At 50.7% G+C, this 71591-nt stretch overlaps 1 protein-coding gene across 1 annotated transcript; it reads left to right on the top strand.

Annotated features, from left to right (window-relative positions):
• Positions 1–38873: 38873 nt before the first annotated feature.
• On the top strand, positions 38874–53659 carry WNT4 (Wnt family member 4; the record flags this gene model as incomplete). Its single annotated transcript, XM_082295749.1, has 5 exons — positions 38874–39000; positions 50072–50307; positions 52332–52463; positions 52832–52974; positions 53192–53659. Exons 1-5 carry the CDS (start codon positions 38924–38926, stop codon positions 53657–53659), a joined length of 1056 nt encoding a protein of 351 aa, XP_082151875.1. The 5' UTR covers positions 38874–38923.
• Positions 53660–71591: the final 17932 nt, after the last annotated feature.

The following is a 71591-nucleotide window of genomic DNA, read 5'->3' as shown; positions in this document are numbered from 1 at the left end:
GCAGGGTCTGGGGCTGGTGTTCTAACCTTACAGCCATCTCCCCAATGCTGTTATCAACCTGATGTGGCCTCAGGTTTTGCAGAGGCCAGTGCTGTCCATCAGGGTTTGCTAGGGAAGAAACTGCCAGGGCAGCAGCACTGCCAGTGCTCAAGGGGCATCCATCTTCCTGGGAATCCTTCCTCACCCCCATGGGATCCCCACCTCTTCAGGGCCTGAGCCACTGGACTGTCATTCCTGAGCTCTTCCAGAGGCACCCTGAGTACCACAGCAGCCAGTTCCCTTCACTTCCTCATGTGCATGCCCTGCCCTGCCCCACAGTCTGCACCAGGATGCCTCTGCATCCAGCCTCAAGATCAGCCATAAGCAAAATGGGTCTTTGAGAAACAAATGCCAAGAAAAGCCCAAGTAACCTCAGAATACGACTGGTGGAGTTATGGGGCACAAAGAAAAATTGAGGTCACTCATCCCATGTCCTCCTCACAACCAGCAGGACATGACGTGTCAGCACAAATCACAGAAACTGAAATGCATGTCCCAGCTTTGTTCTGAATACCTCCCAGCTGACAGACTGTGGATGTAGGATGAATTTGTCCCCCCATCTGCTTGCTTTTCAGAGCCCTTACTGCACCTGGCTTTCACCAACCCTGCATGGCAGTGAGTACTACTGTTCAGTTACACACAGTAGAAAGACCCTTCCTTTAGCTGGATTTACACCTGCTGACATCTCCCCTTGGCAAATCAGCTTCTTCACCTGTTCTAACTTACAAAATTACATTCTTGCTCAGGCTGTGACAAAATAAGACCTTTTAGTGATGGAGCTTGTCAGGGGCTTTTGGAAAACCAAGGACACTTTTCTAAGTGACTCTCCCTGATTTACGTATTTTTCTTCCTTCAGCTTGCTGCCCTGGAGATGCACCACCTCTGCAGCAAGTAGTCATCACAACCTTCTTCCAGATGAACATGCACATGTCTATTAATACAAGTTTCTATTTTAATATTGATAATTTGCTCAGTGACCTTTAGTTTCCTAGGTCTTTATTTCAAAAACCTGGTATCATATTTACCTGCCTTCTGGGACAGAAATTTAGACAGCAGGGCCCACTGAACACCTAATTTGGTTCCAGCCATTCTGAGTTCCGTGTTCCCTGGTGACCTTCCGTACAGTTTATCGGCTTGTTTTGAAACTTTCCCACTCAACTCCTTGGCACCAGGCAATTTCTCATCTCTGTTCTCCTGGGAGGCAGTGCTGCAAACTCCAGAGACAGGCAGGGGTTTCCCACACAATTGTGATCACTTCTTCCAGTGGTGGTCATAGGGCATCTCCCTGCCCAGGCAGCGTCACTGCTGGGATGCCTAAAACCCCTCCGTTGAGAAATAAGCCCCATCATCTCCTTGGATTGGCTGTGGGACCAGGTGCCATCCCCCTGGCAGGAACAGGTCTCTACCTAATCTGGGGGAGCAGGATACACCTCAGCAAAGAAAAGGACAATTTCGAGGTGCAGATTTCAGCATTTCCCCTGCTCCAGAGGCCAGTCTGTTCATATACCATTTACCCCATCCCACCACGCAACCCCCGGCTTTTCACATCTCTGCTGCCTGCGGTATTTCAGGGTGGTAGGGCAAGAGCACACCTATGCACATGGCTGACCCTGCGGACAAGTCGGGGTGTGCAAGGTGTGCATGTGACCCATCACCTATGGATTTGATAGCCCTCAGTGATCCAGGCAGGGAATTATCCAGGTGCAGCCCCTGCTCGCACCTCTCCGTGGCTATAACCAGAGCAAAGTGAGTTTCTTCCATGCCAGAACCAACATTAGCCTGCAGAAATATCGTTCTTCTCCTTCCCTATGGACAGAGGTTTAGCACTGGCCCACCAGCTCCCTAGAAGTAGGGCAGGTGAAGCCAAATACTTTTACTAATCCCAGCTCCGAAGAGCTGCTCTCAGGTTACAGACGATGTGAATAGGATCTATGTTCCAGGGTGATCAGACTTCCTGGAATTTCTGCAGGACCAGTTATCTGTTCCTGTAACCATCTGCAGCTGAATGTGCTGGTATGGCCCACGTCCAAAATGCCCCCATCTCCTCAGAGCCCGATCTGAGGTCTTTGAGTGAAGCACGGGTGGCAGCAGAAAAACTACCCTGCAGCTTCACACATGGGTCTCCCAACTGAACAGCCCAGAGCACCTCAGAAATCTGATATCCGCAGCCTTCCATGGCCCAGATGAGAAGAGACAAAGAACTCTCAGCCACCAGATGTGCCAAGTGTGACTCCCTAACTTATATCCAGCCACAACCTGACACTGACCGCATGGATTCATTTAGGATTGACTCAGCTCTGCAGCATCACTGAGAGATTGCAGCACACCTGAAACGTCCCTGAGTTGTCCTGTCCCTGGAGGAGTCTCTCAGATCAAGAGGAATCCTCACATCGCCGCCTGCTTTTTCCTAGTAGGTCTGATGATGCCTTGGGACGTCATGAGGCCCTCCAGGGTGGGCTGATGGTGGAAGCTTGTCCTTTGATGAAGGCAAAGGGAACTGCAGTGAGCAAACAGCTCAAGCCAAGTGAATCCAGACAATGAATATCTCTCCACACCCCTTGCAGAAGACACTGCAGTCTCCACTGCAGTGCAGAGTACAGTGTATTTTCCTCTTTGCTACTAATGCTGGTTTCCTGAAAAAAGTCTTAGGGTTTGCAGGCATCACTGCAGGACAGGGAGTATTCAGGCTGGCATATACACCCTGTCCACAGGCTCCCCTGCTGCCCAAAAGGCAGCTTCCAAGCCTCTGAGTACCTCCCTCTTCCACGGCCACCCATGTTACAGCAGCAGAGATGAGCAGAGGTGCTGTCTGTCACCCAGCTGTGCCTGTTAGGGACCAGCAGATGCAGTTCTGCCAGGTGAATGACACCATTGCATATGCATGAAAAATGGTTAACGCAGCACCTGTGTCCAGTCTTGGGCCTGACCAGAACAGCAGCTCACAGGCAGGAGGATGGAGCTGAGTAGCTGTGGTTTATGGGGTAACTTCATCCCTGCTCCCCATTGCAGTCACTAACACCAGTAGCACTGCACCTCTGATCCCAACCTGCAAATATGCTATGTGTCCTTTCTGCCATCAGTCACCTCCATAAGGACCACAGTGCTACTCTATTCCCTGCCCAGCTCACACCTGGCCATTCATAGTCTTGCAGTTGCTTCCCTGCTAAAGACTATGCTTGCCCATGAATTTGCCTCTCTGCTTTCCATCCTGAGACATTGTAGGCAGGAAGAACTGCCAGGGAACCATGGAGAAAACATCCTCTTTATCCCGTTTTCCACCATCCTGCAGCCCTGATGCTACATTTCTCCAGCCTTTCCAGCCATCATATACATGGTGACATACATCCCTAGTTTTTCCTCTGGGTATCCTTGGATCAGCCTAAGTAGTTGCCTGACAGCACAGGCAGCCTGTCCTCTCATGGCAAATTCTGCTCAGGGCTTCACACATTAATAGACAGCAATTAACCACATGAAAAATGACAGAAAAGTCCATGGACAGACAGTCATTTTGGTCTGTGCTTCCTGCTCCTCAGCAAAGCATGTTCTTTGCCAGGCTTTGCAGGGGAGAAAACACTTTTGTGTGTGAGAAGCTGTGTGGCAATAGCAGCCTCAGCAGCATGAGACATAAATCTGATGGCAGAGCATCCTTAGCCAGATGAAACCATCCTGCAAGATCTCTGTCTGCTGCTCCTGGGACAAAATCCACAGAAGGAGCTGGAAACACTTTATCAGAGCTTTCCAAGAAGAAAACAGGGGGTCCAGATCCACTACCAGTGAGCCCTGGTGCTTATTGTAGATCCTGGTCACCTCAGTGTCTGAGCAGGGTTTCTAGGAGAGCACCATCCTCACCACTGCAATCTGGTTCCCAGGGAGTGGTCTGTGTCCTGAGGAATGTGGCTCTTGAACTGAACTCCAAAGGCTTTTGCAAGCCTTTCAATCCCAAACACAGGGACTGAGAAGGGGGTGAGTGCCCCCTGAGGAGGGGAGAGCAGTGGGATAGGATTAGAGCTGGCACTAACGCCCTGCTCTCCGCAGCGGCATCTGAGCAGCACAGGGAGAGGTCAGGATTAGGGGAAATCCTTTGAGACCAAAGGGGAGTTAAGCAGCTCTCTCCTTGCACACACAGAGGGGGGACCCCCAAACCTCCACCCTGGAAAAGGCCATGCTGGGGGCAGAAGGCAAGGGGCAGCCTTTGTCCCTTTGATTCAAAGCAGAGAGCAATTAGGTGATGGACTTAGAGCACAGGGAGCACCACTCCCTGCCTCCACAGGGATCTCTCTCTGTTTCTCTGCTTTCTTTCATTCTCCACCCCAGCTCCTAAATCCATCTGCACTAGGTCTTTAATTGCATTAGCTCAGCATCTTTCACTGGGAAAAATTTAAGATGGTTTCAATACAGTGATTGCTTTTTACAGCCCCGGGACAGGTTTGACAGCAACCACAGGGAGTGGTTTAACACAGAGAAATTTATCCTGGGTGCCTGTTACATCTAAAGTACAGTAGGTGCTCTTAGAAACCCAGCCCCTGTAGCAACTTGGAATGACAGGTTTCATAAAAAACCCACCCATATTTTGTGAGAAGACAGAGATTGAAGACAGGAATCCCAAATGGACAACTCAGAGGCTCCAGCCTCTGCAACTCTGAGGACCTGACGCTTTGTGTTCGCAACACTGAACATCACTTACAGGCTGCTTGGAGACAACTTTGGACACCCTGGCACCCCCTCAAGCTCCAGAGACATGGATCAGCCAGGCAAGCCCAGCGGGTAATGCAGCCCCTTGAGGGCCGGGAAGGTGCTGCTCTCTCCATATCCTCCTCCATCCTTCTCCACTCCAGTGGTAGCTCCTCCACCCCTGTAGAGATGCAGGCACCAACTGCTGCCAGGTCTTTGGGAAAATGGTATCAAACCAGCCTTACACTGCCTCCTCCTCCTCCCTGTTTCCCATGTTCCTTGCTTGGCAGCATTTAGTAACGAATGCACCACTACCTGTGATGGACACAGGGTGCTCACCCCGTGCAAGTGAGCAGCCTCGCTCTGCTCAGATCCCAATCTCTGCTCGAATTTGGTCAAGGATGGGAGTTCTCCCACTGTCTAGGAATGGCCACGGAGCCACTCCATGTCCATCTCCCTTCTCAGGTCAGCTCCGAGAGGTCAGGAGCCCTGCAGGGGCAAAGGAAAATGCTCCAAATATCTCACAAGAAGCAATCTCATCTTCACCTAGGGATTTCACCCCCAGTGCTGTTTGCACTCATCCCATGAGATGGTTACATGGAAGCACCAAGGAAATTTTTAACAAGAGGAGAGCAAGGAACAGGTAGACAGAACTGTGCAAATAATCATCCCTTTAACAGGCTGAAAACATCACTTTCTTTACCCCAGCCTAGAGCTGTTTGTTGTAAACCTCTTCCGTCTCTGCTCAGGCTCCACTGTGTGGTCCCGCACCCTGGACCCTTGTCCCCATGTCCCAGAGGGGACAGTGCCGAAAGGTGAGTGGCTCTAATAGGATTTGGAAGCATTTGCAAGTGTGATCATACACATGTTATGACAGGGAGTGACACATGGGTCATTTGTACCTAAGGCTGGAGAAGACCCCCCAACCCAGTCCTTCCATTTGTCTAGGTATGTGAGAGCCAAGAGCAGGCAGATGTTGAAGGAGATGGAGAAGACATGGCAGATTTCAAGGGATTTCACTCTCATCCTTCCAAAACATTGTCTCCACATTTCCTCTAAGGCTGAGATAAACAATCCAACATCCATCCTGCCACCTACTCCTCCCAGCACCTTGGCCAGGTTTGGTGGTGGGTTTGGCTGGAGACTGAAGGCAAAAAATAGTAATTATGGAGGGCAGGATCATCAGCCAGACACTGACAAAGCAACATTTGTAGGGGTGGAAGTATGGCTGATGCACCTGAAAAGCCAAATATGACTTGAGCAGTCTGTCACGGTATAAACTCAAAGGCAGTTAACAGGCCAGATTCATCATTGCTGCATTTGTCACAGGAAGGTTATGGAATCTATAAAATCTCCATTTTATTTAAAGACATGGCATAGGTCCACTCCCTGTCCTCCCGTGCATGTTCCCAGCTGCTGGGAAATCTCACCCATGAGAGCAGAGTACTGCACAGGCACAACCTTCTTTCAGTATTGGACAGACTAGGAAGATTTTTGCCTCCTGATGCTCCCACAGTACTTTTTTCAATCCCTACTGTGCAAAAAAAAAAAATCCCGATCTCTTTTTGTGAAGTGGTGGAAATGCACTTAGAGTAACTGTAGAGTAAAAACTATCATTACCTAGAAACTTCTGCAGAGTCCCTCAGAGCACAAACTCAGGAGCTGAATTAAGCTATAGGGCACACCTTAGCTCTGGCCCACTTTCCCTCTCCTCCTGTCTCTCAGTTAATGCACACCTGAGTAATTACAGATGTTCTAGGCAAACTGCAAGTTATGCCTCTAGATGCAGTTTGTGATTTGCAAAGCAGCATGTGTACAAGTAAAGATACCCAGGAAGAAGCAATTTGCAAATTATTTTACATGATTAATTATAGAAGTGAATATAAAAATGTAGGTTAGATGGGCCCTCTGGAGGTCTCTCGTCCAAGCCCCTTCTCAACACATGACTAAACTTGAATTTAGACCTGATTGCTCAGAACTAGGCTTTGTCTAGAGTGCTGAAACTCTCCCAGGATGGAGAGGGTTTTTGGTCACAGCCTCTCAGGGTCTCTTTCCAGTGCTTGACATTTCCAGGATGAAGAAATTTTCCCTTATGTCCCATCAGACTTTCTCTCAGTGCAACATGTTCCCATGTTTCTCTGTGCACCTGAGCTGGCGTTTTTTTCCTCTGTACAGGTGTCTTTCGTAGTGGCACAGGCAGTTAAATCCCCACCGAGCTCCTCTTCTCCACATGCAGCAAACCTGCGTCCTTCCACTTCTGCTCAGACATCACATCCTCCAACCACCAACCACCTCTGTGGCCCTCAGCTGGACCCACCTCAGTTTACAGACCCCTTTCTTCTGCAAGAAGAGCCAAATGGGGAACAGGATCCTCTTTGTTCTTCCCAGCTTCCTGTCGCATGAGGATACTCCATCCCAGGATGTGCATTTGCCCCAAACCTCATGAATTTTCTGCCAGCCTCCTGAGCATGTCAGTGTTCCTCTGAACAGCAGCTCTGACCTTCAGTGTATTTACCACTTCCCTCAATTTGGTGTCACCCTCAAACTTTCTATGATTGCATTCTCTCCGCTCATTTAGATCACAGCAACACAGCATATCTTCATTTTATCCTCCTAAAAAACAAAAACTAGACTTTTCCAAATAAAAAAGGCCTGTGATTTTGAGCAAGCACAGCACTGGTCATTGCATTGCCCAGCCATGCCTTTGGTGAACAGGGATGGGATGGTTTCAGTGAGCAGTGGGACCAGCCTGCTCTCCATAAGCACAAATCACAGGATGAAACTTCCCACCAACTGGGAAGTCCACAAGTCCTTAAAAGGCTGCAAAGCAAATAAATATCCACCACATGGGGCATAGGTTGGAGGGTAGGATGCTGAGGGGAAGCATTTATCAGGAGAGCAGAAGCAGATCCTTCAGACTATGGTGACCTCAGCAAGAGACCTGGTTCATGCACTTCTTGCCCCATATGGTGGCCAGGCACTGAACAGACTCCCCAGGGAATGGTCATGGTCCAAGGCTGCCAGAGCTCCAGGAGCATTTGGACAATGCTCTCAGGCACAGGGTGGTATTTTTGGGATGTGCTGTGCAGGGCCAGGAGTCAGACTGATTGACCCTCGTAGGTGCCTTCCAGCACAGGATATTCCATGATTTTTATTCTTGACAGGTTACAGCTTGGCTTCACCTCTGAGGAACTGAGGTTGTGCAGAGGCCAATAAACTGCTGGGCTGCAGCTCCTTTGGTGTCTGTAGGAAAAAAACAGTTCAAGATGTGCAGCACAGCCTTTTCTGTCCTCTCCTCATGGAGGAAAAATAAAGGGGGTCTTCAAGGGCAACAGGACCTGGGAACCAGAGACAGTCACAGCCAGGAGAAGAGCACAGCTACAAGGTGCAAAGAAGGTGCAAAGACTAAAAACCCCACTTCTCTTTGGGTTTCCTTAGCTCCTTCCATGGTGCAGAGGTCTTCAGGCCGCCAACATGTTGCATTATCCCAACAGCAACACTTCAGTGAGACCTGTCACAGTTCTGCCTTCTCTGGTACCTGGCAATGCTACCAAAATGTGTCATTGCCTTCAGAATGTTCCTGCCACTCCTGCCCAGATGCCAGTATCCCCAGGCAGGAGCAGCAGGCCCCAGCCCCTGCATGTGAGCACAGGCAGTGGGGTGCGGGCAGCGGGGTGGTGGCAGGGGCCCACAGCCGGGCAGCCCACAGCTGAGAGCTGTCAGGCAGCTGCCTGCTGGGGTGGGCTGGCCAGCCCTCTGGCAGGGACATCAAGGGTGGAGGGTGGGAGGAGGACAATAGTCTGTTTTGCACTGAGCAGGAAGGATCTTTGGGAAGAGAGTGGCTGAGCAGAGAACGACAGAGCCTGCTGGAGGAAGAAGGGGGTTTGCAAGGAGGAAGAACCAGCGTCGTGCAGCAGAGGATGTATTACAATGCAGGGGGAATCTGGGCTCTTCCCCACCAGTCTGGCAACCACAGGACACTTCCCACACATGTTCAGGACAGGACAACATGAGGCACTGATACTCTTTCATGCCATACCAGACTGTTGTTGTGCGGGGGGGGGGACCCCAAAGAGCCTGAGGCTGGCTAGAGCTAAGGCTCCACAAATAACCTCAGAAACCAAGGAGGCAGCCAAAATGTGTAGTGTAATCACAGATAAACACATAGTCTACTCAAGTTACACTGGGGGGAAACCACCGACCACAAGCAGACAGGAGAAGAGAGGAACAACAAGCAAAACAGAGAAAGGAAAACCCACCAGGAGAGACAAAAGCAAGTCAGTAAATCACAAGGGCTGCTGCTCTTCTCCTGACCCTCTCCTTGTCTTCTCTGCCTGAGAAACTTCAACCTTGCAAATTTTGCAAGGAGGAGCTCAGAAACTGGTAGTACGAAGCTCAGGCGGGAGCTCCGCCGAGAATCTGCTTCTGACAGACATCTTTGCTGAGGTGGATGGAGAAGTGCATGGAGATTTACTGTTGGGCACCCAGGGTAACAGAGATGGTGGCCAAGCTCTGCACTCCCACAATAGGCTCTGCAGCTCACTCCAGTTCCAAAAAAACAAGGGTCTTGGAAATACTGTGGAAATAGCCATACTGGTGGAAAGGATCATTTCCCCCTGCAAATCACAAGTTCACACAGCAAGGAGCTAAAGGGATACCATGAGCCGGACTGAGTGGAGACCACCATTGTCATCCAGGGAAAACTTTTCAGAGCGCATTGGACTGAAGATGTGCAGATGGTCTGGAGTAAAAAAACTGCAGGCATTTCCTCCTTTCCTGCCAGCACCTCCTGCCCAGCCCTGCGCTGGTCTGCAGGAGCCAATTCACAGATGAGTGCAGGCACAGGAATGCAGTGGGAGTAGAAACTTCTTTGAAGATTCCAGCCACTGCATGGCCAGTGGGAATGCATAGCTGGAGAGGCTGAGCTGGGAGATAGCCACTGCTATGAGATCTGCCATGAAATCAGTTCCTGGGAACGTTCTGCCAACCAGCCGCAGCTTTCCCGTCAGGGGTAAATATCCACCAAAACAAAAGAAGATTTTGCTTTTCTTTTGGAGACATGGAAGTAAATGCAATACAAGTAATATCTTCACACATTGTACTTCTGCCCCAGCCCTCCATGACCTGGGTGAGCTTCAGCAGGTCCTTGTAGGATGGATGTTGGGGGTTGCTTCTTGGAGAAGTCCTTCCCAAAAGAAAGGAGTCTCTGGCATTAAACACCCCACTTCTCTTTGGGTTCCTGTAGCTCTTTCCATGGTGCAGAGGTCTTCAGACTGCCAGAACATTTCATTATCCCAACAGCAACACCTCAGAGAGGCCTGTCACAGTTCTGCCTTCTCCAATACCTGGCAATGTTACCAAAACACAGACACGCTGGAGAGTTAGGCTTAGCTTTTTAGGGACCCACCTGAGACAAAAGGTGATAAGTTAAAACATGAGAAGTTGCTGACTTTTGGCACTTGAGGGCCAAGTATCTATCCAGGTGTAACGCATTCAGCTGTAGGCCAGACACCAGAGCAAGGGGCTCAATACTGACAATAAAACATCCTCTCACCCTGGAAAGCCAGGCAGGGCCTGGTCCTACCATTGGATGCATAGTCCTATCCCTCTACATGCCACTATGGGATCCTTGAATCATAGAATGATAGAATACCCTGACTTTGAAGGGGAACGTAAGAATCATTGAGTCCAACTCCTGGCCCTGCACAGGACAACCCCAAGAATCCCACCATGCGCCTGACAGCAATGTCCGAATGTTCCTTGAGCTCTGGCAGGCTGGACTCTGGACTGCCCTTCCATCCAGATGCTGTCCCAGGTGCTCCAGAGGAAGCCAGAACATTTACCGTCTCAGGAAAATGAGTGGCTTGCATGGGAGTAAGTCATTCTCTTTTGGGATCCAGCTCCAGGTCTGCAGAAAGGCTGCTCAGACTCAGTTCCTCTGCTGTGCAAACAGGTATACAAAAAAACCACCAGAATATACAAAGTATTCCTGAGCTACCAGCCAAACATCCCTCCTGTTAAATGCATGACCTCTCTGCATTACCAGCTTTCTGCAGAGACCACACATAATGCCCGTGGATAAATCTCCCCTCTCCGGTTTCCATTTCCATGAGGCCAAACTGCTGGCTCATACCTTCTTCTGCTCTTCACAGGGCATCGTGCCCTGAGCGAAACAAAAACACCTGCTGCTTTGCTTCCTTCACAAAACAACCCCAGGGACCACAGCCCCAACCCCCTCATGTGCCCCTGCAGCCTGGGCAGTGCTTAGGAAGCTCCAGCATCCATGCTCAAGGATACTGTGAGCAGCAGGATGGGGAGGACACTTGTGAAGGCAGAAGCAGTTACTTTTTGCCTGTCTGTGGAAAGACAGGGCTTTGGGCTTTCCCAAAGCTCACTTATGGACGTGTTGGGCTTTCCCTAACATGTCCATAAATGCAGACTTCTTGCTCTTTTCCTGAAGGCTTCCTTGACCTCCAGCCCATGTGTAGCCATCCATGGGACAGGAGATCAGATCATGCAGCCAGAATCACCCCAGGTAGGCCTGAACCCTGTGGGAAATGGGAAATTCATAAGGAAAGAGAATGTGGAAGGATGTCAGATACTGGGGTGGGTGGGTGCACCTGATCAGAAAACTGGGGATAGAGGGAGAGTTGTGTGGGTGGACCGGGACCTGAGAGCTGAAAGGAGACAGTCAGAGGGAGCATGGGAGGCCCTGGATGGAGCTTGCTGGTGGCCTGTGCAAACACAATGGGAGCTGTTAGCAGAGAGAGATGGGAGGGGGTCCTACCAGGGTCTGTGGCTGGAAGAAGGGCTGCCATGTCCCCAGTTCACAGGAGGGCAGGCAGCTCCCAATCACACAGACAGCAGTACAGGATTGCATGGAAATATCTCCTGAACAAGGGTTGCGAGGCCAGGGAGAGCCCAGCTTCTTGTATGCATCACCTGCCTTAGCCAAGCTGACCACAAATAGATGAAGTACACTTTCAAATAACCAGGTTGAGTGTCTTCACAGCCTAAATCCTGAGCAGAGGGGCTGTAGAGACCATGAGTCAGCTCTGTATTAATAGCAAGTCAGAAATCAGGCAGGTGTCAGGGTCTAACAAGGGCACGACAGACACCATGCTCCCCTGGCCTGAGAAGTTATTATTGCTCCAAGGAGTTAATATTTCCCATGCTCCAGCATTCCCTACCTCCTTCCTTCCTGAGGGGGTCTTGCTCTCCCCAGCAACTCCTATCTGCTGCACCAGATGGATGCGTCTTCTCACAGGGAGGGACCCAAGGCCACTGGCAGCATCCCAGGAAGTGGAACAGTTTGAGGAAGGCTGAGGAGCTTGCTCCCAAAACAAACTGTGAGGCAGGGGAGCTTCCTAAATGCACACCCCCCAGCCCATCCCATCCATCTAGTGCATCCCACAGAGGCTCTCAGCACACTGTCCTGGAGGGCTGGGAAAGCCTTGGCTCACACATGCTGCCTGGAGTAGACTCCCAGCTCACTTCCACCTGTTTCTGATAAGCTCACTAATCCATCCCTATAATGATTCTTTATTAATGGATGCTGCTGTCTTCATTACATGCCTTAATTAGTGTTTTGTGAGCAAATTCAAGGGGATAAAGAAGCATGTCACATTTTCCAGTGGGGGCTTTGCGCACAGCTACCAAAATAATTTTGTCTGTGAAGCTGGAGTTCCTGTTTCACCCTGTCCATGAGCCATCGTCATGAGAGCTGTTTCTGCCTAATCCGGCAAGCAGGCTGGGCAAGCTGAGCGGCTGCTTGCTGCCCAGCCTCCCCACCCTTCCTCCCTGGCTGGGCTCACTGAGCTCCCACAAGCCAAGATGGATTTCAGTCATGCACAGACTTGAAGAGAGATTTGTCATTGGGAATCAAAAAATTGTGGAAAAGCCTGGACCACTACTGCCATGTTCAGTGGACTGCTCTCCCCCCATCATGCTGTCTGCCTGGGGATGGGCCTGAGGGCAGCAGTTGCTGTGGTCCCTGCTGACCGATGCTGATCCAGCTGGTCACTGAGGCTTAAAGTTTGACGAAGTTTCCTGAGATATCCCCGGCATCCTTGGAGAAATGGAAAAATCCCTCTGGAGTCCCTGCTTTCTCCTGGACCAGAGGTGGGAATGACCTGGGATGGCTCCAGTACAAGAGGATCCATGGAGCCCCATTACCAGCAGAGCAGCACTGGCCATCACCAGTGTTTCTGGGCAGAGAGGGACTGGCAGGAGCCAGTTCCATGCAGGCAGTACCACCAGGATGGGATCTGAAGCAGCCAGCCCTCAGCTCCACTCAAGAGGTAAAAAAGCCAGAGCAGTTGGCTAATGTGACCAGCACCACTCCAGGTGTCCTCCCCTGGCACAGGCTGTTCCATACTCAGGATCCTGCTGAAGCCAGCACAGTCCCTGTCCCCCTTGGGCACTTTTGGACCAGCCCCTGCTCCTCACACATCTGAGACCGCAAGCAGGAACACAGCAGATGTGCCTCCATCATCCTGACCTGTGTCCTGGGGCTGGCCACTATCCCACCAGCATAGCACAGGAAGTCTGGAGACCTGCACCTTCACATAGCCCTGACCCAGATCTGCAAACCCTCTTTATCTGGATTCAATGGGTGCATGGATGCCAGGCCATAGTGTCAGAATTTTCCTGAATCTAATTTCATCTTTAAAAAACCCTGTAAATTTTGCTTGCCATTTGTGCCTGAGCTGTTTGCAGCAACAGCTCGAGGCTCCCTCTGGCTCGTGCCTGATCCAAGGTTCCTTATTGCAGAAAAAGGCAGAGGATCCTCCTCCTGGGGAAGCTCTCTCTCACGAAGCAAGTAGGGATGCCAAATCTGATGCATACCAGCCCTGGCTGCATTACAGGTGGGATCATCTCCCCAGGTGCTGCAGTGGTCCCCCCTGCATTAACCCCTTGACATTCCTGCCAACACATTTCAGTTCCCATTAGGTCTTTTCCCACTTTCTCCAAGAGTGAAATGAACCAAAACTTGCCCCTTCGTCATGGCTCTGAGGAGAATTTAATTCCAAGGTTCAAAGCTTCTTCATCCCTTCCCAGATAAAAGGGTGATCAGTGAAAGGGGATGAGCTGGTTAATAAAAGCCAAAGAAGAAAGCAGGACTGAAGGGCCGTGCCTATAGAGCAAAACCCAGCAGGAGAGAAGCAGCTTTTCTCTGGGCAAGCCTTTCCCCAGTTAATAATTACAAGCCAGGCCCGCCAGTTCCAACCCACTGCTCCACAAGAAAAGGCAATTAATTTAAGACTAATAGGATTTTAAATTCAAAACAATCCCAAGCGGGCTTGTGTGGCAGGCTGTGAATGCGCTGGAGAGCCAGCCAGCAGCAGGCGGGATGGGGGCTGGATTTGGCAGAGCAGATGGAGGCCAGGAGATGAAATCTCATGTCTTGCAGCCACTGGGATGGCAGGTCCCCATTCGGAGGGCAGCCCAGTGGGGCTCTCCTCAGTGGGAGGATGGTGAGGAGTTGCCTCATTGAGTTCATGCTAGTGGCAGCAACCGGACACAAAGAGAAGCCACCAGCCCATGCTGAGCCCAGACCACCTCTGGCACTGGAAACAAGGGACTCCAAAACCCATCCCCAGCAGGGACATCTGTGCATTGGCCCAGGGACCATGACCATCTCCTGTCTCCTGATAGCAGGTCCAGGTGTAAGCGTGCCTCAGCCATCCTTACTCTGACCTGGCATGGACTGAGTGTCCTAGGGAAGTCAAACTAGGCCTTGGGCTCTTCCTGCCACTCAGCCTACAATGACAGACATGCTGTCAGCCCCTGCAGGCACCTCATGGCTGGGTTTCCACCTCCCACCCCAGATGGGCAGTTACAAAATCTCCTCCCAGTCCCATGGGGACTCTCCAGCAGCACCCAGCCAGACTGAGCTCAGAAAAAAGGAGCTATGCCAGCCTGTGTCTGAGGAGAGGGTTGGGAGGGCAGGAACAGGGGACTCATCTGTTATGGGAGTTGCATGGTGATGGTGGGGAAGGGATGAGCACAGGGGCCCTGCCCTGATCCCCTCCTTGGCAGCCAGAGCCCTGCCAAGTCCCAGCATGTGTTGGCAGATGCTGGAGCTGAAATCCATGTGGAGCCACCCAGCACCAGAGGTGTGTGTAGAAACAAGACAGCGAAGTGCAATACTATGGGCTGTGCTGACAGGGATCTGCAGCCACACTGGCCAGAGCCATGAATGGGGCTTGACCCAACAGCTACTCCCTCTTCTTACTATAGCCCCAAAAGGTCTGGGATTTACCATTTTTGCAAGGAAAGACCCCTCTAAGTCCAACTGAAACACCCTCTCCTGAAGTATTTTAGCATGAACATATCACTTCACTCCAGAGCAGCTGGAGGTGTGGGCTCAGCCTCATAAGGGGCTTAGATGTTGCAGCATGTCCAAATACCCTCGTGAGTCTGGGTTTTGGCATCTTGTGTCACTACAGCAATTCCCTGCTGTGTCTGTAGGGACTCTGGGGACACAAGGATCATCCCATGAATCTTTGGTGCCATCAGCCCTCATGGAAGCATCTGCCATTCACAGTGCACTTTCAAGGCAGGAAAAGGGAGGCTATATTCAGGAATACACACTTGTTCCACAGGTGTTTGAAGAACATTTTAAGAAAGTCCCCATGCAAGAGGATTGGTATTAAGTCCTCGCAAGATCCCAGGGTACTCAGCCTGGTAAATAAGGAGTGTTGGTGTCTGTGCAGTGTCCTCAATCAACCTCCATGCCCCTGGGCAATGAAGAACCACAGCACTGAACCGCAGTGGCCCTGTCCCCTGGCAGGTCCCTGAGGGAGCACTGTCCAGACTGGGGGCTGAGGTCACGTCTCACACACTATATCCATCTCCAAGACAAGACAGATACCAGGCATGGAAAATATTCAAGAGGAGGGTGCAGAAGAGCTTCCCAACGCCAGAATGTTCCTTCTTTGAATTTTCCACAGTCACAGGCACCAAGCCTGTTCTTAACCTGGGTCACACAGTACATTTCTCCTGGCCTTATTTTGAGAGATTATTTTTACCCAATATCCCACTTTCTCTAGGAAAACAAACCCCAAACACCAGCCTGGGGATAACTCCAGCCTCAGTTATGAGAGTTGGCAGGGTTGCAAAGCATTCAATGGTGAGTCTTTCATCGTGGGAAACACTGAGTGACCTTTGTGTGATGGGTGGAGTTTCTCCAGGCAAACAGGAGGGATTTATGGACCTGGCCACAGACCAGGGGAAAGCTCCTATGAAATATCTTTGTCACTAGCCACAGAAAGGACATGACCTATGGCACTAACCTCAGAGGCCAAGGGTCTGCATGAAGAAGGGGGCTGGTCCTGCAGGATGATGCCACATGAATGAGATGAAAAACCAGGGACGTTCACCCAGTTGCTACCATTAAATAAGTTCTAGGTAGACACATTTAGCAGAGAGATAGAGGAATGAAGATTGAGACCCCAAAAACACGACTGTGATGATGGAGGAAGATGAAGGTAGGCTGGTTTGACCCCACTACGAAAAGTTGCTGTCCCTGCAAAGCTGATCAAGAAAGCTGTCCAGATAGTAGGTGGAAGTAGGTCAGCAGACAAGAAGGAAGATTCTGAGGGTCTGAGGAATTGTTCAAACTCCCCAAATCTTGCTGCATCCTCTCATGTGAAAACACCAGTGGGAGGAGGAAAATGCAGTGGCTTGTAAGATGGCCGGAAAGTCACACAGAAAAGGCCACAGGGTTCTAGTAGAGGATGGAAAATAAAGTCTTTGTTGCAGGTATGACTAGGAGGGAGTGGAGCATCATTCTACTAATCCAGCACCAATAACCAGACAAGGGATCTCTGGTCTGGTTGGATGTTGATGGGACAACAATCAGCTGTTCCTCCTCCTCTGGGGGAGTGAAGTTTTGTCCCATCTGAACATCATGATAAGAGAGATGGCAATCAAAGCCAAACAGGCACAGTGGACAGAGGGTGGAGATCCTGTATAAGTCTGGGACTGGGAATGAAGAAAGTTTGGGAAAAACACAGATGCAATATTTATTGGAGCAGGAGAAGGACCTCACAGCCCAGGTGCAGAGACAGGCCAGAGTGTTAATAGAAAGCATCACCCAGCAGAGAACAGCAGGAACTCTTTTGAGCTGTGGCTTATGCCACTGTGGGGAAAACTAAAAGCTAGCAAGAAAGGCAGAAAGAAAACACACGGTGGTTCCAAGAGCCAAAGAAGCAAGAGTCCCATGGCTGCAGAAGAAGAAGCCTGTCGGGACGTGATGCAGAACTCTGCTGCTGTCTCGAGGTCAGCCAAGCAGAGAAGCCCATTCTCCTGGGTCAATAACCACGACTGGGTTTGGGATGCTCAGAGGACCAGTGACAAATGCTGGCTACCAGCCATTCAAATAAACAGTAGGCAGCCAGTTGGCCAGTGGCCACTCAAATAACCAGCCCCAAGCTAAAAAAATACAGTAAGCTAGTAAATTTAGTAACCTAAAGAGAAACATTCCACTACCAACCAGCATGCAAATAAGCCAGAAGGGGATATAGAGCTGACACAGTCCCCTGTTCGGCTTTTGATATTCAATGGCCCTTTTCCAACTGGCTGCCAGTTGGTTATTTGCATTGGAACAGGAAACAAATTTTTCTCCTATTTATACTGCTTACCTCAGGAATAAACTAATTACTGTTATAAAATCCCATTCCCACAGTGTCCAGCACACATCTGTAACCTCTGGAAGGGACAAATGTGCACAACTTGCCAGCTGGACTGTTCCATCGAAATGGCCAAATCCCAACTTGCTTTTTCGTTGGCTCTCCTGACTGGATGATGAAGCAAAGCCTTCCCTGCAAATACCCCTGCTGCATCAGCTGTTTACCTTGCTCATAAGCAGATCACTGCTACAAAATGCTCTTCCAAAGCTGTTCAGCACACAGCAAGACAGCCTCAGGACAGGGAAGAGGAGCAGGGAGCAATCTGCTGGTGTTTCAGTTCCTGTGGCCAGCTGGCTGTTCCAAGCGTCCAGGCTGTGGAGCAGCCGGAATGGAGGTGGTCCAGCCATGCTGAGATCCACACATGCCACTAGATGGAGTTTGACAGCGAGACAGCGCCACATCCCTGTCCAGCTGCTGGGATGGTCTCCACTGGAGATGTTCTCTGATTGTGATGGCAGAAGGGCATTTCTGAGGTCCAGCACTGGCAAAGGACTTCAAGTCCCACCACAGTGGAAGCCATCCCATCCTCATGTACATATGCAATTGTCTCACAATGTGCTCTTGGCAGACAGATCCTGCAGTGCCCAACACATTTCCTAGCATGGAAATCCTACCCAGTACCTTCCCACCAGCTCACACACAAAAGCAAGTACCTACATCAACTACTGCCCTGTGGGCATGAAGGGACCCAACAGCCACGACCATACCCAGAATCCCCAGCTGGGATTGACCAAGCAATGCCCAACAGTGCAGGAAGAAACCAGGCATTCAAGGACACTGCAGTCTGGCCAACTCTCAGTGCTCATTTTGGAAGACTTGCTGTTTCCTTCAAGACCCAGCTTCTGGAATCAGGGGAATTAACAAAGGAAGACTGAATTATTCCCCTGCATCAAATCCACAGAGACTTTTTTACAGAATGCCTCTGGCAGATGGCATCTACAGAGCATGTAGTGTTTCTTTGCTTTCATCTAGTTTTTAGAGCCAGACTTGCCAGGTCCTGACCCACGAACACATTGCAATCACATGCTAGAACCACTTTACTCACTGCTGCCTTTGGCTCCCTCCCCACATAGGCCTCAGCAGAGAGAAGATGTGCTGTGGTTCTCCCTTGCCAGAGCACCACTCACCTGAGCGAGCAGACCCCCAGATCTCTGTGTGCTGCCATGCCATGGCATTCCCTCTGCAGAGCTTTGTAGAGCTCCACATGGATTTGGAGGCTGGGAAGAAATGATGGGAAAAGATACTCTGTCCCCTGTCTAAGTTGCCTACGGGTTCTGTCACATGTGGGCACCGGGCACAGCCTGAAGAGCTGCTCTACAGGGCCAGGAACAGGTGTAATGAAGTGCAAGTGGCAGGGAGGCAAGTCCACAAGGAATCCTGAATTCTGTCTTATTTGGGATGTACCTCATCTGGCATTCTCCACGCAAGCTTGTGAAGGCAGGCTACAGGAACAGACTAGCAGAGGTTAGGTGAGAAGATGAGGAGGAAGGAGAATGGGGAGACAGGGAACACAGTGCTAGCTAGATACTGCATCCACAGGCTTGTCTGCTGGGATGTGAATGGAGCAGCAAGGATAGTCCTCCTCCGGGCTCACCTGGTTACTGAGAGCTGGTGATTTCCTCCACTTTGGCATTTAAGTACTTTGGCACTCTTTGCATGCTAGGTGTGGCCAGGCAGAAGTGCACATTCATCTTTAAATAGGGCAACACAGATGGGGACAAGTATGATTTTATCCAAAGTGTACATGGCTGCAAAGGCCACAATGGGATATTTTTTTTCTTTTTGTGAGGGTGGAATAGTCCCTTCACACATTCAGAAATCAGGTTTCTATTCATATATCTGGAGATGCCAGGAGGAGCCACATCAGGAGAGATCACACTGTCATGCAGAGTAACCTTTTGATATCAGAGATAATACTTTCTGAAAACATTCAACTTCTCTTTCTACTCCCAGGTGTGGGCTGTTTTCCATCCCCACTCTCCTCTGGCATGTTTGTCTGTCTGTTTGTCTGCCTACATCTATCCTCCTGCTCCTATGGCCCACAGCATCAGCAGGAGAATCAGAAAGACTTATCCAGTTTGGATGAAATACCAGTTATGACCCGCACCAATGAGCCTGGTCTGGATAACCTCCTCCCCCCCCCCCCCCCCCCCCCCAGCACTCTGTGACTCTGTCATAACTATCCACAGTCAGCCCAGCAAGGTGCCCTGGCAGTGGTCCTCACGGTGGATATCAGATCCAGGAGAAGGTTTGGGCAACATACACCTGAACAAACTCCTGTGGAGGCTTCACCTCAGGGGTTTCAGGACCCACAGAGGGTCTTGGAGAGCAGCTCTAAGTGTTAAGGGCCTGGGCAAGAACATGCTACGTGGCTACAGTTCAGTTCATCACCCAGTACCTGCTGGAGATTCCATGAAGGTTGCTGGCTGACACAGTTGGTCCATGATACATGTTCGTCTGCCAGGCATCCAGACAGATGAAATGAGCTATAAAGAGACCCAGACAGATAAATCCAGCCCAAATGGCTTGCTGAGCTGACCAGCAGGCCCTGGCAGAAAGCAAGGCTGACAGCAGCTGAAGGGTCTGTCCTGGTCTTCCTTGGAGCTTTTGGAATTCCAGAAGCTGGGACAGGAGAGGAGCTCATGGCTACAGAGCAGGATTGCCCCATGCAGTTGGGCAGAGTGCAAGGAAGGGCAATGGCAGCCTGAGTGGTGGAGTAAGAGCAAGAGCAACCTGTGCTGGACAAGGGAGGCAGGAGAACATGGACATGTGGAATGGAGCCAGCTGAAGATGGACTGTGGGAAAAAATTGTGATTTGTCATTGCAGGTGTAGGCAAGGCAGGTGGGATGGGTGCACACCTGGCCCTGCAGGAAGAAAGCAGTAGGTGAAGATGGAGTCAGGATGGGTGATGGATCAGTGATCTTCCTGGATCTATTTCCCAGTGAGATGCTTCCCTATTACCCCTCCTATCTCATGTCCACCATAATGTAGTTTCTGGTCATGAGTAGGGCTGGATAAGAAGGGCAACTCCCATGACCCAGGGGACTGGAGGATCTCTGTCAGGCATGCACCAGGACAGGAAGTTCCCTGAGCTGGCAACAGCTTGGAAGCTCTGTGCTGAAAGATTTGAGCAATTTCTGAGACAGCAAGCCCAACCCAACAGGAGCCAAACCCCTCTCGCCACCTACAACTCCCAAATCCAGACAACTTTCCTGGAGTCTGAGCAGAGACAGCATCTCCCCAGGGGCTGAAGTCCACCCCAGATGGAGAAAGAACCTCTGAGGCTGGGTGAAAGTTAGTGGTGCCCCCCAGGGATTTTTCCACTGGGCTTCCCACATCCAGAACCACAGCCAGCTTCTTCATGCAACATCTCTTCACAATGATGCCCTGAGAGAGCCCTGAGCATCCCCTAGGATTATTCGTGAGAGTCAGATGGACTCAGACTCAGAGCTCAAGGCCCTCTCAGATAATCCTAAACAAAAAGATAGAAAGCTGGAAAACTGGGAGGGGAGTTTGCTTTTAGAAGATATCCCTTGTCAGTAGGCTCATGGACAAGCTACACAATGTCCTTTCCTCTCTCCTGCACATGAAGAGGTGCACAAGAGCCTCTTCCCTCAGCACGCTGAAGAGAAAGCAATGACAACAGATCTGCCAAAAGACATTTTCAGAAGGGTCCTCGTGCAGCGTTTTGGCAGAGGAAGAAGACCCAAACGGCTCTCAACAAGAGGCAAATGAAAAGAGGAACTGGTGTGACCAGGAAGAAGGTGTTCAGAGGGAAAGTTCAGTCTCGGGGACATCTGATGGCTCTGGAGCCAGCCCTGAACGAAGCAGAATGGAAACAGGCCTCCTTTGCACTGGCCATGGAAACACACCTGGTGAACAGGGCTGGGGAGTCCACATGAGACTATCCCTACTCTTGTATTCCACAGACATTACTGTGGCCATGGAGATGGTGGGGTGTGTGACCTGGTCCCTTTCCACTCATGATCTCAGCCTTGTGTCATACCTCCCCATCCACACACTGGTGCAAGGCCTTAGAAGTGTGTGACCTTCTCTTCAGGCTCACCCTACCACAGCAGCAACACCAGCACCAGTCCTTCATCACCAACTCTACTTTGTTGGCCAAGCATCCAACGTCTCCTCACACATATCTGGAGGCAAGTCACCACCATGTGGAACAGGCAGGGCCCAGGACTGAGAGGCACTCAGAGTGGATTCGATTTGAAATTGGGTTAATTGCACCTTTCCATCATTTATTTAGCTTGGGATAGGTCCAAAACATATGAATGAAATCCCCCCATGCACGCTACACTGCTGACAAGCGGATATTGCATCTGGTTTGAATATGGCAAGCGGCTGCAGAGGCAGAGACAGTGTGGAGCTGCTTGAAATACAACACATGCCTCCTCATGCTCCCAGCCCCCCTGAACCATGTGCTCTGCAGTTACATCATGCTGAAAGACCCCACCCTGCATCCCCAAACTTTCTCCACCATCTTCACATGCCATCATCTCAGGCCACTGCCAACCTGACCCATGTCCCTGACACTGCTGAGAGGTTCATAACCCTGGCCAAAAGCCAGGAGCAGGAGATGGAGGAGGAGGAGGACAACCCCTCAGAGCATTATGGAGTAACATCCCTGGGTTGGGCTGTTATGGCCAGGATGGCTGTGGATAACACAGATGAAATGGCGACCTTCCCTGGAATTGGGAAAGGGTGGGAGGGGAGATACAAAGGGAAAAGAAAGCAGAGTGGATGCCAAAAGTTTTATTTCTCTAACCCTCCCCAGAGCCCCCTGTCAGCCCATGAGCACTGGCATGTAATCACTGCAGGGGCTGCCCGAAAGCACTGGGGCCAATCTGTTCCCAGGGTGCGGAGGCTGGCTTAAGGGGAGGTGGAGCCAATGCCAGGAGAATTTTAGCAGAGGAAAGTCACCTTTGGTCTGATGTCAATGGGTGCACGTTGCTGAGGGAAGGCTCTGGGGCAGCACCAATGAACAGAAGATCCCCTTATTCCTCCTGTATTCTCATGCTGCTCTGCAGTCAGCACAGGTTAGGGACCTTGTAGGGGCTCTAGTGAAGCAAGAGACCCACCAGGGTTCTGCAAGGCTACAGGAAGACATGGGAGTTTGCAAGAGTTGCTTATACAGAACCCTTTGGCTCATGGTGCCAGGCAGCTGCTGGATGTGCAAGAAAGGATGCTTGGTGAATGGGAGGAAGGATGTTTGATGAAAGGGCATCCTGGCAGTGGGAATGCAATGCTTCTCTTTCTTGGCTTTTTGGGAGAAAGATGGGAAAGCATTGGTCTGTGTTTAGGTGTCCCACACACATTCTCACTGTAGTCCATCTCTCAGGAAAACATGTCCCCAAGATGCAGTGGTCACTTTGCTGGTCGCTGTAGCAGCACTGTGCCCAGACAACCAGGGTGGAAGGAGGGTCCAGCCACGGAGATGATGGACGTGCACTTTGGGTTTCCCTCCCAAGCACTGCTTCTGGGATGTGGCCCCTGGTCTGCCCCTCCCCCAAAGCTTGGCTGCCTCCTCTCAACTCCTCTCACTGTGAGCACCTACAGAAGAAGGAAATGGGGAAGCCAGAAGCTTCCAACCCAATGGTGTGTTCTCCCCAGCCACTGTTTGGGGGACAAAGGGATTCCAGCAGGTGCCACTAGCATCCAGTGGTAGGTCTTCTCCAGCTCCCACAATGGCACAGAGAAATGCCAACCTCCAGGCCAGGAGAGCTACATAGGACCCTTCCTCCTCGTTGCAAAACAGCAGAGCCCTGATTTGCACAGGTGTTGAGCACCGTCCATCCCCAGCAGCCTTCAGGCCTGTCACGGTCACTCAGCACCTCCCAGGATCTGGCCTTTTTTCCCTTTTTCTTTTATGAAGACATTATTTTACAGCTTGTTAATTTGTACTTTTTCAAGTTTTTAACAAGGATCAGGGGCCAAGTCCCCAGGCAGTCCACTGGCCGTGAGAAATCCCATTTGGTATCATATAAATTATTGCAGATATTACTAATATTGCGTCTATTGTGTAAATACTGACTAAATGTTTGAAAAACACAAATAAATATGAGCTGAGCTGATGGCTGGAACAGCTGCCTATGAGCTATTCTGGGCCCCCAGGGGGAAAGAATACACATTTTAAACTAATGTGTAAATATGTAACCTGCCTCCATCCCCCTCCACATCGTCGTGAGCAGTTCTTGGAAGCAGCCCAGTCCCTCAGCTGCACGACTATGATTTAACAACAGCTATAAATACATCTCATCCACTGGGCAACTGCACAAACAAGGGCTCACCTGGCAGTAAGAGGTCACCAAAAAGTCTCCCACATGAAACCACTGTGCATGAACGGGTGTGTGGTGAGGGGAGATGCTCAGCGCTTGTCCTTAAAGCCTCCCCTGGGTCCTGGACCTCATCAGCCCAGCCTCACAGACCTCAGTGTTGCACACCAGAGCCAGGTATGAGCTAATGGACCACCATCGACTGATGGGCCACCAGGACCAAGGAAGATTCTGCCTCCAAGTCCTGAGCTTCCTTTCCAAGGGCAAATGCCTCCACTCATTTGCAAGCTCTACCCAATTCCTCATTGTTGCAAGAAAGTCACTGAGTCCTCTGTTGTTGCCGTTCTTCATCACCATCCAAAATTCCAGAGTAACATGCCCCTTGCCAGAGGGCAGAAGGATAACCCAAGGACTGGGTCCCCACATCCCGCTGCTTCTCAGCTTCAGATGCTGGGAGATTCCAGCCCTTCCTTGCAAGTCTCCAGTTCCCCCTGACCCATCACCCAGGGCTGGCTCTGAGTGGAATGAGGAACTTCGTTAAACCCTTCCCCACCCAAACCAGTGGCACTGTGAATTGTACTCCTGGCACAGCAAATGGAGCAGGGAACCACAGACTGCAGGTGAGGGAGAGGAGACAGCTCACATCCCTGGGCTTTGCCTTTGATGGACATGGGACGATGCTGGTTTTTACCTAGCATTGTTTATTTGTGACCTTCCCAATCTTTTAAATTGGATTTAACCCACATCCACTACTCAGTGGGGTACAAACACCTCTGGGTTAGCCCAGAGCCACAGAGCTGCTGCAGAGGACAAAAGCTGCTGAATTGGCCACAAGTGACAGCATGGGGAAGATTTGCTCCTCAGAGGATGAACAGCAGCACAGCAAATGTGGTACCAGGCTGTGTCATGGGTCCTGTCACCCAAGACTGCAGAGAAAGGTACTGGCAGCCATTGGGCCCCCACCACCCTGCCCACAGAGGGGAGGGAGAGGAGAAGCCAGGCCAGGAAGATGTGAGTCAGGGCAAGAAGGTCATTGCAGTGGGAGCCAGTCAAGACTCTGGGCAGATGCCTGTGCCCTGAGGCAAAACATGGGATTTAATCCCATTTCTCTTGAGAAAGGTGAAGATCACAGTATGGACAGCCATTTCCAAAGCTTCAGGTACTTTTCAGGCATGGGGTGCCAGCTCCAATCTTGGTCACAGAGAACAAAGCTAAACTCACGTGATACCCACAGGACCAAACGCCGTGGAGAGGCTTTTCCAAACTTCTCCTGCCTCCTAACCCCTCTCTGGCACATCCAGACAGATGATTCCACACTGATTTTTTTAACTTTTTTCCAGGTCCTGGGGTTCATCCTAGTGCAGTGTATACTTCTGAGCTTGAAATCTCCCAGGGCCCACCATGGCCACAGACTCCTCCAAAACCCAGTTTGACTCCTCCAAGCCCCTGCAGTTGCTATAGATGCCCAGACTCAGCCCAGCAGGAGTAAAGTCCACCCCACCAACCCCTCTAAATAACACCTTCTGCCTCTTACAGGACACATCTCTAAGGCCTTACATAGGTCCAGTGCAACAATGCATCAGAGACAAACGGGTGAGGGACTGGGGGAGGGTCGCACAGGATCGGGTTGTGCATCAGGGTTCAGCTCTTCCCCTGTAACTACAGATTAAAACAATAAACTCAGAAGGATCCAGCCTTTGGCAGGGACTATGAAGAACCAATGTTTGACTGGCCCACAGTTCACAGGCACACCCAAATAAATAGCATTGTTTATAAGGACTGAAAATTAAAAATTAAGGGCTGTGATTTTCAAAGCTCCCCATGGAGCCCTGACATTGAACTCCCATAAAAATTAATGGCATGAAATCCCAGCCCTGCATTTCTCTGGAGCGACAAAAAGAGTATTCATTGTGCAATCAATTGCTGAAATTCATAGTAATTTCTACTAAAGAAATCCTAAGTAATTTCACTGCTATGGACAGTTTCAGTTAACAATAAATATACTAAATAAATACTTACCATTTGAGTAGGAGAAATTACTGTAAGGTTCAGCAAATTTGCTAAAACAATGCAAAGTAATTTCATTCCTTACTTTCTGCTGGGGATTCAAGCCACCCATTTAAATTTGCTTACTCTAGTTTGAATTTTAAGTTGTTTTTCCTTTCAAATGCAAAACAAAATTTGTGTGGCTGATTGAAAAACTTCTAAGGAATATACAGGTGTTCCCATGTTTTTTGACAAAATCATGACCTTCATGATTTGTCAAACTTCACAGACCACTGCTTCTTGCAACAGCCTTGGGTTTGGCCAGAGGAAAACATTACCAGGGGAGATATTGATGCCAAAGACTTTGGCCTTCCCTAGACATCTTTGCTGCATTTCTGCATGTTTGCATGCACCTGCAGATGCCAGGATCCCCTACCATTGCCCCTCACATGCGAGAGAATAATTCAACTTGATATCAGTCACCCTTATCAGGCCTTTTGTGTGGTTTGCTGAGGATGAGATAAATGGTGCACAGGACTAGAAATGCCACGTGAAATTCCTCCACCAGAGACATGCCATGGAGTCAGTGGATCCCATCCAAACACACACACAAACACGTGCTCTTCAAGTCCCACACCCACCCACACCTGCCTTGTCCATGCTGTGTGTGTTCGACAGGAAGGCACCAAAGCCACAGATGCCCCACTGACACTCACAAGCAGCCAAAAGGAACATTTCTTTCCCCATCCTCAGACCTTTATCTGTGCTGAACAAGCATCTGCAAGACACCCCGTGCATCAAATTCCATGGTTGCAGCCTACATTCCTCTCTGAACATCCTAGTCTTCTCCCCACTGCATGTCTATAGCTGGGATCATGCCTCTGCCTTCACTCAGCTGATGGACCTTGCAGACATGCAAAAAGTTCCCTCATTTCCAGACAAACAGATGATCATCAGCATAATTCATTATCATTTTGATTCCCTTTTTTGAGGAATTTGGTCCTCAACGTTGTAGCTTTCAAAGTTGGCTGAAGAATTAAGCACTGATCCCATTACAATTTAGTAGGAATCCTGTTCCATCCTCGTTTAGATTCCTCTGAGACCCTGCCCCATCTTCAGGCCTCAACAGAGGAGTACACCCAGGATCAAACCAGCTGTACCATTAGAAGATACTGCAGCTAAGAGCCCTCAGGAAAAGGTCTGTAAACAAAAAGAAGCAGGAGGCTGCAGGTCATGAAACTGGACATGCATACAGCCCGGTTATCCCAAATTAGGGACATCTTTTTAAAGAGATGACACAGTAAAGGGAAAGATAAAGACAAAACTCTAGAAACTCTTCCTCTCATTTGAGCAATATTTGGGCCTTCCTCACAGCTCATATCCCACCATGCCTTATACCCACTCCACACACTGAGCAGACCCAATGCAGAGTTTCCAGGATTTTCAGATCTGGAAAATACCAACCAACCTCCAGAGTCAGGCCAACGATGAGTGGGAAGAGCAACTAGCAAGGTCCACACATCCCACACCACAGCCATTGGCTTCACCATCAGAAGGGTCAGAGAGTTTGATGTGCATGTTTCCTTGCTGTGGTTGGGTGTGAGCTGGCTGGAAGCATCACCGGCAATGGAGGTCCACAAGATCTGAGCTGGTCATGGCACATGCTGACCCACCCAGTCACTGGGCCACCGAGTCTGCCCCACAGGTCCACGCTCGTGGCCGTGACGAAGTCCCGTTACATGTGGCTGTGTCCCCCTCTAGTGGCGTGTCCCAGCCAGCACGGCCCGGGCCAGCGTGGCAAGCCAGACGTGCTCCCTGTGGCATGGTCACCATGAATTCGTGCCACCGTGATTCCAGTCCTTGCTGGTGGCAGCATGCACAAAGAGGACCTCCAAGAGGACGTGCTGCTGCTGCTCTGTATCGAGTGCCATCCTCCATCAGCTATGGCAGGGCAAGGTGTTCCTGTTGGGAGACACTGGTCCATGAAAGAGAGCAGGATGTTCCCAGTCCCCCAAACCTCTCCAGAGCTGGACTAGGAAGATGGCTTGACAAAGCAGGACAATGTTACAGATACCAGCCATAGGTAGCCCAGTCTGTAGCACTCTCCTGACTCTCTGAAGGCCTTTTTTTCTGGGAGGACTGGGACAATTAAATGGAATTCCCTTCTGGCAGGTGCTGCCTGCAGATGGAGGGATGAGTTCCGGTTCTCCAGGCTGCAAAGCTAGCAAGATGCCTCCTCACCACAACGAGGATGTAGCACTCTTTGTCACTGTTATTTTGGATAGATTTACTCAGCAGTTCTGGTTTCATGTTCCCCTATCCACAGTATCACAACAGGGGCAGGATCAAAACTTGTTTCCTTGCTGCATTTATGGCTGACAACTGTATTTAGTCCTGAAAAACACAGCAGGTCTGGCTCCCTGTTAGTTGTGTGTGCTGTGGGACATCACTGTTCCTGCTTTCCTACACATTTAGTAATTGTTTTGCTGGCTGATTCTCTTAAGCAACTCTAATTCTTTCATAGCTTCATGCTTCCATATATCCTCATAGAGTAAGAAATGAAAACTGCCCTGGTTTGCCCAAGAGAGCTGAACTGTGTGGAATAAGTATGGTGTTTCCTTTGGTGGGAGGACAGACCCACTCTTGGTCTTGAAATGGTGCTAAAGCAAGTGACCATAGCCCCAAGAGAAGGTGGGACACGCTGGGAGTCTGCTGAGCATGCCAGAATATAGCCAGATTCTTAAAAACTCACAAAAACGTGTTTCAATTTCTTTCTAAATTGGGGGCCCCAAAGTAAGCACCCTCAAACACTTAGCATCAGAGGGTCCACTGAAAAGGATGCTGTGAGTGCTGCAGGCCCTGTTCACAATCACCATAAGGCTCTTGCTATCATCTCCCGCACCTCTGGATAGGAACTGCTTGGATAACAGTGATTCAAATATTTCTCAATTTTTTAAAAAATAGAAATTCCCCAAGTGGCAGAAATCAGTAATCTGAAAAATGAAGAAATTACCAAAAACGCAGTTTGTGAAAGGAAAAAAAAAAAATTAAAACTTTTGAGCATTTTTCTACTCATTTCTGCAAGCCTGGGTCCATGCACACTGGTCACTCTGTACTGCTCATCTCAGCTTGGTAGAAAGCCAGAGAGATGGTTAAACATCTTCCCTATGGTTTTCCCTCGATGCCAGATGCGCCCCAAGGTATTTCCTGAGTCATGCAACATTTGTGGGCTGTATGAAGCCTGTAACTTTGTTCTAGGATGGGAGATGACCCATACATCAATGTCAACATCTACAACTGCGAGTCCTTTGAGACTTCCGAGTCACCCACGACTTCATTTACAAATTCTGGCATCAGTGACAACAGCTCTGTGGGCCTAGGTCTTGCTGCTCTAACCTCCCCTTCAGAGACAACCAGGGAAAATGCCTCAGATCAGCAAGTGGTTCACAAATCTTGGTTTTGAGTCCTCCTCATAACGGCTGCCAGGGGCTGGTTCAACTCACTCATTAGAAAAAGAAAAAAAAGCAGTCTTTGGAACTTACATAGGCTTCCCTACAGCTTTGCCAAGTCTTGCCACAGCCTCTGCAAGAGTACCACATGGGGAAGAGGAGATGAAGGGGCCAGCATTTCACCATGGGTTAAGAAGGGACCCTAGCTGATTATCTTATAGTTCACATCCATTTTTCAGGTAATTACACTTAAGGAAGATGTGTCAAACCCTTTGTGGCGGGCTGCCCTGCATGAGCTTCCCACAGTGTGCTGGGGATCTGTCTTCTGCAGGATGATGCATCCTCAAATCACAACAAAGGACCCATCTGAGGATCTCTAAAGGGTCCAGCAGGCCAACAATGTCCTCCAGGCTATCAGGTGTTTCAGAGACCACTGTGGCATGTTGCACATCTCAGCATAGCATTCCCACCTGAGAACTCAGTATTCCCAAGGCCTTCCTTCTGTGTGTTCTGCTATTTCTCCCTCTCCAGGAGAAGGAATAGGGACCCATTTGGGGAAGGAACCCACTGGGATCCAAAGTTAAAGGACACTGAAGAAACCTTGGGAGAAGGAACATGGCCACCTCTCAACTTCAGTCTCTAGGTTGTTTACTGCCTGGAGGGTCAGGACACAGCACATTTCCCTTGATGCTGAGCATCTGCCTCAGAAAATATCTGTGTTAGGGAGATCCTGTGTGCATAACGTCCCTCTGAGGCACTGCTTACCCAGACATCCAGGGGTGATGGGAAGCTCACATCCTCCATCTCCACTGCTGGATTTCTGTGCTGTGCCTTTGTGCTCCTGGCATCTCTTCCTCATCAGCTGTGACTCCAGAAAATCTCTGCTAGTGTGTTCCAGCTTGCCAATCCCATCCTGGCGGGGCTCCTGCATTTCAGTACTCAGTGGTCCACCCTGTGGTTTGGACATTTTGCCATCTTGGTAACCCACAATGCTCATCATGTGTCCAGGGCACAAATTCCAAGTGCTACTACCCTTGCATGGGAGAGGACATTGGGTCTAGCAGGCCTAAAGAGTGCCTAGTTTCTCCTCAACAGCCAGCCCTCCACTGCCATTTGCCCAGAAGCACCTGAGGAGTTACTCTGGAGGTGCAGCTCCCCTCATCAAGGAGACAAGGTCCATCCATCCATCACCATCCATCACCATCACCATCCATCACCATCCATCACCATCCATCATCTGGTCACTGAGTGCAAGAAACACAGATACATGGACAACACAGTCTGTCACTTTCAATCTCCTCTTCACTTCCACCTGCCCATGGCTTGTCCCCCAAACATGTGGAGCTTCCCTGCTCTTTCCTCCAGCAATTTCATTCTTTCTCACTAACCTGAGACTGTGAACATATGCCTTTCTGATCCCATCTCCTCCCCAGATTCCCTGTGTCTGAGCCCCTCTCCATTTTGTTCCCTGGCTCTCTGGTATTTATGACCTATCTCTTTGTTCTGCTCTGGAGAAATCCCCATGCTGCCGAACTCAGCCGGCCAAGGTCCCTGTGCTGCAGCAACCATGTTGTCTCCAGGAGCATTCCCATTAGCAGGGGACAGGTGATGGATTCAGCACTGCCAATGCAGGACTAATTTCCCATGCAGAGTTTTCCTAAAGTTCAAGCTGGATTCACAGATCATTACATACATACATACACTGAGATATAGACAGAGGTTTATTGAGATATATATGCATCATCATAAGTCAAACATATACAACTACCCACAACCATCGTTCGCTTCAACAGTCCCATTCCTGGTGATTTCTGTTAAGAGTTTTTCTGGAGCACACCTGCCTTAGGAACTTAAGAACCCCTCTAAATTCAACATGCGAAATGACACACATCTGACTGATTACCTGTCTCCCACGTATCTCTTCCATCTGCACTTTTGAACTTCTGATCTGCAAATCCCTTCTGCGGGGTCCACAGAAAGTAACTCATCAACCTGGAGTCTGTTATCAGTACAGTTAAGTTGCTTTAGAAGGGTCTGCATTGCCACAGGAAAATTTTTCAGACTCAGCTAACCAAAGCAGGTTGAAAACTACTGACCAGAGGTTTTGCGATTCTAGGGAATGTTCTAAGATGATTTGGAAACTTTGCACTTCTAGAGCTGAAATGTTAATAAGAAACTATTGACTTTAGTTGGGATGAACACTGCTATATTGACATGAGAAGGAAGCACAGACCGAGGGGAAAAAAAGTCAATATTTGCCAGGTGGGATAATAAATCTTGAGTTTATGATCAATGCAAAATGCAGCGGTTGCGTTGCTATATACAGTCCACCAGGTAAACTGAGCCACTGCGTTTCCTTTATTTCAATTAGCTGTGAGTAATTTGCTGAGATATTCAGGGTAATGTGTAACTGAGAGGTTCTGAGGGCTGTTCCCAGCCTACGGCTACAGAACCTGACACCTCTAAGCGATGTGGAACATTTTTAGCCTCTGCTGGAGGCAAAAACTGAAAGTTAGACAGCACAACCCTAATTCCTCCCCAGATTGCTGGGATGGTTTCTGCCAGGTCCTTGCCCCACAGCCACGCAGCCTGGGTGGGAGTTGGGGTAATGAGGCTGCCTGAACACCCTGCGGGAGGCTGGTTGCAAGGGGAGTCTGTGCTACACCTTCTCCCACCCTTCACAACCAAACCAGGCAAACAAGCAGATCATGTTGGCATGGAAAATTCACCCCACTGTCTCTGACAAAAGAGCGACTTCTAAAGGCTGCCTTCCTACATGGGAGTTAGGCAGCTTTTGTGTCTGGTCTTCTGCACACCTCCATAGAGCCATAAAACTCTGCCTTTCTTCCCTGCCATGGACATTTCAAGCTTCACTGATTAGGTTTGCATTGTATGTAGCTATTAAAGCCAAACATTTACAGTCCTTCCAGTTTTGCAGGATAATTTCAGAAGCAACAGCCCCAAAGAAGTCCTTTTCTGTAGTTGAATAACCATATTTGTACAAATATTTTAGCAAAAATCTGCGCTATTCTGATTTCCATGTGGCTTCCCTCCCTTCCTAAGAATAATTATGCCAAATCCTCCAAGACACAGGATAAACACAGTGGTTTCGCTTTATTATAACAAACTATAGATTTTCCAATGCTGCCTCACCAGGTCTCTCATTCGCCTTTGTCTCCAAAAGATTTTGTTTTCATCATTTTGCCACCATATTTACGTAGAAATGCACTGGACAGCTGAGGGGATTTCACTGTCTCTTACATTTCCTGTTCTGTTGTTTAATTAGTCATTTCTGAAAAGAGCATTACTTAAAATAAGAGATTTCCTGCTACAAGAGAAAATAAAATAGATGAGCCCCAGACAGCCCAAAACTGCTGCAGGAACTTCATTCCTGATGTGTTTCAGGAGAAATAAGGACTTGGTTCAGGAATCAGGTTCAATTATCAATTGCATTTCAGCAAAGCAGCAGGATCAAAATTGGTATGAGTGCAGCAACCTGCCCCTTGTGTATCTCCCAAAGTCCAGCTCTGCTTCTTCCTCCAAGCCAGGAAAAAATTCCCTATCCACACACCTTCATCTGACACCAGCATGAAAAAGTTGTACAGCCAACACTTTGCTCCACATGCATCTTCAGGAAAGGAACAGATCTCCCGAAGATGCTGCTCATATCTCAGGTGGATGCAGACTGAGCCAATGGAAGAGATGGTTCAAAAGAAACACTGGAACCTCGTGAAGATGGGTGTGGAGGGAGAATGCTGTCCCCGTTTAAAACATTCCCCAGTCAGGGCAGGGAAATGCAGCTTAATGTCCTCCAAACATTTTCTGCTGTAAGGCCAGTGTCTTGTCATTTACCTGATAGTCAAAGACAGGAAAAACTGTCCTTATTGATACTCCACATGGCTTTCAAAGGGCTTGGCCAATGCAACTCTGCATCCTCTTTGCCAAATGAAAGAGGATGAATTTACACACAGAGAAGCAGAAACCTTGGGTGAGAAGCAGTAGAAGACTTTGGTCCTGGACTTCTCCACTGGCCCGGACAAGCTCATTTGTCTCTGTCAGCCCTTGTCATGGGACAAAGCTTGGCAGTTCTTTCCAGGCACAGTTTTTCTTGCTTCCAGAGATTTAGAAGGTTTTCTCCATCAGTATTTTATTCACTACCAGTAGACCCAACAATCCCAATCAGCACCTCTCTTTTCCTTGATTTTCTTCTGTTCCTTCACACCTCTGGTTTGTATCCCCAAAAGGCCATGTCTGCATGACAAAACAAAGCAGGCCAGAGAATGGTGGCACTGAGGGTGAAATGGTATGGAGTTGTCAGGGAACATACAGCAAAGCCTAAAACAAACCGGCCTTATCTATCCTATGCCTTGGGATAAGACCTCCCTTGCTCTTTGCCTAGCCACTGTCTGCAAGGTACATGTTAGCTGGGCCAAAACCATACCAGCAAGAGCACCAACAGGTTGAGTGGTGCAAGGAGAGAGGCAGAACAAGACACAGCCCCATGACCTCCTTGGAAAATGGTCACACACAGGAAGAGAGATGTGGACATCACTTAGGCTGAACACCTTGGCAATGGTAACACCACCTGGGGTGGTTGTAGGTCTCATCTCTCTGGGGAAACGTCATTGCAGCCTTCCAGTACTTACACGGGCTTATAAAAAAAGAGGAAGAGCAACTTTTTAACACAAGCAGATAGTGACATGACAAGGGGAACAGTTTTAAACTAAAAGAGAAGAGACTAGATTAGATATTAGGAAGAAATTCTGTACTAAGAGGGTGGTGAGGCCCTGGAATTGGTTGTCCACAGAAGCTGTGGCTGCATCATACCTGGAAATGTTCAAGGCCAGGTTGGACAGGGCTTGGAGCAACCTGGTCTAGTGGAAGGTCCCTGCCCATGGCACGGGGTGGAATGAGATGGTCTTTAATGTCCTTTCCAACCCAAACCAGTCTGGGATTCCATCATCTGTAACATCTGCTGTATGTGAAGATAAGCTGAAGACAACTCCACCAAAAGTCATGAATAGTCTGAGTTCACCCCTGCCTAGTCCTCTCCTGACCATCACCAGCCCAGAAGACCCTTTGCAGTCCTGGTGGCCTCATCCCTCCTTCCATCCTGCTCAGCTGAGCGTGGCTCTTCCAGCTCCCACAGTGGGGGATGAAGTCTCAGTGCTCCTAAATGCCTGGAGGTATAATAAGCACTGCAAGGAGTGGATCAGGGTGTTATGTATCCAACCAGCCTGCAATCTCATTTTCTCCCTGGGCAGAATGAGTAGGGCAAAGGTTGCAGTCATGAGCTGTCACTCCAGCGCCGGCTGTCTGCACGTGCACTGCTGGGTATGGCCACTTGTCCAGCACCTGGATCAAGACTTGTTTCAGCAGTGCTGCAGACTGCTTGGTGTGGATGGCACCCAGGTGAGTGGGGAAGTCAGTTGGGATATATTTTAAATGCCAGAATCTGGAACTGCAGTAACAGTCTCCTCTGAAGACAGTACAAGCCAGGGGACAATTCACTCACAACCTGTGAAAAAGGATCTATCTGAGCAGTGGAAAAGTTGGCTCTTTCTGCAATGGTATGGTTTGAAGGCATTCACAATATTTGGGAATGCTCTTAACTTCCCTCATGGACCGCACCCAGAAGTTCATCACAGACACTCATTTTTCCCAGAGAAACTTTGATGGTGTGTTCAGAGACAACACCCAAAAGAAAAGTCCCTAAATCTCAAGCCACTCGGTATTTTTTTAGTGCCCTATCTGACAATAAAATTGGAGGAGTGAATCTTACCAGCCTCAGTGCCAGATTTCAGGTGACGCCACTGAAGATTTGTTAGAACTGAATGCCTACTTCTGAAGACTCATACAAATAAATGCACATTCCCAAACAAGCTCTGAAATATATATGGGGCTAAAGGTATCCTGCTGCAGCCAAAAAAAGGGTGGTCTTGATGTTTGTTGTGGCTTGACAATGTTCCAGTGGCTACTGTGATGTGTTGAGCTGCCCAGGTGAGTATGGATTGCAGCAACTGCTCACTCCCCGATTGTAATGGACTGGACATGGTTCTTTTGTCAGAGCAATTTTCATGTTTGCAAAGCTGCTTCTGTTTCTGAACTGCAGTCCTATACAGTCCCTGCTCTGACCAGTCATCAGTGCTGCTTGGAAATGTTTGGGTAGTTTGAAATAAATTTCATCAGAAAAAACACAGGTTTCTGTAAAGGAGTGCAATTGCCCTGTATTTTCTGGCATGGAGGCTCCCAGAATAGCTTCTCCTTTCTCCAGGACAGGATTAATACATGTACTGTTGCTAAAGTGTCCGATATTTATCTTCCATTAAATCCAAAATAGAATTTATTTCTATTCAGAGCCAACTCTCACAGACTCAGATTCACCCATGAGTTCTCCTTTCCTTTTTCTTGTAGCTCTTCTCCCCATCACATGGTGGAGACTATCCTCCAGATTATAGAGTACCCCACTTTCAATCCCATTTGGTAAGCCCATGGGGCATCAGAAAGCTGAAAAGAATATCTGTAATATAAAAGAATACCTGTAAAATATCTCTCACAACCTCCATGACTGATAGCACTGGTCAGATCCAGAAACTGAGCAGGAGTGCTACCTGCCTGCACTTAACTCTTGAGTGCAATTTGTATTTACATCACTTATGTCCAGAGCCTGGCTACACCTTTGCTTGGACCTTTGCATGCTTTGTTGCTTTCACATTGGTCTCAGAGCTGAAAACTCTTGAGTGCAATTTGTATTTACATCACTTATGTCCAGAGCCTGGCTACACCTTTGCCTGGACCTTTGCATGCTTTGTTGCTTTCACACTGGTCTCAGAGCTGAAAACCCCTTCCTGCTACCACTGCTGGCCCTTTACCTTGCCTGTGATATGGTGATGGTAATTTCTCTTTGAATAAAGTCACACCTGGGCAAGCCTATGAAACACTCCTGGGGTGCATTTCATTCCTCTTCCCATCTACTGAAATATTTACACATCAAAGGGAATCTCCTTATCTAATGGGAGTTTGATGTTGCGGCCTGGGGTGGTCAGCAGGCACTGAGCTCCAACCCACACTGGGGGTCACAAGGGGCCTTCATCACCAGCTGCTGTCCCGAGAGGGGTACACAGGAGGGGTCCTGCTGGCCAGGAGGCTCTGCAGCAATGCACAGACCAGGAGACCTGGTGTGTCCCTTAAACATTCCCCTGGATCTGGACCTTCCTCTCTTCCAAATCAGCTGGGCTTTAGGTTTTTAAAGCACCCTGGCACCTTCTGAATCAGAGGCCAAAAGAACCCAGCTTCCAGAAAGCTCCAGGTAATGACCAAGCAGTGTTTCATGGGCATCTTTGAAAAGACCAAGGGACCCACACCCTTGCAGTGAGTGCCTATTTCCATATTCTGTCCTCTGTTTACACTCATCACCTCCTCCACCCCAGAGACTGTAAAATAAACACGCCTCCTGCCCTGCTGCACTTTTATCATCTCCACAGGCAGCTCACACTGCACTTCCTTTCAGGGTGACTTACTCCAGATGTGTCTGCATCTGCCTCCCCTCTGGCATGGGGATACCACTCATCACTCCATGGACACTCTAGTCCCAATGATCCCATGCTGTGACTGCTGCAATGGCCTGGCATTCATATCCTCCTGCTGAGTAAGTCAGGATGGTCCCCTCTGTTCTACCTGCTACAATAGAGACAGGGCTTGAAGCTGCTGCAGAAGCAGGTGGGCAGGATCTACAACTCCTCGCCCAGGCCAAGAGAAGTCTCAAGAGGTCTTCCAGCTCATGTCAAGCACCCACTGCACCATCCTGCCACCACAGCTACCCCAGAAAGCCGCAGGGTGCCCTGAGCCTCTCCGCAGCACCGCCAGCCCTGGCACCAGGAGCATTTCAGCCAGGAGTGCTCCTTGGGCTGCAGATGTCCATGCCAGACAGGACCCCAGGTTCCATGCTCACCCTTCTGGCTTCTGTTGAACTCTCTGGTGTTTCTCCTTGGACGGGAATAACACGAGAGGCCCAAAAGTATGATATTCCCATGGACCCACGTGGCTCCAGCCAGCCAGCCACAGTCCTCTACCCTCTCATTCCCCTTAGCCTCTCAATTAGTTCTTGCCTTCCCGACAAATTCACTCAACACCCTGAGCAATTAGAAGCCAGAAGGCCTCAGCTTTGTCTCAAATGATGAGCCAGATTAATCAGCTCCAGTTGCACTGAATTTCCCAGACAGGGCTCACAGCAACAACTTCCAATTCACCAGCAAAGCAGCCAGCATCCCGCTTTCACCCAGGGTAATCAGCAAGGATGTGAAAGCCAGATGAATGACTAGGTGAGGGTGGGCTGCCGCCTGTCAGGAGCTGGAATATAAGTCAAAGCACTTTGAAATTAAATCCTCACTTTGACAGGGAACTAATGCAGAGATTTTAAAGTAGGTGTAATAAAGTTAGACAGGCATATGTGCAGCCTAGCGCAAGTTGCCGTGCTTTGAATAAGTGTGCCCCAGCTACAGGGAAATGGAGTTGAAAAGACAAAGGGAATTTTGAATAGCTCCAAACCAGCTTGGCAAGATTTTAGAGATGGTAGCAAGAGGTTTTAGTAATGGACCTAAGTAACAACACTGTCGGGAGGAGATTTGGTGCACAGTTGTGGCTGCCTGGGATCTTGGATTTCACACCAAGCAGCTAGCTCATGTTGCTCCTGGCTTTAAATTAAGTCATTTGTGCCCTATGGATAGACAGAGGCATGGTGGATGGAGCAGAGATAGGGATCCCCACCACATCTCTTGGCCTCAGGGTGGGTAAGCCATGCTGTTAGGAGCTCCTGGAATTTCCCAAGAGTTGACTTTTCCAGAGGTGAGTTTAAGCCTTGATATCTGGTCAAGCATCACCCTCCATCTGCACATTCTAGAGCCTGCCACCAGCCGTTGTGGCTGGCAGCTCTCCACGGGGCAGCCCTTGCTGAGATGCCAAGGGCATTTGCAAACTTGTCCCTGTTCTGGCTCCAAATGCTGTTCTCCTGATAGAACCCCCAGAGAGATACCCCCAGACAGAACCCACCCAGATCCCGCTCCTGAGTTGCGAATTTTCAAATGCACTTTGGCATTTACAGTGAATCCTCAGAAACTGGGATCTGGGAAAACACTCCCAGTCAAAGGGGTGCTTGTTGAGGAAGGCAGCCTGGGCGATGCCAAGGCTCCTCCCAGCAACAGGGAAACTCCAGGCAGTGCCAGGACATCTCAGGGCTCTGCTTCTTCACAGCCACCAGGAAATTACCCCAAAAAGCATCAAATGCGGAAACCCCCGCCCCTTCCCTCTGCGAGGTTCCCCTGTCTCTCCCCGCACCCACCGATCCCACCCGGAGGTGCCGCTCGGTGGGTGCGGCAGGAAGGGGGGGGGGGGGGGGGCGGGCGCCGGCGAATCCCCCGGCGGATCCCCCGCTGCCCTCCGCGTCGCCGTAAAAGTTCCCAATGCCCTCCTTGCGGTCGCAGCCCCCACTGCCCTCCCCGCCGCCGGCCCGCCCCGGGGGTGTCCCCGGCAGCGGGTCCCGCCCAGGGAGCGGCGGAGCCGGGGCGGCCCCCGGGGCTGCCTCCGCCCCCGGCCCGCCTCCGGCCCCGCCGCTCCATCCCGGGACGGGTCGGCCGCCCTGACAGTCGGGCTCAGCGGCCGTCGCGGGAGCATCAACCGGGCAGCGCCCGCCGCTCCTGCCCGCGCCCACCTGCGGCGGCGGCTGCCCCGGGCGCGGGGCGGCGGGGGCGCTGCCGCCGCCGCCGGCTCCGCGCAGTCTCACCCTGCCTGCCCTCCAGGATGAGCCCGGAGTATTCTCTGCGCTCCTTGCTGCTCATCATCCTCGCCACCTTCTCGGCCAACGCCAGCAACTGGCTGTGAGTAGCCGCGAGGCGAGAGGGGGAATACGGACACGCCGCCACTTGTTGGTAGCCCGGGGGGCGCGGAGCAGGTGCCTTGGGTTTGGGTAGCATCGGGGTGCGACCCCCCGCAGCGATGCTGCTCGGTCCCCGGCGGGGCATCGGGTGCCCGTCGCCATCGCGCCGGTCCCTTGTGTCCGCTGAACCTCGCCGCCGTGGCCGTGGGGTTGCAGCCCTCATTCGCAGGCAGGTGGGCGGCAGGGGATGCCGACTCTCCCCAGCCGCTCAGTGGCGGTGTATTATCGCGGCTGATGGGAATGGGGCTTGTTATCTAGCTCCCGTCCCATTTTTTGTCCTTAAGTTATGAATGCGGATCACGCCGAGATCACAGGCGGAGGTCGGGGCATGGGGTCGGAGCGAGGCCTGGGGGTTGGCGAGATGCCACGCGAGGGACAGCGGTCCAGGGGAGGATTTGGCAGAGCTGGGGTGACCAAACGTGCTGGGCTTGGGGATCTGCAGCGAGCAGGGCTCCCACGCCTCGGCCCCCCATTCCCGGTAGGAGGACGGGTGTCGGGGGGCTGTTGCACGCTGCAAAGGAGCCCGATGACATCGGGAACCCGCTGAACAAACACTGAAATAATGTGTAAGGTAAACAGGGACAGAAATCGTTCTGGAAAATTCCTACGTGTTTGCCAAGGCGGTGGGACTACTTTCTGCAGAGGACACCTCTCCTTCCCCCCCCTCCCCGGGGCGGAGGGGATGGAGCATGACAGCACTTTCCCACCTAACTTTGAACGAAGGCATCGGTTCTTCCTAATAAATCTGTTCTGGTGTGAGATGGTGCTTCCCCTGCTCCCCGTGTTGCCGGCTGACGGGAACTAATTAGTTCCCGTGCACGCACCCAGCAGACCCGCTCTCCGGCTGGGAGCATGGGCCGCCTTCATGGATTTCTGTCGGCAGGGGCAGGTACACCACGCAGGATGGGGAGTTCCCGGGTGTGTCGGCATGAAAGATCCTGAGTGTCTTGTACTTTTCCCAACACAGGTGCTCAGGTGGGCACACATCACCGGTGCAAGGAGTCCTCTCTGCATCCGGATACGGCTCCTGCCTTTAGATTTTGAGTCGCTGGAGCCTGTGGGACGTAGGTGGGTTTTGGAGGATGCTCCTCAATGCCTGGGGAAAGCGGCAGGTCAGCGGCACTCTGAGTGTCCTGCCTGTGGGAAAAGGTGGCTGCCTGGGATGCGTTAGTGCTTAGTCCTTCTCCCCTCCTCCTTTGCCAGATGGAGAGACTTGTGTGCCACACGTCTTCAGCAACTGGTGGGTGGATCATAGCAGCTATCAAGGTGGTCTTTTTAACTGTCATGCTTCTGGTGAAGGTATATTGGGAACTGTGGGAGTGTTTTTCCTGCAGGAAGAAAGTCCTGCTGAGGAAGCTCTGTAAGATGATGGCAGATCTCTGGAGAGGAGCAGCTTCGGCTGCCCTGGGACGGGCACGGGGGAAAGTAGGGATTTCATGAGTGAGGTCAGCAAGCTGCCCCGCACGGATGCGCAGAGGTGGGACTCCCCTCGGTCCCCGGCGCCGCACGCAGCTGGGATAGGATTTGGGAGGCGACGCGGAGGGGTGATTCGCCGCACTAGTCGGGGAGGGCTGTGTGCAGCCGTCCGTGCTGGCAGAGCAAGGGTGGGCGCGGGGGGCTCGGCAGCAGAGAGCGGAGGGCTCATTCCTGCCAACAGGGGAGGAAAAGCAGATACATTTCAGTGCGTTTGAAAGGAAGGGGGTCAGCTTTTTTTGATGTTGCAAATGTATCATGATAAAAGGATCGTCCTCCGCTCAGTGCTTTTTATTCTTTGCCTTTAGGATTAAGACAATTCCCATTGTTTATCTTCTCACATCAGAAACAAAGGCTGCCGGAGGCAATAAACAGAGTGAGAAGGATCCCAGGAGTTATCAGATATTCGAGGAATGAGTGTACCCCGTATGTCTTCACGTGTGTGGGCTCGGCATGCTCGGCGTTATCCCAGGGCACTGCCAGCTTGCACCCAGCACACGGGACGGATCCAGCCTCGCCAGGCACACAGTTCTGCACAGAGGTGTGTGCACTGAATGGCAGCGCACAGTGGAGTTTGCTTTTCCAGAAACCTGCTGGATTAGTGATTAAGCTCAGTTGTGAGCTTTTTTTTTTTTTCCCCCTAAAGCTCTAAAGCTTCTTTCAACCTGTACAGACTCGCATTCCCCCAGCGCTTTGGAGAGATGCCGCTTGCAACACTTGATTCTAAGTGTTTCTGTAAGCCTGGCTTTGTGGGAGAAGCGCTCATTTTGGCCATGCAATGGTGTCTGCTGAGCTGCCCCATCCAGTATAAAAAGGAGATGGTGTAGGGATCTCTCAAAGGGATCACTCTGCTACAGTGGCCATTGAGCTGGAAGGGATTTCCCAAATCTTTTCATTAAACAAACCAAGCTGCTTTCTCCCTGGTTAGGAAGCAAACCTCAGGTGCGTTTTCTCAGTGTCTTGAGTTTGGGGAGTTGCTGCTTGACTTGTTGCCTATCCAGAAAGCCTCTTTTCTCCAAATCTGAAGAGATGCTCTGTTCCCACTTCTTGTGAAAGCCTCAGGCTTGCTCTTCCTTCTGCATTTGGAGGCTCAGATTTGCCTCCTGCCTCTTCAGGCACAGATTTGTAAATTAAATAAAGGGCTGTAGACAGAGCCTTTTACATCTCTCTAGCTGTGCACAGGAAGGTCCATCTGGCTTCTACTTTATCTCTGAAGGAGCCCAGGGACATGCTTTATACAGGGGAAGCAGATGAGTTACTTTTCAAAGTAACTTGTACTTTGTAGACTCTTGAACCCACATGTGCAGTGATGTGGTTGAATTTGGAAGCAAGGCCTCTTCTGCTCCAAACCCATCCTGATGCTGAGGGTGTTTCATAGAAAGTTCTAGCCAAACAAGCATCATTCCACAGCTGGAATAGGAGTGCCAGGCTCTGGTTTCAGTCCAGTTGTTTAGTTAGTTATTCACTTATTTACCTATTTTGGAGAGAAGGAGGTCCATATGAAAACATGGACTAGAGAATGTGCAAAGTGGGTTGTGGATGTAAGTATCCACTAACTGCGTGAGACACTGGGGCCCACTGCCTTGCTCTCTAGCTGTTCAGAGGGTTTGAATGATGAGAGAACAGAAACAGAAAACATCAGATACAACAGGGCAGGGTCCTGTAGGGGTGAGACCCCTGGTTAGCAAACTATCTGGGAATCATTACAGCCTCTCTCCATTTTCTTGCAGCTAAAACTGGCTCTGGAGGAGGCTCCCCATATGGTCTGAGATGTGGTTATGCCATTGCAGAGCATGGTGTACCACCAGCAACTCTGTCTATCCATTCTTTACAGGGATTTCACATTTCCATCTGTGCTTGGGACTTGGCTTAAAGGGCCAGGAGCACAGATGGGCTTTTAAAACCTTAAAAAAAAATTAATTTGAGTGCTCTGGGAAAGCTTGAAGACATTGTGAGGGTCCTAGCAAGCCTGGCTAAGCAACTGCTCTCTAACCACTTTCGAGGGCTGGTGAGGAAGGGATAAAAGGAGTTTGGAGTTCCCTGGCCTCCTTTCATCTGAACATCACAAGGTGCTTTGCAAACAGGGGCCCAAATTCTTTGTGCCCATCTCTGCCAGCTTAGGAGTGAGGATGTTACAAGAGCAGGCGGAATGCTCATTTTGTTTGGGTCATTATGCAGTGCAGAGGATTTGAGAGGAAGCATGCCTGGGTCCTGTATTTGCATCCTTCTGGTTTTAAACCAGGCTTTATTTTTTTAAGGTGAGTCTCCACAGCTTTGATAGTGGGGAGAGATCACTTCACCTGGAGCCTGGCTTGGTTTAATTTTGTACAAGATTCTTTGCATGGTCATTGCAATGCTCCCGTCTTCCACCTGGTGAGGAACTGGTCCAGCATTTTCCCATCAGGTGCCGTGCTGCCATGGCACAGATTTGGCAGGTGCAGCTGACTCTAATGCAGAGTTGCTCCTGCCAAGCTCCACTCCCCTCTCCATGCTCCTGGTTTTTGCTGTGAGGACAGTGTCAGGAAGGTTCCCCAGTCACATCTGTCCCAGCAGCCAGGGTGGTAGGTTGCACCATTTGGGTTTGATGAGGAATTTCCTTACTTTAAGGGATGCTGTGGGTTGGAGAAGTGGCTCTCCACTTCTGGGATGCTCAGGGCTCCCTTGCATTGCTCTGTCAGATCAACAAGGTTGGTGCATGAACCCATGGTACCCATTCCCAAGGCTGTGGAGTGGGAAATTGAAACTGCTGTAAATGTATTTTAATTTTTATTTATTTGTAAATCTTGCCACTTCTGACAAAACCAGCTAATTTTAACTGAGCAATGAACACGGGCTGGCTGTGGGTTGCACTCTGCAGATTGCACTCAGGTCCTGGCACTGGACTTCCAAACAAGTTTGGCTTGTCTCTGAGCAATGCTCTTGTCTGGCAGACACCCATCAGGGCTGTGTTTTCCAGGGTGTTAGGAGGGCCCCGTGCTCTCTGACTCCTCAGTGGTGATGGGCATTTCTGTCCTTTCCTAAGAAAGCCTCAAATAAAGTTACACCCCAGTCGTTCACTGCAGAACCTGACTCTAGGGAGGATGGACAAGAGGGAGATAAAACCACTCTGCATCCCAGACTGTGAAGAACTGGATGAGCTCCAAATATGAGCAACAGCAAGAGGCAGGTTTCTTTTTTGCAGTGCCTTGATGTGACTCCATGAATCAGAACTGGACTTTTGCACTGACGCAAAAAAGTGTTTATGTGACTCTGCTGAGAGCTACTGTCCACTTGATTAATTAATTCATCTTTGTAGATGTAGAGAAATGCATTACAGCCACTTTCTTAAAATGATGAAATTGCTGAGCAGTCCTGGAGGTTAACAGTTTCTACGAGATTCTTCTGTATTTCCTTACAAGTGCAACGACACTAGCTCTTACAATAGCTGGTGATTTTTTCTTAAAGGTTGAAAGCCTTGTGAATCCACAAAACTTTCAGTCATCCAAGGCTGCTTGAATGTCAGACTCTGCTCTGGATACTCAGTGCAGGTAACCTCTGCCTTGCCCACCCCAGGGTGTCTGTCCCAACATCTGTGGGTGACCCCTGGCAGCATCCTCCAGGCTCTCTTGGAGCTGCTGCCATGGGCTGTTGCACTTCACAGCCAGGAAGGTGCCGTGCAGGATCTGACTGGCTCAGCAGAACTGGAGCCAGTATTGTGCTTTCATGAAATTACCTGGGGGAAAGTAATCAGTTGAGTCTCTTGGCCGATGTTGGGTAAGATCAAACTAATCCTGTAGAAGGCTTTTTTTGCCACGTATTTGCAAATTCTGATCGAAACATAAAACTCATCAGATTTTCTGCAACCAAGTCTAGCCTGAAGCACTGCAGGAGTTGGCCTGCACTTGCCTCCTCTTGCAACAAGGCCTTGGTGTTGTACCTGAGTCCAGGAGTAGCTTCTATTGGCTTGTAAAGGAAGTAAAGGAAATTTCCTACACATTCAAAGCAGATTTCCAAAATGGATGCTGTTCAGGCTCTTTCCAGCTTCCATCCTGCTCATCCCCATTACAAAGTGGAGATTTTGCCCCAACATGCTCAGAAAGCAAAAAAGCAGCACTGGCTCAGGACCAGCAGCTGGCCATCTCACTGTCCCCAAATACTTGTGATGGGGGAGGCAAGCCACCACCAGTGGCTGGGGCTGGGGCATTGCTGGGTGCACATGGTGTTAGGTGCAGGGTCTAAGGGATGGGGAACAGGACTGGAGGTGTAGGCTCACCCTCGAGCTGAGGGGTAGAAGTGTAAGGCATAGCAATGCCTCCTCCTGGGTGACTCTTTTGGCAGCTGTTAATTGGAGATGAAAAGTAGGTGTGAAAAGCAGGTTTCAGCAAAGAGACGGTGCTCTAACTGTGACAGGAAGGACTGAGGCAGGCAGCTGTATTTCTTCCAAGAAAGAGATCAGACAGGTTCTCAGATGATGACTTTGTAAATCATAGTTTACACTTAGAAAGGCAGGATGTCTAATCCCAGGAGGGAGATGCTCGGTCCCTGGGAGGGCCAAGTCCTGCTACAGAGCCAGCAGCTGGACAAGAGCAACCTTGCAGGTCTCCCACAAATCCTGACAGGAACATGCCCAAGCTGACAGACTTGAAGAACCATGGATGTGGTGGGCCCAACCAGCCTGGTGCTGTTGGCACAGGGAGAGTGGCACTAAGCCCAATATGGGACATTATGAGAAATCTTGGGAGCTCTCTGGCCTGCCTGGAGCATCATCTGACATGCCAGCCTGAGGCATCTTTCCATGGCTTCACTCACCCTGCTTGGTAGGGGAAAGCAACAAGGCAAAGATAAAACACTTCTCCATATCTGTAGGATGGCTCCTTGCAAGGAGCCATAACTCTGATCAGTACCTCTCCCTGCATGCATCTGTCTAGCTATGCAGACAGACAGATGCATGCAGGGATGCATGGGGTTTTTCCATGAGTTTTTCACATTATAAACAAGCCTTTAGTTCTTCCCCAGAAGAAACTTGCCTACACAAGCAGTCGCAATCCTGAGGACAATCTCAAGTCACTGCTGACTGTCCCTGCAGCCTCAGTAAGCATGGAGATGTGCTTGCTGACCCCTCCACAATCTGGGGGGTGTTTGCTGCCTTTCAGACAGGAGCAGAGCTGAATCATCTTCACAGTTTAAGGCTTGGACAAGCCTTTTGTGGCCTTGGCCATTCAACCCTGGGGGAAGGTTGAATATTTGCTGAGCAGGGTGAAGCTTGTGAGCCTGATTTCAGAAGATCTATTGCGTGGTTTATCAGGGATGCCATTGGCCTGGGTCTGAAAGTTCTCATCTTCAGGAAAATATTCCTGAAATGAGACAATACAAAGAGTTCTCACACTTGAAACTCATTTGCTTGAATAAAAGAAACACCAGAGATCTCTGCTTTCTACAAGACATCTGCTGCATCTTCTCTGACCCACCTCAATTGAGTATTTGTCAATGACTGAAATTTCCACACCTTTCCATAGCAGGGAATCTCTCCTCCTAGTTCAATCTGCCAGCTGCTGTGGCTCTTTCAATGTCTCCTTGTCATTTCACCCATTATTCTTCCTCCTGAAAGTATTATCATAATTTTTATTTAAGCAGGGCTTTCTGACATCCCCCACCTTTCCAAAGCTCCCTGGATTTGAGATTTACTTATTTTCCATCTTGCAGAGTGAATCAGCTGCAGCTGCTTAAATTATGGGGCTTCAATCCTGATCTCAATACTGTGGATGGGAAAAAAGGAAGGGCTTTCTGTCAGTTTTCTCTCAGATCAATGACTCTTCAGAGGGAGGCTGTTCTGCAAGTGACTTGCCTGGATTTAAAGGCAGGAGAAAAGAAACATACAACGCCATGATGAAGCAAGGAGACAGAACTTGAAAAAACGGTGTGGGCAGCAGCTCTCCTCTTGAAACATTCTTTGCCCAGTCTTGGAAAAGGAAGAAAATACACCATTATTTGGGCTTTTTTTCCACAAGCAGGGCTGTTTTGAGGCTGCATGTGAGACTTAAATTATAATCTAGAGCTCTGCATAGCAATCGAGATGTGATATCACAATGGAGATCTGCATGGAGACTTTGCAGACGGCAGGAGCTGTTTGTTGCATTCCTCCTGCTGTGCCTGTCTAGCTTTCTGTGCAGGTAGACAAAGGCTTTGGCTGTGGATTCTACCACTTCAGCCCAGGAAAACAAAGTTTGGATGAAGTTCTTGTTAAGGACCAAGCAAAGCACTAGAGCCAGGTTTCCATGGGGACTGTGGGATGCTGCAGATGGGTTTGGTTCCTGACAGCCCTGGTGCTCCACAGCCCTGAGAAACATGAGATGGAAGCATCTCCAAGTGCTGATGAGGGCGGAGCATGTTTCCTAGCTCTTACCTCACTCTTCATCTGCCCCAGAGAGGGGAAGGGGATAAGATGTTCCTACCTGGTGCTCCTGAATGTGGTGTGATGAGATGCCATATGAGAGCCTCAAAGCTGAGGTCCTTCAGCAAAGGTCCTTCCTTAAATCCTTGCCTCAACCTCTGGATCCATCCTGAACGAGGGATCAGGATGGGAGCTTCCTCCCCCATCGAAAACCATGTCTTTTGGAAAGCAGAGATGGTTCTCCTGGACCGGTAACAAACTGATAGCATGATGGGGCCACAGCATTTTAGGCACAGTTGCCTCCATCACCACAGAGGGGCTGCCAAACATAGGCTGAGGAGGGGTGATGGGACACAGGACCTGTCAAGGGGGAGAGAGGCCAGAGTACTGTTCTGGATAGTTTCATCCTACTTGTCTGCCTTGCAAAACAAATTACCAGATCTGTTCTTGGAGAGCTGTACCTATTTTTGAAGCATCCTTGGCCTTTGTTTTATCATCCCAAACAGCATCAAATGTGAGTTGGGAAAGCACCTTATCAGGTGCATCTCCTTGGAAAAACTTGAAAGGCTCTTGTCACACTTTCCTTTATGCGTGCTTTGAATTTATTACTCCATATTGCCCAGAGAATCTCAAGCTGGGAAATATGTAAGAAAAGAAGATGATGCCCCATCCTGAGCAGAGCTGATACTAATGTGGCTCCTACACCTATGTCACAGAACTCTTCTGCCTGTGTCTGCACTCAAAACAGGCACTGACTCATCTGTAGGACCAGTCTCACAGCTTTGAAGGAGATGCTTCCCTGGCATGATAAATGCTGCTAGAGTTGCTGGCAGAGGAGGAAGCCAAATCAGCACAAGGGGTTAGTACTGGAGGTAGATTCTGATTTTCTTGGCTTCCAGGCTCAAAGCTGTTCTATAACCCACATTGTCTTGGGCTGGATCTTACCACTCTGCTGCATCATCTTTCCCATGCCCAAGCTGGAATGATGACTGGACCTGGGAGGAGACAGCTGTTACGGGCACTCTGTGTGTGCTCAGCATTCAACATCCTCAAAGCTCCTGGAGGTGGTTTGGTGCCTTCACCCCACATCAGCCAAGTGCAGCAAGATGTGAGAACAGCAGTTGTTGCACTCCATGTCTGGGATGGCAGCACAGGGTCAGGGACACCCATGTGCATGGTGTGGGGGCCAGCAGAAAGGTGACAGTCTTGAGTTTGGCCATGGTGGGTTTTTCAAGCCACCCATGTGCATCAGGTCCTGTCCTCTGCAAACAGGGCTGTCCCCTTGGAGGAGCAGGATGCCTTGGGCAAAGATGATTTGCTGGTATAAAGGCTCTAAGAACACTTGGCTCTGAAACTCCAGCAGCCTGCTGCTTCCGACTGTTGGAGAAGCTTTGCCTCCATGATCACAATCAGGGAAAACTGAATACTTTTGACATCTCACCATGCAGATTCCCCATGAACTCCATGAGCCAAGACAGCTTTCTCTCTGGCTCCCATGGCCCCGCAGTTGTGAGCATGAAACCAAGCTGCTGAATAATTCCGCTGATGCACAGAAGAGAAAATCCTGTTCTCTCCTCCTGGGGCAGACTGGCAAGGTTAATGGGAGGAAGAGGCTGTGACAACCTATTTTGTGGCTGAAGTCAGCAGATCTGGCTCCTGGGACACATGGGAACAGGCAGGGAGCAGGAGCCACTTTTGCACAGTCACTTCTCAGAGGCAAGCAGGGCTTCAAAAGAAAAATCCTTAGCAGGATGTTGCAACTTGGGAGGAGGAGTTAAAAAAACAAGCAAACAAAAAAACCCACAAGTTCTGTATGGCTGGGAAATGCAGTCAAGGCATGAAGTTTCCAAAAAGCTCACTACTTGCATCTCTTGGTGCAGACAAAGTAGCAGCATGAAACAACACTGACAATTCCCAAGGACACTAATGCTCAGTGTGGTCAGTAGATGGATGGGTGCAAGTGTGAGTTACACCTGTCCTGTGCAGGGGACCTCCACAGCAGGTCAGGGCTCCACCATGGAGGTGTCATCTAAAGTGGCTGCCAGCAGCCACAGGAAGGAGGGGGTCTCATATACACACCTGCCAGCACAGTCACTAATAATTGTAGGGGATATTAGATTATCACACAGCCCTGTTGGAAAATCTGACTGGGTCTATCTTAAGCTCCTTCTGTGATCCAGAGGTTGGGGCAGGAGGATGGAACTGGGAAACGGGCAAGCATGGACACCGTGCCCACAACACAACAAGGGGTGGGAGGCTGAGTTACTGGGATGTGCAGCAGGAACCATCATGCCCACACATGGACAAGGAAATGCTGAGAGTTTTTGAGGTGCTTGGTCTTAAAGGTGCTTGCTCCCTCATTCCTCTAATGCTGACACCCAAGAGCAGCTCTGTGACTCTTTCTGCTGAAGATGGCGCTATGGAAAGCAGAACACATGGTCCCCTCCACACAGGACCAGTCTTTTCCAGATTATCTAAGACCTCATGGCTCTATTCACAAGTTGGGCTGGTGGAGAAGGTGCCCAGTCTGTGCAATTTTGCCCCAGCAGGCTCCTGATTCTGCTTCCCTGCTTCAAGCCCTGCTTGAATCCCAAGTGACAGGAAACCTGGCAGCTCCCAGAGGCCATCCTTGCCTGGGATGGGGGAGCTAAAAGCAGCCTCCAGGAGGGAAGTGGTTTGAAGGGCAATGTTTGCCGGTGATGAACACACAGCCATGCTGTGGGAGCACTGTGGCAGATGGAGCTGGCAGCCAAGTGCCTGTCCTGCTTGTTTTGGCTGACTTCAGAGACCTCTGGCTTTTCCTAGTAGCACTTGGATATGCTGGTACTCAGGAGACCTGACCAGGAACATTCAGACAACGCTGAAAATATCTTCCTTGCCTGCAACAGAGGCAAAGGGGAGCCAACAGCTGGACTCCCTGAGAGACAGGGACTAGGCTGCAGAGGGATGGTGGTTTTGCTTGGGCTTGTTCTCTGTCAGTCAAAAATGCATCTTGTGGAGCCACTGCTATGGTACATTTATAGGTACCCCAGATGGGCAGCAGGTCTCAGCTATGGAGGGAATAAGAGGTTCAGTCTCCTTGCTTTCTGCAAGGCTGAACATGGGTCCCAGCTGAATATGGGCTCCCCTAGCCCTTGCCTCCTAACCCGTTGTGCTGGTGTCATGGCAGGTACCTGGCAAAGCTGTCTTCAGTGGGGAGCATCTCCGAGGAGGAGACCTGCGAGAAGCTGAAGGGCTTGATCCAGCGCCAGGTGCAGATGTGTAAGAGGAACCTGGAGGTGATGGACTCGGTGCGACGCGGAGCCCAGCTGGCCATCGAGGAGTGCCAGTACCAGTTCCGCAACCGCCGCTGGAACTGCTCCACACTAGACACCCTGCCTGTCTTCGGCAAAGTGGTGACACAAGGTGAGCTGGAAGGATGTGTGTCTGGGGTGATGCTGCTGGGGGAATGGCTATAAAAGCAGTCTGGTGGACTGCAGGTGGTAGGATTTTGCCTTCTTGCCCCAAACCGGTGGCTGGGGAGGGTCAGGAAGGGCCTATCCAGTGTTGGATCTTGGGGCAGATGGGTCCCTGTGCACTTCAGCAGGGCTCTTCTCACTATGTTGGGTACAATATATCCAGACTCCTGCTGCTCCTCAGCTCTCCTGAACCTTTTTCACACGCATTGACAAGGACATGCCAAGTTTGAAAAGAGGTCCTAAAGTCACCCTGTGGTCTCATCTCTTCCCCACCAAGCCCAGGAGCTCCACTCCACAAAGCCATTTACTCAGTCTCTTTCTGGGTAGTGCTGAAGTGGTGGCTGCTGCCAGGCTGGCATGTGGCCGCTCTTGAGCAGAGCATCAATGGGCACCATCAGGAGGATGGCTCAGTGCCACCTGGCATGGGAAGAACTCGTGGCAGCATCATTGCCCACCACCAGCCTTCAGGGCTGGGTATGGCCAGGGCAGCCCCCAGCCCCTCTGATCCCAGCTGCACCCCAACTTCCCAGCACAGGACTGTAATCAAACCAGAGCACTGGAGTGAGGATACAGAGGGGAAAACCCCTCTGCAACCCCTTAAGATCACTGAAGCATCCCTTACCTCCCCTCAGGTGCTATCTCTGAGGCACTATCTCACCTCCTATCCCAGGACCCCTAGACCAAAGCATCCTCCCGGCTCCTTATTTGACTTTCCTCCCCTCAATGCAGGGGTGAAGATCTCTTCTTGTGAAGGTTCAGGGACTGGAAATACCAGAAATACCAGAAACTAAAAGTCGTCTCTTTTTAGGCAGCCACAGCACAAACCAACCAACATGATCCTACTATTAGCCTCGATTAACTTGGAGGCGGTTCAGTCCCCACACTGGCTGGGTCCTCCCCAGCCACTGCCAGCTGGGCCACCAAAGTCTGGGATGCGACCACCAAAGTAGCTGCCCTCTCTCTGACCGCCAAGCTGGGTGATGCCTGCTCACAAGCCATCCCCCCTCTGCACCAAGCACGGGACCACCCCAAATGCCAGCCCTCCTTGCTCAGAACTGGAGGGTTTGTGTCCTCAACCAGCCTTGGAGGACAGTGGGGATTTGTGTGTTGCTAGAGCTGATACCTGCCCCTGCTACTCTGTGTGTTCACACCCAGGGATCTGTCCAACTTCTCAAACACGCTTTTCCCAACCATGTGGCACCACATAGGTACCTGACACAAGAACTGGGACTGGACTGCACCCTGGACACCAGTGGGGTTCTGTGAGGTGCTTTGGGAGCAGAACAAGGTTTTGCAGAGTAGTTTGGGAGGCGTTGGGAGCTACAGGACCCTGTGAAAGAGGATGGCAAGGATCTGCACCTGCAGGGAATGTTCCTGGACATGGAAAGCAGACAGGTGTTTTGGATGCAGGAAGGATTCCATGGCAGAGGTGCCCTGCAAGCACAAGGCAAGACAGTCTTCCATATAAGCGCTGGAGAGCTCTGCCTGCATTGGCAGTGCAGCCTCTGTCTCTCCTATTGCCAGGTTTTATCATTCACCCATCATTCATGTTTTTAATATTGTGGGGCAGTTCCCAGCTTATTCACTATTGCAAGAATGGGCCCTCACTGCTGCAAAACATCTCCCAGCACCCAGGGGTCTCTGATGAGTCAGGTTCAGGCTTGACACTAAGCAAACAGCATCCCTGGAAGTGGGGACAATGAGGGTTCTGCATGGGCTGTCTCATCTTAGGAGGAAGTGACAGAGCAAAGGGTTTAGCCTGATAGCTCTGTATAGCCGAGAGCCATCTTTCAGACCAGCTTTTCAGGGGGGTTTATGTGCCACACCAGTGTTAAGAGGGGAGAGGAGAAGAGACACACATGGCAGGCCACCAAGGGCCTTTGGCCACCGGGCTACATCCCCTCCAGAATTCCCGCTCATGTTGCCTCGGACTTGCTGCCACATTTCCCACCATGGTTTGTGCCATTTCAGGGACGCGGGAGGCAGCGTTCGTCTATGCCATCTCTTCGGCAGGGGTGGCCTTTGCCGTGACCCGCGCCTGCAGCAGTGGTGAGCTGGACAAGTGTGGATGTGACCGCACAGTGCAGGGGGGCAGCCCACAGGGTGAGTGTCTGAACAGGGAGCAGCTGCACCTGCCTGGGGACGCGAAGTAGCCAAAATACTTGCAATTCAAACCCACTCTCTGGAGCCATCCAGAAAGGAGGGAAAAGTTTAAAAAAACAAAACTCTGGTTAGTCCACATGAGTGCCTCAAAAAGGCACCTGGGTGCATAAACCACAGGACAGAAAGCATCTTGTCCATGTGTCCCCCAGGGCCACACTCCCTAGCTTCTCTAATTCCCCATGCGGCCCAGACTACTAGGCAGCAAGACAGAGAGGGGGCAAGCCAGCTGGATTTTAGCAAGAGCAGGGCTGGAGAGTGCAAGCACTACAGGGTGGCAGTACCTGTCTCATCTGTGCTCTCTGCCTCAGGCTTCCAGTGGTCGGGCTGCTCCGATAACATCGCCTACGGCGTGGCCTTCTCACAGTCCTTCGTCGACATCCGCGAGAGGAGCAAAGGGGCCTCTTCCAACAGAGCATTAATGAACCTCCACAACAACGAGGCAGGGAGGAAGGTAATGGCAAGGAGGAAACGCAGGCAGTTGCTGCGGCTCTGCAGCATCCCACCCAGGCTCTGCAGCCACAGCTTGAGCCATTTGGGCTTCTTTTAATCCCATACCCACCCAGCAGTGTTTTCTGCACAGCCCTCCCAGGCCCCATCCATTGCACCCTCCCTGCTGTGTCCATCCCATGCTGACCATCCCATCTTGTTCCTTGTGTCTGTTCCTCCAGGCAATCCTGAACAACATGCGGGTGGAATGTAAGTGTCATGGTGTGTCAGGCTCGTGCGAGTTCAAGACATGCTGGAAAGCCATGCCCCCCTTCCGCAAAGTGGGCAACATCCTGAAGGAGAAATTTGATGGTGCCACCGAGGTTGAACAGAGCGAGATTGGATCCACCAAAGTGCTGGTGCCCAAAAACTCCCAGTTCAAGCCCCACACAGACGAGGACCTCGTCTACCTAGACTCCAGTCCCGACTTCTGTGACCACGACCTCAAGAATGGGGTCCTGGGCACCAGTGGGCGGCAGTGCAATAAGACCTCCAAGGCCATTGATGGCTGCGAGCTGATGTGCTGCGGCCGTGGCTTTCACACGGACGAAGTGGAGGTTGTGGAAAGGTGCAGCTGCAAATTCCACTGGTGCTGCTCTGTCAAGTGCAAACCCTGCCATCGGGTGGTGGAGATCCACACGTGCCGGTGATGCACGGGGGAGAGCATCCACCTGTATCCTCTTTAACTGACCCTGCTTCTCCCTTGCCCCACAGCCAGGACTGAGGAAGTGACCCAGATGCTGCAGGGAGAGCACACCTCTTTACAGAGACAGAACCACAGAGAAAAACAGAGTTTAAAGAAAAAAATATTTAAAGTTTAAAAAAACTGATCATTGTTGGCTTTTTTAAATTTTGTTTTGTCTGCTTTGCTGTATTTCTTGCTGAAGCCAGAACCCCTTAGTGTCCTGTGCCAGCAGACACGTTTGCTCTCTGGCTGGCTGGGGACCTGTGTGGTGCCAGCTCCTGTTGGATGGGCTCCTGCTGCCTCTGGAGCGCTGCAGATAAGAAGTGTTTAAGACAAGGGTAATGAAGCATTTGAAATCTTCTATCACAGTTATTTTTGTTTGTTTAAGGCACATGCTGAGCATCTTGGACCACCACTGCCCTGGCTAAGCCTCAGGAAGGGAAGGAGCACAGCCAGCCTGTGCAGCCAGGTGCATGGCAAGGGACAGGCAGGTGGTGACAAGGGTGGCACTGTCCTCCAAGAGTTAAGTTCCATGTGGAGCCCAGCAAGGGTGATCAGTTTATGAGGGAAATGTGGGACACTTCTGCACCTCCTTGTTGTGAGATGCTCAAAGGCCTCCTGGGCAATGGATGGATTTTGGAGCAGCTCCAGGGGCTGCTCTGATTTACAGAAGCTCCTCAGTGGCTGCCTAGGGCTACTGGGGGACACGATGGTCCCACCATGCTCCCTTTCCCTCATCTCTTCTCCAGTACCTGGTTCCACTGGAGACAGCAAAGGGCAGTGACACCTGCAATCCACTGACTCTTAATGGAGCTGGGAGCTGATGGGAGAAAATCCAAATTGATTTCTTTCCTTCTGTCCCATAATTGCCCCCACCTTGCATGCATCCCACAACAGGTCTCCTCTCCCACAACAGGTCTCCTCTTTCTCCTCCACATGCCTGTTCTCCTCACTCAGGAAGGCGCTTGGGGACAGTCACCATCCTGCTGAATGCTGAGAAAAGCAAAAGTACACAGTGGAGCAATTGCTGGGGGTGGAGGAATGCTGGTGTTCTGCCGCTATCGCTGTCTCACCCTTAGGAAGACACGAAAGAAGGACTCAGCCAGAGGGATGCCACCATGTGTGCCTGGTCACAGAAATTTAGTGCAGCAGGGCCCCAGCTGTCCTGTCTTGCTCCCTGGGACACTGCCATGAGGATAAGGTGCTGTCCTGCCTACTCCGTCTTCCCTCTGCCTAGGACTGGCTTAGTGCAGAGTCCTTGCTGTTGGGCTGCAGTACGAAATATTTGGAGAACTAATAAGCAGAGGGGCACTGCGAGGGGAGGTGGAAAGTGAACCAATTCCTCTCTTCCTCACTCAGTGGTCTATGAGTCAAGAAGTAAAAGGGAGGCAGAGAAAAACCTCAAAATGGCACCTTAAGCCAACAGGCGAGGAGTCAGCATTGCTGAGCCCTCCTGTGTAGGAGGGAGCTCTCTGCATGGTCCAGGAAAGCCCAGAGCTGTGGCCATCACCCTCCCAGCTGAAGGAGGGGGTTCCTGCAAAACCTGCAGTCTTGTTTTTCTTCCTTGAGGGGGGAAAGGTTGGGGGAATGCACAGACGTATGTGAAATCCCATCTGTGCCATGGCAGTGATGGGCTGGAGGAAAGCCTGTGGTCGCTGGAAGATCTCCAGACACCGTCTGCTGACAACTGACTTGAAGCAGTGCAGGGCAAGGGAGGTTTGCATCAGGGTAACCCCCAGCGCACCCCAGCTGCCTCCCTCCTGCCTGCTCAGCACCAGCTCCAATAAACCTCCAGCAAAATGTGCCACGTGATGGGGAGGGACACCCTAGGTAGGCCCTGAGGTAGAGCACCGTGGGTTGATCCATTTCAGTGCAAATGAGAGATCTGCACACCAGGGCAGGGTTTGCCTCTCTCAGTTGGCCAAGGGTGCAGCATTAAATCCCCAGGGGGGCAATCTAAGCTTTGCCTCCCCTGGTTCCATCTCCAGCCCCCCCAAGGCTGCAAATCCTCAAATACCTTAGAGACTATTATTCCTCTTCCCAGCTCATGCAGAGGAGGTCACAGACCTCAGGCCATTGGCCAAGTCTTCTACTCCTTGTCCATCTAGGATGAGGGCCAAAGCCGAACAAGACAATCCAAATCAGCATGGAGATTAATGTCTGCACATGGGATTTTTTCAAGCTGCAGTGAAAACTAAGCCCTGCAAGTGCCACCCAGGGATAGTTTGGCTCTGCAGCACCCTGGCTCTTCTCATAACTGTAAATTTCAACACCAGAGGCGGGGTTAGAAATGCATTTTCATATTTACTTTGTCTATTAAATAATGAGTTTGTGCTGAACAAGCCATGGGGTTTTCCTGTCCTGTAATCATCTCCACTGGTCAGTGTAAAACCATAACGTGCTGCAAACCCCTCATGGTTGCTGGTCTCCTCCCAAGAGTCCTTAGCTGGTAAGAGAGGTGCCTACATTGTGCCTCCAGATAATGCAAAGGGAACACTAAAGCTCTCTTTGTCCCTCCTCCAGTCTCTCCTCAGGAGATGCTGGTGTTTGGACCACAGGCTGCATCCCTGCTTTCCCATCAGTGGAAGCACAGCTTGTTTCACAAGCCTTAACCACTTGACACACCACTGGCTTAAGAGGCAACTTATTTTAGATTTCAGTAAGTCTCTGACTTCCTCCTGTAAAGAGGGCATCAATATCCATCTGCTTAGAACAGTGCTCCTCTGCCCTGTCCACAGCCAAGGAGCCACAGCTACCTTGTGTGCTGCTGGAAGCATCCTGCCAGTGGGCTCAACGTGCATTTGAGCTGGGAAGGGGCAAGAACTGCCCCTAGATGCCAAGTCAGGGACCTGCTGACTTTTACCTCCATCCCTGTCCTGCGGTGTGCTGGATTTGGAGGGGATGCAGTGCCAGCTACCGAGGTATGCTCCAAGCTGCCCACAGCCGGTGCATTTTGCTTGTCCCTTTTCCTTCCTCCAAGTCGGGAGTATTGGCTGCATCCTTTTCACACTCCCCTACAATCTGGAGCTTCTTGCTTCAGCAGGGGTTGCTGCTGGGTCCAGCTGTACACTCTGCCTTGTCTCTTTTCTTTAGCTGTAGCTCTCCATTTGTGTGCTCTCAAAGCTCACCTTTCCATAGGCCCATGGTAAAACCACTGTCTTCTCTCCCTTCAGCCTCTCTGGTGGCAGGGGTTGAGGGGTATTTTGTTAAGTTTAACTTGTTGCAGAAAGAGGATGGTAGGATGGGAGAAAATGATGCCTGAGCCTCCCAAAAATCCTTACTTCCAACAGCTCCTCTCTTCCCCTGGTGGATCCCACTCCTCCAGTACTTCTTTTCCCCACTCCAGCAGCAGCCTCAGGTGAGGAACTCTCCAGTGAAAAAAAAAAAAAGATGCCACATTCTTCTGCTGAAACAAGGTGAAGGGAGACACTGGCTTCTCTGTGACCATAGACAGAGCAAGGTGTTTGTGTTCCCCTCTTCCAGTGCCCCCCACCTGCTCTGCCTGTCCCCTGCATCCCACATACATCAGACCACATCACACTATGCCTTTCCCCACCACTGCATCCTGTCACATGCTCGGCCCCATTCCAGCCCTACAGGCCCAGAACTAGGTCCTCATCCTCAGCCCCCCAACACCTTCTCCTTAGTAAGCTCATCCCTCCTTTGAGAACTCACAGGCTGACATCCCCACCCAGCCTCTTGCCCTCATAAACTTTGCTGGATGTCCCACTTGCCAACTTGAGATCATCATGGCAAAAATAGGATTCAGCTCCAAGTCCTCTCCACCCTGCTGCGATGGGTAAATCCATGATTTTTTTCCCATTCCCCAAACTCCCAACTTTACCACCATGTTCTGCTTCTTCTGTTTTCTTCACCTTTTCTACTGGAAAATCCACCTGTGTGTCAGGTAGCTTCAGCTTCAGCTATTTCAAGCTCTGGACTTCACACTTCCAAACTCTCCATCCCAGATCCAAGCACGGCACAGCCAAGCACATGGGCAGAGCTGGTATTTCTCTCCAGCTGTTTCAACCACATCACCCTCATGCCCTTTACTGGCCATGGACACTTCCCTCACTCCCAACTATCTCACTCTCCCTCCCTGGGCATGTTCAGCCTCACCCACTGCTCCTTGCAAAGCAATTAAATCACCGTGGGTGACATTAATGATGCTGACAGAGCATAAGTTAGCACTCACATCCTTTCCTTCCCTCATACCATCAGTGAACATTACAGCAAATCCCTTTGCATATTCCTTCAGCAATGAGCACAGTAATTCTCCTGTATCTCCTTCTCTCCCTTTATCCATGAGTTTACCAGCTGGCTGTAGGGAAGCAAGGTGATGGAGACAGCAGGAAAGAAGAGTCTAGGACCACCAAAGAGTAATACTTCAAGGACAGAATGGTGTATTACTGCATGGGGAGGTGAAAAAGAGGATCAGTCCTCCTTAGAGCTGCCACACCACAGTAATTGGGAATGATGGGCCTCATGTCAGTCTGGCACAGGAGAACCCACGCTGGGGTGACCATCACTTCCACCTGCACTTGCTGAAGATGTCAGTGCCTTGGCCAAGCAGAGTGTCCTTCAGCAGCACAAGGCTGCAGCACAAGGCCATGCTGAAGGACAGACACCCAGCAGAGCAGAGCCTTTGACAGCAGCATGATACCATGACGGCAGGAGGGCGCCCAGCCAGCGCTCCTCAGAGAGGCCTCCCGACCCTGACTGCCAAAATCCTGCTTTAAGCACAAGAAAATAAATTGTGCAACTTGCCTTGGACTGAATTGTAACACTCAGTGCGGGTGGAGGGGAGAAAGGGGCAGGAGCTGGGCTGAGGATCAGGCCTTGCATCACAGCATTTAGGCTGGACCACAGTAACACCTGGTGCTTGAGCAGCACCTGCACCGGACTCTGCCCTTCTCATCCCTCACAGGTATGCCCAGGAAGTTTCTGCAGCCACCAAGCCACCAAGCTCCTACTCAGGGAGCCAGATGCAGCCACATGCAAGCCTCATTCTTGTGCCTGTGCTCAGTCCTCAGGAGCTACAATCTCTCCAGACCCAGCAACACATTCCTTCTCCCATCCCAGATCTGACCGTCAGTATTTCCTCAAGTGCATGTGCAAGGAGTGTTGCCTGGGTGAGCTCCATACCACTGTGGATCCCCAAATTGCTGTGGCAGTGCCTCAACACTAGATGTTTGGTCCAAAGCAGCTAAATGATCCACCAGGATCCTCTCATTCCAGCTCTTCATCACCACATGTGAAAGCACAAATTGCAAGCCTTAATTAGAATCATTTGCTCAGCAGTGCAAAAAAATAACCCACCCCAAACCCCTCAGTGGCTGTTGAGCCTACTTGTCCCTCTCAGCTCTGGTCTAGGACAGTTGTTGCATTATCACAGCTTTGGTCCTGTAATTTACATGGGCAGACAGTGATGGGACCATGGGAAACAATTTTAAACTAAAAGAGGAGGGATTTAGATTGGATGTTAGGAAGAAATTCTTTACCCCAGAGGGTTGTCAGGCTATTACAGCAAGGCTTAATAAGAAGTGGTTGGAAAATGCAATGGCCTGTCTCTTCAGGTGTCACAGCCTCCTGAGCTGGGGGTAGCCAAACTCAGTCCGTGAAAAGGTCTCACCACCACCTCAAGCCCTTTCCAAAGGAAGACTATCAAGCAGCGTGGCAAAGCAGGCAACCAGCAGGTAGGTAATCTGCCTTCACCAGTGACTGTACTGTAGTATAGGAACTGAAACTATGATGGCTGGTCACCTCTCGCCTGTCTTATCATCCCCGGGTGCCCACAGGTGACCTCATAGAGGTACATGAAGCACTGCCAGAACTATGCACCTACTGCTTGCTCACCAAGTCAGAGCTCAATGGACTGTGACTTCTTCCCTACAGCATAATCTGAGAAGCCATCGCTTCTCCAGCTCCCACCCTTTGGTCTGCAAGATGATTTTAACTACCTGCATGTACATCATTGTTTTGCTGGTTCAGAAACAAGAGATGCGCAACCCCACCACATGTCAAGGAACTGTCAGAAAAATTGCTGTGGCCAGGAAAGGATGTTAGAACCAGAAGTGCTCCTGCATCTTCCCTCATATCTACAGCTTCCACCAAAGACACCCAGGAGAGCAGCACCTGACAGCATCAAATTTATAGGCTCAGAGTCTCTACTTTCCTGAAGGAGAGGAAGATAGCGTATAGAAGTTTATCAGAAAATAGCTCTTGAACCCAAGAATTAGAACTTTCTAAAGGGAGTTTTCAGGCTGCTTCTGAAAAAAGAGAGTCCAGGCGTCCTGTTGTACTGCAGAATTGCTTGTTGAGCTACTGTCCAGGGAAGAAGTTGTGCAGAAAATTAAATGTAGAAGGGTTATAGAGGCCTTCAAACTTGGCTGTAAAACAAGATGTCCAAGAATGACCACAGAAATACAGAATACGTTCAGAGCAGTGCAGAGGGTCAAGGCACTGGTTACTATGTAGCTTAATTTGAAGGGTGAAAAAACATGGAATTCTGGGGGGGGTGTGGGGGAAACAGAACATCGGTATTCATGTGGCATCTCAGAATTACCAGGGCTAACAGATTTTGCATAGACAAGCTCCATGAGGCCAATACAAAGTGATGGTCTGCCTGCAGCCACTTTCAAGGAATCCATGAACATCACAGAATCACAGAATCGCAGTGTGGTTTGGGCTGGAAGGGACCTTAAAGCTCACCTCATTCCACCCCCTGCCATGGGCAGGGACACCTTCCACTAGACCAGGTAGTTCCAAGCCCCATCCAACCTGGCCTTGAACATTTCCAGGGATGGGGCAGCCACAACTTTTCTGAACAACCACTGCAGAACAGTGACACTCTCAAGGGGCCTGGGACCACAAGGGATGAGTGGGACAGACCAGACCCCCAGGATGCTGTGAAGAAAAGTGAACTTTGAGATGATCATGGGGGAAGGCAGAACAACCAAAGTGAAGAAGCAACAGTGGAAGCCCTGTAGATAGCTCATCTGGGATCTGTACTCTAGGGTGAGTACTCTGCTACCTGGCCAGCTGAAAAACATGCAACCATTTAATTTCCATCAATTAACCCAGCACATCTGGGAGGGCCTTAGAGCTGAGTTAGATGCAAATTAAATCAGTCCTTTGTGACTTTTTTTTCTCAATAAAGTCACTTTGTCATCTCAATTTTCAATGTGACACATCTAGGAAATGTCAGGCTGATAAGAAATGCTACTGGGATTATGGTGACATTGGAGCCCCCACTCTGGGGCACCTGCAGGTTCAGGAAGTCAAGGCATCAATTACACATTGCCCTTAGACTTTTTCCTTTACCTTCTCTTGGTTAGAGAAGGCTGGTGTCTATCACTGTACCTGCAAACTCCACAAAGGTTGGAGCACAGTCCTGGTCTCCTTGGTGAGTGCCAAAAGGCACAGAAACCATGGTAAGAGAAGGCATTTATGGAATGGGAAAGCATCTTCCAACGCCAAGGTGTGAGAGAGCTGCCATCCAAGGGCTTTGTCAGATGAAGGTGCTGGAGGCAACAACATACCATTTAGGGGAGCAGAAGTCAGGATGAAGATGTGGCTGAGGAGGCAAACAGATTTCAGAGCTGTCCAGGCAGAAGACACCAGGCAGAGGCAATGGTGGAGATGTTGCCACTTCCCCAAGCATTCTCTGAGTTTCTCAGCCAGCATGAGCTGGAAACGTCCCAGAACCAAGCAAACAGCCCAGGAGACATTGATCTCTGGGCTAGTGAGGATGGTGCCTGGAGAGCAGGTGAAGACAAGGTTGTAGAAACCAATTAAGAGTGAGGGCAGTGGGATAAATCTATTTGAAATCTCCCTGCATGGCTCTGCCACAGTTTAAGAGCAGCCTTTTGGAAGTGCCCAAGATCTCCTAGCAGAGCAGTTTCCCAGCTGAATCCCATGCATCCTCCCATGGTGCTAAGTCCCATTCGCCCACATGCTTCCCCATGAAGAAAACCTCCTAGTGCTATGGAGGCAAGAGCAGAAGAACCCGGTTGGGCAGATGGAGAGCAGCTGTTGCATCACAGCTGAAGAAGTGCTCAGCCCACTGGAGATCTGGGGGAAACCCAATTCTGCCATGGGGCTGAGCACTTACAGCACACTGAGGAGGAAGCGAAGGATGCAGCACTCAGTCAGGAACAGCACTGGGTGTTCCACAGGTCATCTGAGCAAAAGGGCCGTTCAGGGGCGTTCTGAGCACAGTAACAGACTCTGCACATGTTTTTCCAGCCCAACCCAGCTCAGGAGGGTCTGTTCTGCACCCTGATACAGCAGAGGCCCTGATCTTAACTCTGAAAGTATAATAAAAATCCCCTCTAATAGAAAAATGCACAATGGTCCTAATGATACCAAGCCCTTTTTATTTCCTTTGCAGTAACCAATGGGAAAACCACCTCAAGCTGCTTTTGTCCCATCCTATTTCTGTCTCCATCTCTCATTTCCTTCTATCCAATATTACCTTCCAAATTCCTACTCTGATCCTTGGATAATTCAAACATATTGCATTGCTTTACAAACTGTGTTATTTTATCCTTTTCACCTGCCACTTTTCTTTTAGATAAACACTCATAACTCGCAACACATCACTTTAACTCTTTGATTGTCACTGGAAATTGAACCAGCTGAGACCTTCACAGGGGAAATTCTTTCTTCTCCTTTTCTTCTCTGTTTTGTGTGTTAAGCCAAGCGAAATCTCACCTGCCTTAGCACTGTATTCAGATCATTTTACTTAAGCTCTGCCTAATAGTTTACCAACTTCTGGCCCTATTGTATTTGTCTAGGCCTCACTTGTGGTGTAAAACTGTCTTAATCACAGCTCCTTGTTGAGACCCACTTATTTCTTGCCCCAACCATCACTTCTCAGGATGTGAAGGCCCTGAACTGTGCACAGGATACAAGATTCAGATACATGCACACGCCCAGCACCTCACAACAGTTTGCCGTCCCAATGCAGTGAGCATGGACAGCATCATGAGCAGGAGCTGAGCAAAACACTCCCAAATGAGGAGCATTTTCCTGATGCTCCTCCCATACCACTGCCATCACCCAAAGTCCAGGCCTGCCTCGTCCTCACTGTTGGGTCTGAGCTCAAAGCTGCTCCAGCAACACATCTTACAAATCAGCAGAGTCCGGGCAAGCCAGAAACAAGCCTTGGTGGAGCTGGAGAACAAAAAATACAGTATGCAAAGAGAAAAAGTTGCAAGCTACAGTTCCCCTACAAACAAAAATCAGGAGCAATTCACTCCTCATTCTTACATCCATCACCCAGGGATCCCTGTTCAGTACCTTGCGCTTAGTTGTGCCTGCACTCCTCAAGACCCAGATCTACCTCCTGTAAGCATGGGATTAGCTAAATCATCTCAAATCCTTCAAAACATCTAATCCACTCAGTCTTCCCAACCTTAATCTGTTTTGCTTCCCCTAACTTCCTTCAGGACACAGGATTAAAGTGGGGTTTTGGTGGAGTTTGCTAAAGCAGGGTTTTGCTTTTGCCTGCGAAACATCCTGCTGGATATCCTACTTTGGCCAAGTACTACTCACTGCTGGGCCACTGCAGCCAGCAGACTGGTCCTCCACCTTGCACACACTACTACCGTGTCCTCAGTTCCAAGGGGCTACAGAAGCATGTCATGTACAAGGCAGGTGAGGTGGTGTGGAGAGGAGTGACTCAAGCCCATCTTTTCCGCTCCCATGAGAAGACACCTCCCGGTATCTATCAGTGGATGCTGTCACCTTCTTCCAGGGCCACGCTCACCAATCTTTGGTCACCATTTTGAAGAAAAGGGCCACAGCATGGAGGTCTTGGGAGGTCCCACACTAACCACAGACCTCCTGGCCTGAGCACTCTGCCATGAAGCCCACATATTGCATCTCCTCCTCACCAGCACCACTCCAAACCAGATCTCAGGAGTGGGACCAGATGGACTACAGCTCTGCCATGAGGGATGGCTGTTTGGAAACAGCTCACAAATCAGGGGCAATCCCACAGCCCTCTGAAAACTGCTGCTGGCTGCTTTGCCATGGGCCTCAAAAGGCTACCAGGAGGTGCCTGGGTTAACAGGGCTGCTCCACTGAGATCCTCCAGCTCAGTCGGGGTCACAGCCAATCTGTGTCGCAATGCCTCTCTGAGTCATCTGTTTCCTTCCAGTCACTGAAAATGGCCTCAAAGTTTGTACAGATGGTGCTTAATCTCCATTTGGACAATAGGTGTTTGGGCTTTTAAAGGACAATTACTGAAGGAAAGCAGGGGCAGGGACAGAAGGGTGGGAGAGGGCACAGGCAGGATGCAGGCCAGTAGAGCAGCAAGCAATGCAGGGCTAGGCATCCAGCAGGGGTGAAGCCACAGGACAGGCATCCTGGTTTAGCCCACAGAGGCTCAAAGCAACAGTCAGTGCTAAATCTCAGAGGTATGAGGACCAAGGGACCCTCTCCACCCAAGACCTGAGTCTGTCTGGGGTTTTCAGTCCTTGACCTGGCACAGAGCCCTCTCCCTGCACATTGCCCTGGGTTCAACATGTTTTGGGTCAGCAGCATGAGCATGGCTGCATGAAAGATGGTGGCACGGTTGGTGGCCTCTTCCCAAGGCCAGGATAGCACCTGGTAGCACCTCCTCCTGCCTTAGATGCCACCCAGCTCTGGGAAAGGACATCCCCTCCCACCAGGATGGACAGCTGATGCTACAGGAAACAGTGGTGAAGCTGACCTGCTCAAAGGGGAATGATGGTGTGTCCAGCCTGCAAAGGTAAACGCTCAGCAGCCCACAGACAGCGCCCAGGGTTTGGGTGCTAGCATGTCTGGAGGTCCCAGAAACACTCTGTACAACACACAGTGTGGTGCTTTCAAGGCCTGTCCACTCCTGCTTGCCCTCAGCTGGGCTCATATCAAGGTGAGTGAACTCTACCACCACCCCAGAACTGAAGCTATGGTAGAGACCAGGTACAGTGGAAGGACAGGAATGGAGGGGGTCAGCTGATGCTTGGTGTGGAAGGTATCTTTTCAGCTTTATACCGGCTAGCGCTTGTATTTCAATGCCTTAGAAAGCCTCGAGCAGCCTTGAGAGGTAGCACGGGCGATCTAGCACTTCAGTAGCTCTAAAATCGGTACCTGAATCAGCTGCAAAGCGAATACCATCAGCAGAAGCAAAGAGGGAGAAATATAGCTCCCTGCCCGCTCAATTCCCTGCAGTTAGAAGCTTTCAAATGAGACAGACAACCGGAGACAGGAAAGTAGCTGCGCTGAGAGAGAGCGCGAAGCCTCCCCTCGACCATCTTTTATTAGGAGAAGGGGAAAGGGGCGGACTGAGGGCGGACCCGGGGTGAGCGGCCAATCAGACACTGCTGAAGAGTCTGAGTTACATTTGGTTTTGCCCGCCCTTGGAACAAAGGAGCTCGGAGCACATGGGCAGGAGCACGTGTCTTTGGGAGGGGGAGGGGAAGCTCAGAACAGGCAGCAACAGCTTGGAGCAAGGGAGAAGCCTTTCTGCGGGGCAAAATCCTCAATTCCCACCACTTGTCCTTCCCAGCCACCATTCCCACCAGTCAGAGCACTGTGGGACCTACAAACAAGCGTAAGACCAAACCTGGGTGAGCCAATGCAGTAAGAACCAGCATGGGGATTTGGGGCTGGGAAAGCCTCTTGCCCACCAGTTCTCCCTCTCCATTCTAGAACAGATGATGTGCAGCAGGGAAGGGAGTTGCTCTCTCTCCACCAGAAACAGAACATCACCTAGGCCTCCCCAGCCACACTTGCTGTCCCTATCATGCATCTGTTTGACACATCCCCACACTTCAGAAGCAATTAGCAGCTGAACTGAATGAATTCCCAGCATGGCGGGTCCAACACAAACAGCACAGGCTGGCCCATGCCCCACACCTCTGTGCATTTTGGAGGGCCGGGGTGTCCCTGCCAAGAGCAACAAAAATAACTCACTGCTTCTCCAGGTTAAGACGCAACCCTGGAGGGCTGGAGCACGACGGCTGAGGCTGAACTCTGCCGCTGGCTCCTACACCAACAGAAAAGCAGCCTCTGTTACCTGGTGGGTCAGGAGGAAGGCAAGTCTGTGCATACAAGGGTCCGTGTATGCAGTGCCTGTCCCGGGGGCCTGGGGAAGGGGCATGAGGGGTGGGGGGCAGGCAGCGAGGGAACCCCAAGCCAGGGCACAGGAGTGTTTCATGGAGAAGGTACTTGCAAATGGCACCTGCAGGGTGTTTATCAGCCCCTCCATGGCTCCAGCAGCTGAAATAACAACTTGGGGAAAGGGGGGAAAATACTGCTGGGCCTCCTTGCCCCAGCCCTGCTTGGCTAGGCATTGCTGGGATGCAGGCCGATGGGTCAGCACAAGGATCAACCCATCCCCTCTGGAGCTAGGGATGTTCCTGGGCTTGGTGACAGTCCCCAGCAGGGTTTTGGGACTCAGCCAAGGCCTCCTGCTCATGTTAGAATCACTCAATGCAGCAGCATAAGCAGGGTGGATAGCCTTTTCTGAGGCACATCACAATTTTGGATGAAACAGGTTAAAACCAGGCCCCTCCTCTCCAGGGACATCATGTGACAATGAAGGGACCCAGGCTGCTCTCCAGGAGACTGACAGCTGAGGACAGGACCCTGCCCCTTGGCATGCCAGGGGGCATCAGGCCAGCCCTGCTTGAAGCCATTTGGCACCAGGCACTGTGCAGCTGCTGTCAGGTCAAGATGCCACTCGTGCATCCCCAGCAGGTCAGAGCTGCCCGTCTTGTGCAAGTGTGCTGAGACAGCCGCATGGTAGCAGCCAGCACACACCAGAGCTGGCACACGAGGATACGTGTTGGGAGCAGTGTTGGAGAGAAGCCGATGGGGTTATGGTTATGCTGAGAACTGTGTCTTGCCTGGGATCAGCAGGTACTGGGGATCCCAGATGGCATCAGAGAAGCTATGATCCCAGTGTGTCAGCTCCTCCTCACCTTTCACTGTATTGGAGCTGTACTTATCCCACCCAGCATCCATGCCAGGACATGGCCAGGATCATGCTGCAGTCATCTACTGGAGGAGAGATGAGAGCTATGTCACCAAGGAGTGTCCACAAACTCACATTTCCCATATATACCAGGGACAAACCTCTCCTGTGGGGTCCTTTCAAGTATACTTGGACAAGCAGGGGCTTGCTGCCCATCCTGCCCATACTCCCCAACCAGCTTCATGACCAAGCAGTGGAGTAACCATGACACCCCAAAGAGCTGGGTTCAGACAGCCCATCTGGACACAACCACTGTCTCCCAAGGTCACGGTGCACACGCAAGCCTTTGGCCCACAGACACTTGGTTCTCTGCCGTGAGCAGGGGTCTGTCCAGCCCCTGTTGCAGCACACAGCCAGGGATTCACCCCAGCGGAGCAGTGCCTGGCTCAGGACGCATTTCCACCCATGCTGTGAAATCACAGCCACTGCCCCAAGGGGGTAATGGAGAGGGCCCAGGGTCAAGCTGTTAAGCTCCTGTCTGTGTGAAACCTTAAGCTGTCCTGTGATCCTGGCCAGGTATCCCCATGCTGGAGCACCCGGTGGCATTCAGCAGACTATGCCTCAATGCAAGCATCCCAAGGACTGGGGGCTGCCAGCACCAGGAGGGTTCAAAGGCAGCACCAGCAGACACAAAGCAGCCCTTTTACCACCCCTGGCCAGCCCTTGGGCTCCCTCCTATGGTGCCTGTGGGTGGCCAGAAGCTTCCAGCCCCACAATGCATCTGGAAGACACAGAAGAGGAAAATGTGAGGCAGCCAGGGTATAGGCTGGCAGATGGATCAGGGGTTGGAGGCACGTTCGACAGCGGGAGAGTCAGACCACCATACCTGGCAGGACCAAGCTCTCCCTGAGCACTTACCCCAGGCAGCTCAGCTGGGAAGAAGAGCCGGAAAGAGGATCTGGAAAACGACAGGCCTGCCAGCCTGACCATGGAGCATATCATCTTGAGTGCTATCACACAGCACATACAGGACAACCAAGGGATCAGACCCAGCCAACAGGGGTTTAGGAAGGGCAGGCTCTGTTTAACCAACCTTTTCTCCTTTTATGTCCAGATGACCCACCTAGGGAATGAGGGGAGGGCTGTAGATGTCTACCTGGACATCAGCAAAGCCTTCGACACAGTCTCCCATGGCATACTCCTGGAAAAGCTGGCAGCCCACAGCTTGGACAGGTACATCTTCACTGGGTGAAGATGAACTGGCTGATAGCCAGGCCCAGAGAGTGGTGGTGAATGGTGCTGCATCCAGTTGGTGGCCAGTCACTAATGGTGTCCCCCAGGGATCAGTGCTGGGCCTAGTCCGGTTTGATATCTTTACTGATGATCTGGATGAGGTGATCGAGTGCACCCTCAGTAAATTCACAGACAACACCAAGTTGGGTCAGAGTGTTTATCTGCTGGAGGGTAGGAAGGCCCTGCAGAGGGACCTGGACAGGCTAGATAGATGGGCTGAGACCACTGGCATGAGGTTCAGCAAGACCAAGTGCTGGGTCCTGCACCTTGGCCACAATAACCATATGCAGCACTACAGGCTGGGGCAGAGAGGCTGGAAAGTGGCCCAGCAGAAAAGGAAGTGGGGGTGCTGGTCAACAGTGGCTGAACATGAGCCAGGGGCCCCTCAATTCAGAAAGGACATTGAGGGGCTGGAGCAGGTCCAGAGAAGAGCAACGAAGCTGGTGAAGGGTCTAAAGCACATGTCCTATGAGGAGCATCTGAGGGATCTGGCAGGGCTCAGCCTGGAGAAAAGGAGGCTCAGAGGGAACCTTCTTGCTCTCTCAACTCCCTGACAGGAGGGTGTTGCCAGGTGGGGGTCAGGCTCTGCTCCCAGGCAACCAGCCCAGGGGGGTGGTGGAGACACTGTCCCTGGAGGTGTTTAAGGTACTCAGTACCATGGTCCTGCTGACATGATGGTGTTCATAAGTTGGACTTTATGATCTCAGAGATCTTTCCAACCTAATTGATTCTGTGGTTCAGTGTCTCCTCAGTGTATTCCACTGAGCCCAATGGCTGGGATTGGGCTGCCATGAGGGTCTTATCCTCAGCAGTGTGGACAGGAGGATGAAGCAAGCCGTAAGTACAAAACATGGCCGGAGATGGTCTATACAAATGCCACAGCAGTGGCAGCTTATTTTGGGAATGCTGTGCAGGCAGCTGAACTCCTAGGACATCTACCCATCAGATTCCCACCTTTCCCACACAAGGTCTTCAGGGACAAGAAAAGAGCCAGGGACACAGAGGAAAGATGCTCCGAAAACCATGACTGAACAGTCTGCCCAAAACTCCAGGCCAGCTGGGACTGACCCAGCACACCATGGCACCAGCCCTGCCACAGAGCAGACTAACCCAGCATTGCCACAGCTGATTCCCTTGGAATTAGGGACCTGAGGCAACCACTTCTCAGGCTTCTGAGAGCTTTGAAAAAACAATGTTTCCATTTTGTCTTGGTTCCTCAGGTGCCAGCACCTCACCAAAATAGAGGAGAACCTCTCAGCCGGAGATGCCAATATACAGCCAGCCAGCCAGCTGGGTATCAGCCTCTGGTGTTGGCTGTGCTGGGGGTGTCTGGTCCTTCAAGCTTTGACAGCACCTGTAGTGACCAAAATTATCCTTGTCACTGCAGTGACATTAAGACAGACTCATTCTGCCCATGCCTGTGCCTTCCAACCAGCCCTCAGGAGGGAAAGCAGGCAAGGAGCCAGAGCTGGCAAGTTCAGCGAGCAGATTCAGGGGCTTTTTGGATGGGACAGTGTCAAAAGACTGACAGACCCAGCTGCGTACTAGAGCCCTGGTTCCCTGAGCTCTCCCAGGAATAATTGACACAGACCTTCCCAAATCAGCACCCTGGTCCCATGACTTGCCCATGGGTCAATGGAGTCAGCAGTAGCTCCTCCAGTGTCACTTGTTTTCATGTTCCCCCCTTACTCATCCTCATTTTCCAAGACTCCAGGACCCAGTGTTGGTCTTTGGATACATACATCACTGATGGAAAGCTGCAAGATTGCTTAGGCACCCAGGAAGGAGCCTAGGTCCCTCCAGCTTTCTTGGTGTGCCTTGGGGGTCGGTGCAGAGAGATAAGGGGGTCTGGCAATGAACATACAGCACACGGAGTCTCCCCTACAGCTCCAGCTGTGGCAGGACCTGCAGGGTGCACCACGCTTTCCAGCATGATAGTTCATAACTCTACCCAAGACAGTAATAAAAGGCATCTGGGACATTGTCATGGTTTAACTCCAGCCAGCAGCCAAACCCCTCGCAGCTGCTCGCTCACTCCCCCACCAACAGTATCAGAGAGAGAATTGGAAGGGTAAAAGCTGGAGAACTTGTGGGTTGAGATAAAGACAGTTCAATAGGGAAACCAAAAGCCACACACACAAGCAAGAAAAACAGAATTAATTCACTGCTTCCCATGGGCAGGCAGGTATTCAACACCTCCAGGAGAGCAGGGCCCCATCCCATGGAACAGCAGCTTGGAAAGACAAGCGCCATCACTCCAAATGCCTGCCCCCCCTCCCCCCCCCCCCCCCACCTTCTTCCCTCTAGCTTTATATACTGAGCATGATGTCATGTGGCCTAGAATATCCCTTTGGTCAGTTTGGGTCACCTGTCCTGGCTGTGCCTCCTCCCAGCCTCCCATGCACCCCCAACTTCTTCCCCAGCACGGCCTTAGAAAAAACAGAAAAGGCCTTGGCCCTGTGTAAGCCCCACTCAGCAATAACAAAAGCATCTCTGTATTATGAACCCTGTGTTCAGCACAAATCCAAAACACAGCCCCACACCAGCCACTATGAAGACAGTTAACTCCACCCCAGCCAAAACCAGTACACAAAGACAGGGAATAACATGGCTGTAGCTCAGAGGCTCCATTATCAGTACGCAAATAGGTGTCCCTCCTCAGAAGCAGGGGACAGGCAAGGAATGGACTGAAAATCCAGCTTCACTCATGACACACACCTGGAACAAAACCAGGGCGCTGGGCTGTGATTCTGCCAGGCAAGGCAAAGGTGGGAGCCAGACTTACCTCCACCTCCAACAGAACAAACACCTTGGCATCACTGCATCAGCAATGCACCTCTGAGTACACGAACAAGTCCTTCCACAGATTTAATGCTGGGAAAGGGCACTGGACATCACCCTTGGCTCCAGTAATGGCATCGTAGTTGGTTCAAAATGTTTTCAGCAGCTGCCATCACCCTGGAACTCCCCACAACAGAGATAGTCAGTGCTCCATCCTCTTCCCATCCTAAAACTCTGCTTTAGAGGCAGTATCCTGAGTCTCTGTGCTTCGGGAAGGGAGGCCACAGCCTCAGCTAACCCTCAGTCACACAGCAGAAGTGTCTGCCATTCCCTGCTCTCTTCATCAGGTTGGCCCCACGTGGGACAGGAGCAGCAGGCTGAGCAAGCAGCACCCTCAGCTCACAGTGTGCTGTGAGAAGTTTTAAACACCACAAAAGTAAATTGCACCTTCTGCAGAGCGGGAGCTCCCCATGCAAACTTGGTTATCTTTACAACCAAAGCTGCAATCTTCCTGGGAATTCAATCAGGTCTGTTAGACCAGAACTATTGTTTTCAAACCTAAATTGCTGTAGGTCACAGGAGGGGAGAAGAGGCAGAGATCCATGATCATCCATAGTCTGGGTGGGTTTGTTAGAAACAGTTTGACAGATTAAGTCATGTCGGAGCCAGGCTGAAGCCAAGGCAGGATGAAACCAGAGGGGAGCAGAGTAAGGGGAAGACAGTTGAACAAGGGGAGGTCAAGGAATCAAACTGCAGAGGCAGAGCCTGCACCATGCAGTGGGCAGGGACCCCAGGAAGGAGCAGGGCAAAATGGCTTTAAACTGAAAGAGAGTAGGTTTAGATTAGACGTTAGAAGAAATTGTTCCCTGTAAGG

Source organism: Coloeus monedula, assembly GCF_965178545.1.
Source record: "Coloeus monedula genome assembly, chromosome: 22".
Classification (NCBI taxonomy): domain Eukaryota; kingdom Metazoa; phylum Chordata; class Aves; order Passeriformes; family Corvidae; genus Coloeus; species Coloeus monedula.
Note: the sequence above shows the minus strand (reverse complement) of the source record. Positions and strands in the feature narration are given on the sequence as shown.